We start from the raw sequence: 72089 nt of genomic DNA on the forward strand, positions 1-72089 counted from the left end.
AGGTCGCGGTTCTCCCAGGAAGTCACCAGTGCAGCGAATAGAGGGTAGTCAGACAGGCCGAGTCTAAACCAAGGAAGCGAGGTACCACGGAGAGTAGGCAAGAGTAGTCAGGGACAGTCCAAAGGTAGATCCGGAAGAGAGGTCAAACAAGCCAAGGAGTCTATACACAGGAGGTCAGGAACAGGAATGCAACTAAATGCTGGAGCAGAGTAGAACCAATACTCTGGCACTAGACCTGTGTCAGAGGCTGCTTTATATACCCTAATGTGCCTCTTGATTGGGTTAGGGAGATTTAGGCGGTTTAGACATGCTGGTTGCAGACAGGTGAGTAGAGATAGAGTTCTGCTGCTAGGCAACAGGACGTGGATTACGGAGAGAAGGTGTCCGTCTACGGCACCTGTGGAGAGCGCGGAGACGGCACCTGACATAGCATAGACCTCATTCCTGGCAAACCAGTGCCCCAAGGCCGAGTGTATCCACTTTCTGTTCCCGAATCCAAGGCCATGGAGGACTATGTCCAAGGTAATCTGGGAAAAGGCTTCATCCGAAAATCCTCTTCTCCTGCTGGGGCAAGCTTTTTCTTTGTAAAAAAGAAAGATGGGGGTCTCCGCCCTTGTAATGACTATCAAGGTCTAAATGCCATCACCGTAAAGAATCGGTACCAATTACCACTAATCTCGGAATTATTTGACCGTATAAAGGGGGCTACCATCTTTTCTAAACTGGACCTCAGAGCAGCCTTTAACCTAGTGCGCATTAAATAAGGGGAAGACAGCCTTTAACACCCGGGACGGTCACTTTGAATACTTTGTCATGCCCTTTGGGTTGTGCAATGCCCCGGCTGTTTTTCAAGGTTTCATGAATGAACTCTTTCAAGACCTGTTTTACCAATTTGTGGTTATCTACTTAGATGATATCCCCATCTTCTCCCAAGACTTAGTATCACATCGTAAACATGTCTTGGAGGTTCTGACTCATATTAGAAAGAATCATCTATATTGTAAATTAGAAAAATGTACCTTTGAACAGAGACAAGTTCCTTTCTTAGGTTATATAATTTCTGGCACTGGATTGCAAATGGATCCCACCAAGTTGAAGGCCATACTAGATTGGCCTTAACCCTCTGGCCTTAAAGCTACACAACGGTTCTTAGGATTCTCCAATTATTACCGCCAGTTAATTAAAGGATACTTTACTCTGGTGGCACCCATCACCGCCTTGACTCATAAGTCTGCGAATGCCAAAGTATGGTCTGTGGAGGTCACCCAAGCCAATGCTACCTTAAAATCTGTCTTTTCCTCAGCACCTATCCTCCAACAACCTGACTATTCTCGCCCGTTCATTCTAGAGGTGGACGCATCCTCCGTAGGTACAGGAGCGGTGCTCTCTCAACGAGATTCTACTGGCAAACTACGTCCATGTGGATTCTTTTCCCGACGCCTTCTACCTGCTGAAAGGAACTACGGTATCAGTGACAAATTGGCTCTTTTTGAATGGAGCCATCTCCTAGAAGGAGCCCAGTTTCCCATCACCATCTACACTGATCACAAAAACTTGCTATATTTACGTACTGCTAGCTGCCTAAATCCTCGGCAAGCAAGATGGTCCTTATTCTTCTCCCGATTTGACTTCAACATCTTCTTCCATTCTGGATCTAAAAATATCAAGGCAGATACTCTATCTTACTCATTTGATCCTGCTGACTCGGAACCCTTGGAGGAGAATAAATTTATTCTGGACCCTAGTTGAATGTTGGCAGCAACACACATCAAGAAAAGCTGTCCTCCGGACAAGAGCTTAATTTCTGCACCTCTTCACATCAAACTCCTACGACGGGCTCATCGTTTCCTCTTCTCAGGTCATGCTGGCATTCGCAAGACTTGGGCCTTGTTATCTCGCAACTACTAGTGACCTTCCCTACAGGAGGATGTAAGGAGGTTTGTGTCTTCTTGTTCCATATGTGCCCAACACAAAACCCCTAGAAGGAGGCCTTATGGTCATTTTCTTCCATTACCAGTTCCCGAATACCCGTGGTCACAAATCTCCATGGATTTCATTACGACCTACCTCCCTCCAAGTCTTGTACTGTGGTCCTAGTGGTCACGGACCGCTTTTCCAAAACTGCCCACTTCATTCCACTGAGAGGCCTTCCATCTTCCTCCTCGTTAGCTGATATTTTCATTAAAGAGATATTCTGCATTCATGGATGTCCTCATCACATTGTCTCCTATAGAGGATCTCAGTTTATATCCAAGTTTTGGAGATCCTTTTGTCACAAGTCTGGAATGAAGCTCGATTTTTCCTCCGCATATCACCCCCAGTCTAACGGCCTCACAGAGAAAACCAACCAGGAATTGGAAAAATTCTTAAGAATATTTGTTTCTGCCAATCAAGACAACTGGGTGGATCTCCTTCCATGGGCTGAGTTTGCCCATAATAACAATTTCCACGAGGCTCTCTCTAATTGTTCTTTTTTTGTTCTCTATGGCTGGCATCCTAGATTACCCACCTTTTCCCAAATTTCTTCTTCTGATGTCCCAGCAGTGGACTTATTATTTCTCAACTTCTCCCACATCTGGGAACAAACCAAATGAAGTCTCAGAAAAGCCATCACTCGCTCTAAAGAAGCCTATGATAAAAGGAGAATAGCCGGCTCTAATTTTACCATCGGTGACAAAGTTGGCTATCTACACAGAACATTTATTTTAAAGTTCCCAGTAAGAAATTTGCTCCCAGGTTCATTGGTCTTTTTGCCATCTCTGAGATCATCAATCCAGTAGCCTTTAGACTAAGATTACCACGTTATCTACGTATTCCAGATGTTTTTCATGTTTCATTGCTTAAACCAGTGGTTACTAACAAGTTTTCCACCCCTCCTAGGGCTCCTCCTGTTATTATTCAGAAACACGGTGAATATGAAGTAAAATAAATCATGGACTCCTGTAAAATCAGAGGTGCTGTACAATTCCTAGTAGACTGGAAATGATATGATCCCGAGGAACACTCCTGAGTAAGAGCGGTTTACCTTCATGCCCCCCGTCTACTCAAACTCTTTCATAAAAATTTTCCCTGTAATCCTGTGTAGGTGTTCGGAGTCCACCTTTAAGGTAGGGGGTACTGTTACGAAGACTTACCCCTCCGTGTTCCCCCGCCGATCCATCGGACCCGGAAGCCGCACTTCCGGGTTCAGTGGTCACATAACCGCTAAACCCAGGGCGGGGAATTCAAACAGGGCTCACTATAAAAATATCGCTCTGACACTTGGTGAGTGTCAGAGCAACTTACCTTTTCCTGGCTTCTGTTCCCTGTTCCTTCCAGTGCCTGTTCCCAGTGTATTTGACTCCTGTGTACCGACCCGCCTTGCAGACCTTCCTGGATCTCCTTTATCTGTGCTCCTGACCCGGATTGTCTGACATTCCTCTCTCTACTCGCATATCTGCCATACCTGTGTACCGACCCGGCTTGCTGACGACTTTGATTGCCTGTTCCCCTGACCTGGATTGTCTGACGCCTCTTCTACCTCCTCGCTATATCCTCCCGCTGCATCTGCCGCTACACTACTTCTTGAGGCGAGCCTGAGGACCGTGATCTGCGTCTCCTGGTAGCTAAGCCCATCCCGCCTTTCAGCGGTTTTTGGGGAATACCGGGGAGTTTGTTATACTCCGCACCTCAGGTAAGCCAGCGCTAATCAATAATAGTCCAGGATCCACTTAATCCGTTACACATACCTCCCAATATTTTGAATCCTAAAAGAGGGACAAAATAAGCTCCGCCCCATGCACAACAAACTCCGCCCACAATTCGGTACATTTCCATAAATCCCCACCCACTTTCATGCTAAGCTCCACTCCTTTTGCGGTCTGCAAATTGGGTTGTCCCGTCTAAATCTGAACATTCGGGAGGTATGCATTGTTATTATTGATGATAACAGAGCCGGCAGCAAGTTTCCTCTGCACGGGTAAGCATAATTCACATTTATAAGAAGTATCTGTACACAGTGTCGGACTGGGGCATGAAAGGTCTAGAGGGGGAATACAATGGTAGAGGCCAATCAGAGGGGGTGTGGTCAACCACTAGAGAGGTGTAACCAAACCACTAGAGGGGTGTGATAAGCCCACGAAGGACAGTTAGCACCATAGTGTAGTTTATAAAGAATGCAGTGTATATATAAAGAGTACACAGTCTTGTCCTGCCCCTTAGATTGGCAGAACAGTCAATAAAAATTGGGATTGTCCCACTAAAATCAGAACTCTGCTCTCTCCTACCTTTCACCACCTGTAACTGAGGTTTCTTTAGTTGTGGCTTGTCTGGATCCTGGAATGTTGGGGGTCCTATTTGGAAAAAAATGGGTATATTTAGAAAATTCAAATGGGTACATTTTAGAAAATAATGGGTACATGAAATATAGAAAACGCCAACCAGTCCCAGCGTTAAATCAATAGCACCCACTATTAATAATTAGGCCTTCCTTCAGCCTCAACATTAAAATAAAAGTATTCCCATTCATTAAATAGATCTATATCCCTCCAATCCCTCCATCCAAACAGCCCCAGCAATAAATTAATAGTATTTATATTACATTTAATATACCTATTTCCCGCAACCATCACTGCCATTAAATAATTCATATTCCCATTTAATAAACAGACCTCATTCTCCCCAAACTCACCCCTACTTTCAATTAATAGCCCCCAAACCATGCCATCTTAAATTAATAGTCCCCCCTATTAAATTAAATTGCCCCACCATCACCCCAAAACAAAGTAGCACCCATTAATTAGCCACCACCTACCTCACACACATTACATTACTACAAGCCCCTATGCCATCACACACACACACATTACATTGCCACAAGCACTCTGTGCCATCACACTTACATCATACTGTGTCCCCTTTTGTGCCCCCGTATGATCACACGGCTCCCTCCATACTGCTTTTCCATCCTTTTTCATCTGACCTCCTTTAATCACACTGTGCCATTCTGCCCCCCCTTCATCACACTCTGCCATGCTGCTTCCCCCCCTTCATCACTCTCTGCCATTCTGCCCCCCCCTTCATCACACTGTGCCATTCTGCCCCCCTTCATCACACTGTGCCATGCTGCTTCCCTCCCTTCATCACCCTCTGCCATTCTGCCCCCCCTTCATCACACTGTGCCATGCTGCTTCCCCCCCTTCATCACACTGTGCCATGCTGCTTCCCTCCCTTCATCACACTGTGCCATTCTGCCCCCCTTCATCACACTGTGCCATGCTGCTTCCCCCCCTTCATCACACTGTGCCACGCTGCTTCCCTTCATCACACTGTGCCATGCTGCCCCCCTTTCATCCCTTTGTGACATGCTGATCCCCCCCTTCATCACTCTGTGGCATGCTGCTACCCACCTTCATCACTCTGTGGAATGCTGACCCCCCTCTTCATCACTCTGTGACATGCTGCTCCACCCCCCCTTCATCATTCTGTGGCATGCTGCCCACCCATCACTCTTTACTTACCTTTCTTTTGGCTTCTTTCAACTGTTTTTTCTGTTCTCCTCTTCTGTCTTCATGCTTACTGGCTCCTCTCACTGAATATTTGGCGGGATCACGACCGACATTCAGTTTGAACAGAGCAGGGAGGAAAGGTGCCAACGCCGCGGTGAGGTAAGTATTTTTCTTTTATCTTTTTTTTTTTAGTACCGCAACCCAGGGCAAATTGTAAGGCAGGACACTGAAACCGGGAAGGTTCCGCTGGAATCGGGACACTTGGGAGGTCTGCATTGTGGGGAGTTATTAGGCCTGAGTCATTAAGGAGAGCAAAGCACAAAAGGAAGTAAGTTTGTTTCTGGATAATCCATGTTACAATGCAAGGAGTCCAAATTAGTTTGTTATTTTGCACATAAGTTAAATATTGGCTGCTTTTTCATGTAGCACACAAATACTTGATAGACTTATTTTTGCACTGAAATTTAAAGTTGATCTAGGACATACCCTACCCCAACTATAAATCTGCCAACACATTTTAAATTTACCTCCCCTCCAATGCAACATGGTTTTGCCAAGGTGCAAAGAAACTCCCTTTTTTTTGCTCTACTTTCCATAATGCATGAGGCCCTTTGTGTTCAGTCAGAGACTGTGCATATTGACTGTATAAGTAAGTTCCAAATGATTTATTCAATTCAGAAAATGACCTTTGTTCACATTATCTGTCTTTATCCACAATTTCACCTGCTTTATTTATACTTTATCTATACCTCATCTGCAGGTGCGAGAAAGTCTGTTTCCCATATTAAACCACTCTACTCTGGGATGGAAAGGGAGACACTTAACTACAGCCTTTTGGTTGTTGGTATCACCTAGAGATGCTCAGGAACAGCTCGCCGAGAATAGAACACACCTGAACTTAGCAGATCCGAGAACCGACTTTTGCGCGCCTTCAGAATTGAAAACGAGGCAAAAATGTCATCACTACCTCATCGGATATCCCGATTTTTGGATTCTATAAGTACCGCGCTCCACGGCGATCCAGCACCATTTCACAGAGGGACACAGAAAGGGTTGCATAGTTCTTGGTAGTCTGTAGAGCAGTTGAGCAGCATCATAGGTAGAATAGAAAGAGGAGGGGGTAGCAGATTTCTTCAAAGTCTCCAGTGACATTCAGGAGAGCGCCATTGCTAATTGTCATTGCTGAAATAGAATTAATAGGTCTGGCAGGCTTGGTGTAAATCTGTAGTCCCATAATGTACACTGTTACATAGGTAACACACAAAGAGGAGAGCTCCATTGCAAATTGTCATTGCTGAAATACAAATAGTAGGGCTGTCAGGCTTGGTGTAAATCTGCAGTCAAATTGTACGGTGTTATATAGGTAGCACACAAAGAGGAGAGTTCCATTGCTCCATTCTAATTATCATTGCTGAAATACAAATACTAGGGCTGGCAAACTTGGTCTTCTGAAGTTGCATTCAAAGTGTACGGTGTTATCAAAATGGATTCACAGCGGTACACAGAAGAGCAGGAGCATCAAGCAGCTGCTGATTTATTTATTTAGAAATACTTGCAACTAAATACATATCTCAACAATCTTACAATAACGAGACCCCTCCCATATCCCAATAAAAGAGTCCATGCTCATAATAAATAAAGTCCATAAAAAAAGTCCATAGGCCTTCATGGCTATTGTAAACTGATTATATGCACCATAATATATCTCTACTTCAATGTTAAAACAAACTTTAACTGTACCAAAACTAAAAACAAGCATAGTGGAACTAAATAGGATGACTAGACATATGCAAGCACTTACTAAAAAAAAGGAACCAATCAAAATCTACTGGGAGGTGAAGAAATAGAAAGCCAACAGATGGAGAGGCCCCAGATTTCCACCACCCACTTAGGGGGTTCCAAGCCACGCCAAAGCCTGGCCCAGCTCGCAGCATCCATCCGTTGCCTCTCCATATCCCTTATCTTCCAAACCTCATGAAGAATATCTCCCACCATCTCTTTGCAAGGGAGGACTTTCTTGCGGATTGTCACTAAACACCGTGCATTCCACGTGTAATACCTAACCAAAAACAGAGTGACCAAATCAAAAAAGCCCTTAACCTCTTGAGAGCCCCGTAAACCCACTCAGGGTAATTAAACCCCAAAAGACTAGGCGTGCTCAAGACATACAAGACCCCATCATAAACCTCTATGTTAAAAGGACACCTCAACAAGAAATGATCCATTGTCTCCTCCTCCCCTGGACACTCCTCCCGTGGGCAGCCACGATAATCGACATTCCTTACCTTGAGGTTTCCTCTAACATAGAGTCTCCCGTGGAAGGAGAGGCAGGCAATGTCCCTGAACTTCAGTGGTATCCTCCGATCAGTGATCAGAGCTATGCCATCTGAGCACACACTGCCCAGGCAGTCTCTCCGTGACAGAGGCTCCCAGAAGTGAGACCGCAAGACTCTCCTCTCCAACTCCCTTCTAGAGGAGCTGTTGACCTCTCCCACCTCCAGTTGCCATTACCTTGTCACCTTCAAGCCCAGTTTCACGTAGGCCAGGAGGTAACCTTGTGGAGCTCTTTACCGCTCCTCCCTCTACCCAGGAATTGAGGAATGGATGCACCCAGGCACGAAAGCCCTCTACCCATTGAGGGGGGAGTCTCCAAGATGAGACTGTGCAGATGCAATTTAAGAAAGGTGAGCATAAAGAAGAGCACTGGGTTTACCATACCCAGGCTCCCCTCCCCCCTTGATCTGTAGGTCACGCTACGCTTAACAAGGTTCAGCCTGTTCCCCCAAAGCATCTGGAAGAACACTGCATTCACCCTGGCCCATAAAGATTCTGGGAAAAGGCATACATAGCTGACATACAAAAAGACTGGAATCAGGTAAGTCTTGATCAAGTCCACCCTTTTCCTAAGAGACAAATGCCATCCTTTCCAACATACCACTTTAGCGGAAGCTGCTCCCAGCCTAATCTCCCAAGTTCGCTTGGCATAATCACCAGGGCCAAATCAGATACCAAGAATTTTGATCTCCTCGCTCGCTTGGGGAAGGCTGTCTGGAAGGTCAAAATGCCGACCCTCCTCCCCATCCAGAAAGCTTCACACTTATCCTGATTGATTCTGGACCCTGAGGCCTCAGAATATGTACAGATATCAACCGTCACGTCTTTCGCTTCATTCACATCAGAAATCACGATCGTGACATCATCTGCTTAAGCCACCACTTTCAACGGCTTATCCAAGCTCAGTTGCACCCCTCTCACTGTGTCGCCTTCCACCCTCCTGATGAAGGGATCGATTGAAAACAAGTACAAGAGGGGGCTCAGGGGACATCCCTGTCTGACTCCCGAAGTCACAGAGAAAGAAGAACCTACCCAACCATTCACAAGCGGGAAGCTTTTGCCTTACCTGTAGATCACTCTAATCCAATTGACCACCTGCTCTGGGAGCCCATACCTGCCAAGTAGACACCAGAGGTAATCATGATTGACCCGATCAAAATCCTTCGACTGGTCCAGTGTCAGCAAATACTTTCCCCACTTCTCAGCACGACACCGCTCAATGGCCTCCCGGACATCAAGGACAGCACTAAAGCTGCTACGACCCTTCACGGTGCAATGCTGAGAAGAAGAAAGTACCAGGTCTGTAATCTGAATCAACCTGTTAAACAGCACTTTTGCCAGAATCTTGCAATCCACCTTAAGAAGGGGGCGATGGGGCGCCAGTTCTCAATCTTGGATTGGTCCGATCCCTTGGACAATACTATAAGGGCAGATGTGCTCATGGAAGGAGGGAGTAAACCCTCGCCCAGGCACTCATTAAACACTTCCATAAGGCGAGGGGCCAAGATGTCGACAAAGGTCTTATAAAACTCGGATGTCAGGCCATCCGGTCCTGGGGACTTCTTCATAGACAGACTATCTATGGCAGCCTTGACCTCGTCTACCGTTTTACCGGGGTGTCAAGCGCAGCATGCAAGTTATTCACACCAGGAGATTCCTTCAGAAATTGCTCCATCTTCCCTCTGTCAAGTGATTTCTCAGAGAGGAGGCCAGAGTAGAAAGAGCCAATGATGCCAAGAATGCCCTCCCAAGACTTTTGAAAGACACCCCGCTCATCACACAGCCCTCTCACCTCATTAGCATTGATCAAGTTCCTACAGCTTTGGTAGGGATCTGGCGAGTGGTATTGACCATAATCCCTCTCCAGAATTAAGGAAGCATACCGATCATACTGACACTCCTTCAACCGAGCCTTCACCCGGGAGATCTCCCCACCGTCCCCACCGTCTCCCTCTTCAAAGATCAGGAAAGCAAGTTTCCGCCTCAAAGCTGAGTAGGTATTCATTTTTACCAAGTTTCTGTGACTTACGAGTCGGCGGAAGAAGCTCCGAGTTCGCTTCTTGCAAACCTCCCACCACTCTGACCTACTCCAACCTGCCTCCAAAAGTGATTCCTGTATTTCAAAGAAGTCCCTAAAGGACTGTCTAATCTCATCCTCCTTTAGGAGCTCAGTGCTCAGGTGCCACAGGCCCCTGCCTTTCTGAGGGGTTTCTGAGGCGTTCAAGCTGACACACAGACAAACGTGATCAGAGAACTCCACAGGCCTCAGCACAGGTGCCGAAGTCGCAGAGCCCTCCTTAACAAAAAACCTGTGTATCCTAGACCTACCCCTAATTCTAAAAAAGGTGAAACCAGTGAGGTCTGGGGAATGGCAAACGTGCACATCCACCAGACCTGCCTGTCTAACCATGCTAACTAGAAAAAGGGAATGGATTCTCCCCTGTCTTTGGGCCTAATAATGGTGTTGAAATCACCTCCAAAAACTACCTGCCGGGCTTTAAAAGGTAAGGCTTTATCTCTCTGAAAAGGCACTTCCTGTCCCACTTAGATTGCGGACTGGCATAGATGTTAATTTACCTGAGGTTGCACCCCTTCAGAGTGACATCCAGAATCATACATCTACCTACTTCAAGTTCTATAACCCGCTGAATGGTTACCATGCCGGTAAAAATTACCGCCACCCCACGTACGGCTCGGCCACAAGAGACCAATAGGAGGGACCCCACCTCCACTCACGCTTGGCTTTGTGGAGATCCGACAGTCGACCTACCCTAATCTCTTGCAAAAATAAAAAAATCGACCTCACGCGTGTCGAAAAAATAACTATAGGCCATGTAGCGAGCTCGTTCGGACATTATAGATGCCACATTAATGGTGGTAAATCTAATAGGTTGGGGAGCCATCATTCTAGGTTATAGAAGTAGGCCCATTTAGTTCCACTTTACTTATTTTGGCTGTGTCCCACAGAGGAGACCAGCTCTTTCCTTGACTCCTTTAAAGGAGGCTTTGAAACCTGAGTCCTCCCTCCAACACTCTTTTTGGAGTTGTCAACCATACCTGACCCATCATCACACTGTTCCTTATCAGGGGGGATGGATTTAGTAATGACTACCTCTTCAGCAGGGGCCTTCAGAGGCTTAGGAACAGCAATTGTACCCAAGGAAATGCCAGAATGAGTATTAACCTCTGGAGTCTCTACATGGGTGGGTACTTCGCCTGGCATTATAGTGTTAAGGGTCAAGGGAACTGGAGCAACTCCAAGAACAGGATCCATCCTAGATGTCGAAGGGACCACTGAGTAATCTGGCTGCCTCTTCCCCTTAGCCTTTCCATTGCCTCCTCCTACCACTAACCCAACCCTTACACCAACAGGGAGTTCCTCCACCTGTAACTGAGGGGGTTGCTAGGTAACTTCTTCACCTTCTTCCTCTGACGCTTAGGCCTAAGTTTCAAATCACCTTCTATGTCCATAGCCACTTCTCCCTCTTCCTCCTCTTCACTGGGAATAACCAGAAACCAATTTACAACCACAATGTCCCCTGATTTGCTGGACACTTGCTTTCTCCTTATATTTTTGCCCACTAGGGTCAATTCCTCATTCTCCATCTCCATTTCGGACTCTGAGACGTGATCAGGAGTGGCATGTGCCTTATTCTGAGATCTGCATCGCACAGTCTCCTCCCTCACACACTCCAGAGTACCCTCCATGCTTTGTTGCAAGACTATTGCCTCCTCAACCACAGGGCTCACTTCATAGTGGGAACCACAATTGAAAAAACTTTATTATGCTCCGCCAGTGGGCATCTACCATATGTGTGGCCATCCTCACCACAAAGGTTGCACTTAATTGCAGTACAATCCCTTGCAGTGTGCACTAGCCCCTGACACAGAGAACACTTAAATTCCGTACAATTATTGCTAATGTGACGAAAAGACCCACACCGGTGGCATAAATGAGGCTGCCCAGTGTAGAACCACTGGATCCTATCCCGACCTATGTAGGCTGCAGTTGGAAGATGCAGAGTATGCCCCTCACACTGCCGCAGCCGTACTGTCGTGGACTAGGCCCTATGCCAGACATTGTGTTCTGGATTCGGCACCTTACTTAAGGGTGAAAGTAGGTCTGTGTAATTTTAAATCAAAAGGACAGATCTGCCACTGACAATGACTCGTTACGGACTAATATTGTAATCCTAACCTGCTCTTGTCTAGTAACTGCGTAAGCTCTATATCTTAGCCAGGGACTCTGCCCATATATTCCAGAATGCCTGAAGACCCCCATAGGTGGAAAAGCTAATGTCATACTCAGGGGAGCCTACAGGGTGTATGCAAGCAAACAGATCACTAGCTACAAAGCCCATTGTAAAACTGGTTAAGATAATCAGGCCTAGAGGGAGGGGTGGGGGTCTCTTTACTTATCCATTTTAATTGAACAACATTTCGCAGTTTTGGTGGCACTCCTCCTAACACAGTCTGTGGAGTCATCACCCGCTTCCCTGTTAATACCCCAGCATATGACACAAGGGCTGGCCTACCCACAGCACCTGAAGTCCCAGGTTGAGGCTCTAAAGAAGTAACTGGAGGATCAGGGATCTCCCCACCCCTAGGCATAGCAGCAGCCACAGACATAACAGGAGTCAAATCAGATTCAGCCACACTAATTGCAATATCTTTTACACACTGAGCCCCACTGGGTAATTTTCCAATACCAACAGGCCCAAAGACTGATTGCTCAGACACAGTACCAGCACTAGGTGAACTAGCAAATGCAAGTTTCTCACCCCTTATCTCAGTGTCCAAAGCACTTGGTGCCTCAGTCTCTGAACTCAGTTTATTTACACCTGTGGTAATGCTGGCTGCTGCAGACATTAGTTCTCCAAGAGACTCACTCATTGCAAGATCAATCTGAGACTCCTCCAGCTGCACAACACAGTTAGCTGCTGACACAGACTGTGCCATACTTCCGGTCGCAGCACTCGAACCAAAGCCACCATCTTGGGTTTTGAATTTTACCACTGGACCACCAGGGAGAGGAGTGACACCTGACTGAGGTACAACAGGGCCAACTACAGACCCTTCAGTGCTCTCAGCTGCCGCTGACAAACCACCATCTCGGACTTCAGGTGACTTTTACTTTAGACACTGTAAGGCCCACTACAGACCCTACTGCTATAACGACCACACTCTGCGATGTCACAATTTCTTCCAATGCCCTTATGGATGAATAAAGGGCATTTTCTCCTTCCATATTTTCCATCTCTGCCATATTAGCAGGCAGAGGGACTGATGCAGATTGTGAGGTTGTATTTACAGAGACAGGATCTACAGCTTCACATGCAGGACCCACAGTCAGCTGTATCATACCTTGGGATGGATCAGTAGTAAAAGCATCAGCAGATGTTAATAGCTGAATACTCTCCCTCGGATTGCTAGCATGTTGCTGGTAATATGCCAATCTCTTATGCAACTCCTCCAGGTGAGATTCTTTATACTTTAGGCTATCCGCCAATTCATCAATAGCCCTCTGTATTTCCACTTTGTCACGGATAAGCAACTTATTTTTCTTTAGCTTCTTTTTAGCGATACTCTGTTGCAATCTAGCAACTGAGGTCTCTGACCTTTGCACTTCTTCCTGCAGATTTCCACTTTGTTTCCCCAGGATAGATACTCTCTGGAGTCAGGCACTGACCGGGCATGCTTCAGCCTCCTGACCACCCTGACTGGATGAAACAGGCGCTTCCACCCCAGGATCCAGCCCACCCCTGGACCACCTTCTCCCTCTAATGTGGCAAGTTGAAAACAGGGGGTTACCTTTGCTGCAGGTTTCTTTTCTTCCACAGGCTGCACCGAGCCAGGAGCTTTAACTTCAGCTTTATCCTGATCACGGTCTGTTTTGTCACCCGGAGATGTTGAAGCCGGGGCCTTTCCGGCATTTTCACCAGCAGTAGCACCACTTATACTGGGATGCTGATTATCATGTATTCTGGATGAATCTGGGCCTAGGCCCGGTAGGCAAGGGACTCTCCTGGAGTGCTGCCCCAGGAGGCTCCATCAAGGCTGTGTTAGGCAAAAAAATCTACCCTGCAGGCTTCTGGAAGTCAGAGCTGAAACAAACACCTCCTAATCGTTGTATTGAAAAAGTATTGCAACAAAGTTGTGGCACTTATGTAAAAATTCAAAACATAGGATACTACATTTAGGGGTAGAATGCCCCACACATGAGAGTCCCAATTTAAAATGTCCATAGCAAGAACAACATAAAATATTAAGCGCCCACAACCAAATATACAATCAAAATACAATCAACTATACAATCATAGCATAACTAGTACTATATACACTGCAAGCAAAGAGAAACTGATCCAAGCTTTTAGACATATGCAACCGCACATAAAATAAAGATGTTAAGTCAAAAATCTATGGGGGTGCAGGTCAGAAAAGCCATAGATGAAGAGCCCCCAGACTTTGACCCCCTTACGGAGGTCTCAGACCCCGCCACAGTCTGACCCAGCTTGTATTGTCCATCCGGGACCTCTCCATATCCCTGAGTTTCCACACTCCGTGAAGAATGTCACCCGCCACCACATCGCAAGGGAGGACTTCCCAACTGATTGAGACCTGACACCGTGCATTCCACGTGACGTACCGGACTACTAAGCCGACTAGAAAAAGGGTGGTCAAATCAATATCCCAGCACCTACCCTTGAGCGCTCCATAAACCCACTCAGGGTAACTAAGCCCCGAAAGGCAGGAAATGCCCAAGGCACCAGAAACCCTCTTGTAAACTTCTACATTAAAAGGGACATTTGAGCAAAAAATGGTCCATCGTCTCCACTTCCCCTAGACACTCCTTCCGTGGGCAACCACGATCATCGGCATTTCTGTACTTCAAATTTCCCCTCATGTAGAGTCTCCCATGAAAAGAGAGCCAGGCAATGTCCAAATATTTTGGGGGGACCCTCCGGGAATTAACCAGAGCCAGCCCCATCGAACACACAATACCAGGGCAGTCCTTCAGTGACAGCTGTTCCGAGAAGTGGGAGCACAAAATTCCCCTCTCCAACTCCTTCCTAGAGAAGCCTTTGACTTCTCCCACCTCCAAGCCCCAATGCCTTGTCACCTTCAAGCAAAGAGTCACGTAGGCCAGGAGATATCCATGCTGGACCTGGAAACTTTTTACCACACCTCCCTCTATCCAGACACTGAGGAAGGGATGCACCCAGACTCTAAAACCCTCTACCTATCGAGGAGGGGTCTCTAAAAAGAGACTCCCCAGATGTAACTTGAGGAAGGTGGTTAGAAAGAAGAGCACTGGGTTTACCATCCGCAGGCCTCCCTCCCTCCTCGATTTATAGGTCACAGTTCGCTTAATGAGGTTCAACCGGTTCCCCCATAAGAGCTGGAAACATGCGGCATAGACCTTGGTCCATAAAGACTCCGGCAAGAGGAACACGTAACTAACGTACAGAAAAACTGGAATCAGTAAGGTATCGATTAAGTCTACCCTTTCCCTGAGAGATAGCCTCCACATCTTCCAGTTCTCTACTTTCTGGGTAGCTACAACCAGTCTAGCCTCCCAATTTTGACTGGCATAATCACCAAGGCTGAATTTAATACCTAGGATCTTGATCTCCTGGCTAGCCCGGGGAAAGGTGTATGGAAGGTCAATCTGCTGACCTTCCTCCCCCATCCAGAAAACCTCACTCTTCTCCTGGTTTACCTCTGAGCCACTGGCATCGGAGTACCCACGGATTAGAGTTGCCACCGCCAATGCCTCCGCATGACTCGACAAGATAACAGTGACATCACCGGCAAAGGCCACGACCCGGGCCCAGTCGCACCCCCTTTGCAGTGCTGCCACCTAACCTCCGAATAAAGGGGTCGATGGCGAACACATACAGAAGAGGGCTCAGGGAGCAACCCGGCCTTACACCAGAGTCAACCGTGAAGGATGGACCCACCTAACCATTCACAAGAGGGAAACTCTCGGCCTGCCTGTAGATTGTCTGGAGCCAATTAACCACCCGCAACTGGGAGCCCATACCACAGAAGGAGAGCCCACAGGTACTCATGATTTACCCGATCAAAAGCCTTCGACTGATCCAACGCTGGTAAGTATTTCCCCCACTTCTCAGCATGGCAGCGTTCAATGGCCTCCCGGACCCCAAGGACAGCACTAAATGTGCTGCGGCCCTTCACGGTGCAGTGCTGGGAGGGAGAAAGAATCTGGCTGGAGATCGACATCAGCCTGTTGAAAATTACCTTTGCCAGAATCTTCCTGTCACTATTGAGAAGGGCTATGGGGCGCCAGTTCTCAATACGTGATGGGTCCTTCCCTTTAGATAATAAAATAAGAGCAGACAGCCTCATGAAGGGAGGAAGGATTCCTCTGCCCAGGCTCTCGATCAATACCTCCACAAGATGAGAGGTCAAAAGGCCTTTAAAGGTCTTATAAAACTCGGCGGTCAAGCCGTCCGGTCCTGGTGACTTCTTCATAGATAATTGATCTATGGCCACTTTGACATCATCTGCTGTTATCTCATCACCCAAGGCATCGAACAAACTGTCAGGACTCACAAGTGTCTCCCACAGAAACCGGTCATTCTTCTCTCTGATGAGTGGCTTCTCAGACAAAAGAGAAGAGTAGAAAGACCGTACAACACCGAGAATGCCCTCCTTATCTTTCCTGAGAACACCCCTGGCATCACACAGGCCCCTCACCTCCTTAGCATTGACAGACTTCCTACAATTCTGGTAAGGATCAGGTGAGTGGTATTTCCCATAATCCCTCTCCAGAACCAAGAAAGCAAACCAGTCGTACTGTGACTCCTTCATCCGAACCTTCACCCGGGAGATCTCCCTACCAATCCCCTGCTCAGAGATCAAGAACCCTAATTTCCTTCTCAAGGCCTGGTAGGAATTTTCATTCAAGTTCTTTCTGGCTACGAGGTTGCAGAAGAAGCTCCTAGTCCTCTTCTTACACCCCTCCATCATTCAGACCTGCTCCATCCCGCCTCCAAAAGTGACTCATGTGCTTCTAAGAAGTCACTAAAGGACTGTCTGATCACCTCCTCCTCAAGGAGCCTAGGGTTCAGGCACCAAAGGCCCCTACCTTTCTGAGGAGTTTCTGAGGCGTTCAAGGATAGACACAGGCAAATGTGATCGGAGAACTCCACAGGCCTCAGCACTGGTGCCAAAGTCGTCGAGCCCTCCTTAACAAAAACCCTGTCTATTCTAGATCTACAACTACCTCTAATAAAGGTGAAACCTGTGAAGTCTGGGAAATGGCGAACATGCACATCCACCAGACCTGCCTTCCTAACCATGTTAACTAAAAAATTTGAATCGTAGCCAAGAGTAGTCTTTGCGCCCCCCCCTGTCTTTGGGCCTGATGATGGCGTTGAAATCATCTGCAAAAACCAACTGCCGGGCTGTAAAAAGGTACGGTTTTATCTCCCCGAAAAGGCATTTCCTGTCCCACTTGCATAGATAATAATTAGTCTCAGGTTATGCCCCCTCAGGTTGACATCTAAAATCATACATCTACCTACCTGTAACTCTATAACTCGCTGGAGAGTTATCATGTCGGTGAAAAGGACCACCAACCCACTGTACGGCTTGGCCGCAAGAGACCAGAATGAGGGGCCACATCTCCACTCCTGCTTTGCCTTATGGAGATCCGCAAGCCATCCCACCCTAGTCTTCTGCAAAAATAAAATGTCAACCTCAAGCGTGTTGAAAAAATTGAAGGCCATATAGCACGTTCAGACAAGATGGATGCCACTATTAAAGTAATTATATCGTTTTAAAATAAGTATTGCCCACTCAATTGTATGTATTTTCAAAGCACAAAGTGATTTATTATAGTAGATGTAAATAGTCAACAATTCAATACATTATTATATTATGATAAAGTACAGTACAGCCAATACCAAAAGATAAGTACATACCAATGCAATCGCTTGCGCGCGCTGCTCACCCACGGGACCTGGTGGACAGTAGAATACTGTGTCAGAGTTGACTGAGGGCCAGGGTGTGTGCAGCTATGATTATATACAGTACAGTGTTACACTTGAACAATAGAGATGACGTAGATTGTTTCTATAGGTCCAGACGTTGGGTGGGTCCAGTGTAAACAGATCATAGGTTGATTCAATCTAAGGAATCCAAAGGTGGGGGTCGTCTCTCCAGGGGGTCTGCTCCTTTCATAGCCAGCATCATACAAAGGATTATTCCCTAATATCAATAACTAAAGTATGCAATGTGCGATCTCTTCGCCGACTGCACGGGACAGCTGCTGATGATTAGGGGATCAATATAATATCAGGCATGACACCTTTCCTATAACCTAAACCTTTAATAACACTACAATGTACATATAATCACTATATATATATATATAGATAATAATAAACCAAATACTATCTGCTCCTGAATTACAGTGTAACAGAACCAATATGAAATGATATAAATAACTAAATGTTGTAATGCGAGTGTGTGCGTGCGTATTTTACCGTGCGAACGCACCACGTGTTACGTGGCGTACGGATCGCATTTACATGGCTTAACAATATTAAACCAATATACTTTCGTTCATCCAATTATACGACTTCGACACCACGTTAATAGTGGCAAACTTTATGGGCTGGGAAACTGCCATTCTGAGTTATAGCAAGTAGGACCCAGATCACTTTCTCTTTATTTGCTTACTGGAGTCCTCGTCAGAGGAGGCCCACCTTTTTACACTAGCCCCGGCCGGCACCATATCGGTGTCAAGAAGGTTTACCTCCTCATCTTCAGAGGTCACCTTATCCGGCCCAGGGGAAACAATACCAGAAGGATCGGCAGAGATAGGAGGACTACCAACTTCCACTTCACCCTCCGTGCCTGCCTTAGGCAGAGCCACTAGTTTCTTAACCTTTGGCGGATCAGACGGACCAGGGGGTGGGGGACCAGGGTCTGGAATATCCGGGTGAACCAGGAGGCAATGTGGGCCTGAATAGACGATACCAGGGCAGGAGATGAGGCTTTGGAGGAAACTGAAGGAACCAATGGAGGGAAAGAGGCCTCCGGGGGAGGGGGGGATAAATCTCTAAAGGGGTGTCAGATATTCCCGGGGAGGGAGAGGTTACTGTGGCAGACTCCTCCACAAAGAGAGACTTGCGCAAACTTAATGGTGCCTTCAAGAAATTTTCCCCAATCAGAACCCTAGCTGTCATTTTACCCGCTACCTTCTTTTTTGACTTGTCCTTTGGTTTCTTATACTTGGGTTCTACCCTTAATGGGGATGGGCTTTTGAACTTCCTCCTCCTCCTCATGACCTTAGGCCTAATTTGCAAGCTACCGTTCTCACCCCTCACTATTTCTCCTTCTGACTACCCATCACTTGAGAAAGATAGGAAACGGTTAGATAGGATAAGCTTTTCCCCGTCAGACTTTACAGCCCGACTCCTTCTCCCCTTCTTCCCATGCACTGTAAAGAGGGCTTCTTCCTCCATAACTGTTGGTTTTTCAACTGGCACAGTGGACTGGGCCAACACCGGCTGGGAGGGGAGAAGCGGAGCGGGAGCATACACAGAAGAAAGTGCTGTAGGGGAGGGGGGGGGGGAAGATCCAAAAGTAGGACCTGGGGCCTGGACAGGGCTCACCACAGATGGAACGCTTACCCCTAATTCCATTAATTCTGCAGCCTGAACCAGGTCTATATCAGATATTTCACACACATTGTGGGAGGCGTGAGGACAGCGACTAAAGGGATGGCCCACCTCACCACATAAATTACATTTAATCTTTACACATGACCTAGCCTCATGTCCCTGATCCCCGCAATGGCCACACTTTTGAACGGGACAATTCATGCTGAGGTGGCGGAAGTCACCACAATGATGGCACATCCTCGGCTGGCCCGGGTAAAAGCATTGAATTCGGTTGCGACTAATAAAGGCCGTGCAGCACACCAGCCTCCGTGCATCGCAGATGGACCATGGCAGACCACCCGCCACCCCAGACATGACGGCTCAGATCGATAAATTTCTCCAAGGGGGACAATAAGTCCACGTATCTTTTTAACCAAAAACACAGGTCAGACTTAGGTAGAGATTTACTCCTAACTAATATGGTCACACGCACCCTTTCTTGGCGCTTGACCGGGATTGCTCGGAAATTGGCCAATTGGCTCTGTATCTTTCTGCCTTCCCCACTTAGCCCAAAAATCTTGCAACCCATAGTTAGAACAAAAGCAGACATCAAAATCAGGGGAACTCACAGGATGTATGCATGCAAAAAGATCCTCAGCTTTATAACCAAAACTTGCAAGAAAACTATCCAAAAAGGCAGGTCTAGTAGGGGTCTCACCACTCACACATTTCAATTGAACGACATTCCTCCTCTTAGGGGGCTGCCTTCTCATAGACATTTGAGGGACAGTAGGTGCTGCAACACCAGGCACCACCCCCGATACTGCCTTAGCATAGGAAATGGGACCCCAACTGGTGCAGGAACGGGAGCTTCACACATAGGATTAGGGGTCACTACTGCAGAGGGCACATCAGTGGTCACCAAACAGGGAGCTGTTGCAACAGCAGATTTAACCCCCCGCAAACTCCCACTACTATTTACACTAGAAACTTGCTTTTTTACCCTAATCTCCTGTGGCAGCATATTTGGCATGTTTGCTCTAAGAGGCCCACATAATGGACCATAAACAGTATCTATCACATAACCCTGAACATTATTCATAGCACGTATATTCAGACATTGCTGGACTATACCTGTATTCACTGGCACGGAGGTAGCAGTCACTAGCAGATTTCCCCCGATCACCGGCGCCACAGATCCGCCCCCTCCACTCGCAGGGTTAACATCCGCTGCTGGCATGGATAAGATGGCTTCATTACTATTGGCACAGACAGGCAACGGGGGATCCGACACAGCTGCACTCACCAATGCCTTGCACGCGCTCCTATCAGACACTGAAATAGGCTGCAATACAACACGAGAGCTTGAATAGACCACACACACAGGGTGGGGCCGACACATCACAGCTGCAACCGCATCAGTAATAACAGGCATGGAGCCTGCACTCACAGGAATCGGGCCACAGACAGGGGATCCGGAGCCAACCACAGCAGGCACCATCTCCCTATCTACAATGGCTGCGGCTTCTTGCAGCTCCGTCACTGGCAAGTCACCCTCCATTACTCTTATATTATTATATAAAATGTTATCCATTGGACCTTGAACACCAGAAACAGGAGCATTAATAGGCAAGAGTTCAGATGTCAAGCACTCCTCTTTCTCAGACAATGATTCTTCTGACGGTGAGTGTAACTTTTCAATTAACCCTTGCAGTACTTGTTCTTTGTTAAGAAGGATTTCTTCCAATTCTTTAATTTCTGCTGTGAAGGTTACTCTGTCAGTGCTATAAGCATTGTTCCTTTTCTTTTTTGCAACAATTTGTTTTTTAACCCTTGCAATCCCAGATTCTAGGTCTAGTATTTTCTCCCTAACTGTAGACTCATCTTCCTCACTAGGAGCTGATTCAGAGAGGCACATATTCACAGTATTCACACACCCCTTCTGTGCCGCATCAGTGTTGCCAGCAAGCACTGTCTCCATAGACACTTCACATAATACAGGTTCAACATTAGCTTGCACATCCATACTACCAGCACTACCAGTTATATTTACAGTCACTGAACTTACTACTGTATTACTGGAGGCAGGCTTGCATGGTACAGAGCCTGGGTTAGAAACTTGTGCCTTTTTCACTGCAGCAGTACCTTTAGATGCAGGGTCTGGACTGGATCCCTGAGCCTCCACATTAGCAGTAACTGTACTTGTTTCCATATTCCCAGAGGCAGGCTTGCTTGGCACAGGGCCTGCATTAGGAACTTTTGCCTTTTCCACTGCAGCAGTATTTTTTGTTGCATGGTCTGTGCTAGATTCCTGAGTCTTCACCACCTTAGTGATAGCTGGATTCACCATAGTAACCCCTCTACGTCATCTGGTATGTTAAAGTGCCTAGTGTAAGTCAGGGAAACCAAAATGTAAAAAAACACCTTTCACCTTGGTCAAGAAAAAAGATCTATAATCCAGGCAAAGTTATCTGCGGAAAAAAAAAATTGCCAACATGCCATTCTATACACGCAGTGGCAAGGAAAGAATGAGGCCTTTACCTTTCTCTATGAGTGCTAGTTCTGCAACTGTCACTGAGGCATCTTCTTGTAAGGTTAGTCGTGATCAAGCAAGACCTTGTCATTTGGACTCCAAAAGTGGTGTCCAAATACTTCTACGTATTAAAGTCGAGCTGGAAGAAAACAGTAAGGCATTAAGGGAAAATGTATATTCAGATTCAGAAATGACACAAATCCCTGGGGAGAGTCTATCCACGAGTGCTATGTGTAATCTTGACCATTCTGATAGTGTATCCATAAAGAAGGACTTTTTCAAAATTTCTGCAGATGTGTGCTTGAACAGCCCAAATGTAGTTGGTGATACACAAATTGAGGATGCCATTTTGGAATTGCAATAGGATGAGGGGGATATTTGTGTAGCTGACGAGGGCGCTAATGAGGATGTTGATGAGGATGATGTTGTTTGTGTAAATCCTACACCGGTGGAAGCAGTTCTTGCAGGTGATAAGAAGAAGGCCATTGTCATGCCTGGGCATAAGACCAAAAAACCCACCTCTTAAGTGTGGAATTATTTTTACCCAAATCCTGACAACAGTTGTCTAGCCATTTGTAGAGTTTGTATCTTAACCATCTAGTATAGAGTATGGGATCTTAACGATCTTGGAACCTCATCCATGTTACCCCTTTTGAAGCGAGTTCATGGCAAGTTGTTGGGGAAATCAGAAACTTATGCTCAAAAACATAACAACAAGCAGTCCATCAACAGCTAGGTCCCTTTTCTCACCTACATCCCGACGCCTGCAATTTACCCCCACAATACCGTCCTCCTCAATATCCTCAGTAGCGATCGGAGTTAGTCCTGCACCCAGGTTGGTAAGGCTAGATGACTCCTCCACTATCCTGGATTCCTCAGAGGAATTTTTGAATATTAGTCTCGTGTCTTCTGCTGCTGCTGCTGGGGGTGAAACTTCATCCCAGAAATAGACCAAGAAGAAGACTACTAGTAGTTTACAATAATTGACTGTTACACAATCCTTTGCAAGAGGAAGCAAGTATGAAAGCTGTCACCCAGTCGCAAAGCAAATCACTGACGCCATGGCGACTATGCTAGTATATAATCTGCTTTCAATACCCACTATTAATGCAGCTGGTTTTAGACAGTAACTTGAGGTCTTGTGTCCTTGTTACCAAATTCCATCACAACACTATTTCACTAGAAAAGCTATTCCTCACCTCTACCAGAAGGTTCGTAAAAATTTAGTTATTGGGCTACAAAATGCCATTCTACCCACTGTACACTTAACCACAGATATGTGGACAAGCGGACCTGGACAAACTAAAGATTATATGACTGTGACAGCCCACTGGGTTGGTAATTCACCTTAACCAGCAGGAACAGCAGCAGCATGTACCCAGGTCTGTAACGTTTGTCAGAAGCAGGCTACTCTGTGTATCAGCAGCTTCACTAAGAGGCATACAGCTGACAAACTGTTACAAAAACTAAGGGATGTCATTGCAACATGACTTATCCCGCTTAAAATCTCATCAGGATATGTCATTTCTGATAACGCAACCGAGCGTTACAGCTGGGTGAATTCCATCACATTCCCTGCTTTGCTCACACAATAGACTTGGTGGTGCAGAGCTTTTTAAAAAAATGACAGGGACATTCAGGAGATGCTGTCTGTGGCCCATAAAATATCTGGACATTTCCGACAATCGACAACAGAGTGTAGCAGATTGCAGTAGTTAGAAGAGCAATTTAATTTGCCCTGCCATCAACTGAAGCAAGAGGTGATAACGAGGTGGAATTCCACCCTGTATATGCTTCTTCGGATGGAGGAACAGTGAAAAGCCATCCACGCTTACTCTACAGGCCATGACATTGGGAAAGGAGGGGGGATGCATTTTAGTCAAACACAGTGGAGTATACTTTCCGTGTTGTGCAAGGTGCTGAAATCATTCAAAGTAGTCACCTGTGAAGTGAGTTCTGACACTGCTAGCTTGAGTCAAGTGTTTCCCTTAATTAGACTTTTAGAAAAGCAGCTTGAGAAACTGAAGGAGGGGATTAAACAAAGCAATTACGATAAGTATGTCGGACTTGTAGACCAAGTACTTTATTCGCTTCGCCAAGATCCAAGAGTTATCAAATTCTTGAAATCGGATCACTACATTTTGGCGACTGTGCTTTATTCCTTGGGTTAAGAGCTATGTCTTCTCTTTGTTTCCAACTGACCTAGATCTGAAGAGATGCAAGGAGCTCCTGGTGAGCAAGATGACAGCTCAAGTGTTACGTGACAGGACGGCGTCTCCTCCTTCAGTTTCTCAGTGAACTGCTGCTAGGGAAAAACTTAGCTTTCCCAAGAGACCCAGGGATGATGCAGATGACTCAGCACAACATTTTGACTTCTGGTCTGATCTAAAAGAATTGACCAAAAAACGTGACACCTCTGCCGTAACTCCAGCTGATCCTTCTATTAACATCCAAAGGATGGTGGAGGATTATTTTCACGACAGCTTAGAAACAGACACATCAGACAGTTCCTTTACATACTGGGAGGAAAAAAGGGAATTTGGAGACCCATGTACCAACTTGCTTTGCACTGCCTAAGAAAAGAGTATTTCAGCATAGCCGGGAACCTTGTCAGCGATCAGCGTAGGAGGCTACTTCCTCAAAATGTGGAAAAGATGATGTTCATAAAAATGAACTTCAAGTTCCACGATTAAGGCCTTTCCCACCAATTACATCAAAATACTTAGACTTCTGTAATGGTGGATTCCAGAGGTGCTGAATTTGTTAATGTGTGAGGATGGTGTACAAACTGATGAGGGTGAGGATGAGGCTGAGGATGAGGATGATGACAGCAACATCTTGTCACAATAGAGTTCATTAACAGCACTGTTACTTTAGGTGCCTTACTTAAGCCCATTGTTACCTTGTTTGGTGAGGGCCCAAACAAGCCAAGCACTTCAGCCACAACGAATGGCACTTTTGTTGCTGAAGTGCTTGGTTTGTTAAAGTGTGCATGTCCTTTTTAAGATCCAACATAAGGGTGTGTGGGAGGGACCAAGGACAATTCCGTCTTGCACCTCTTTAACTTTAAAACCTCTGTGTACCAATGTTACCTACATGTGCTATATACTGTTGTGTGCTTAGCAAAAATCTTAGACGCTCATTGATGACGCAGATGGCTCAGCAGAACATTTTGACATTTGGTCGTGTCTACTGTAAAAGAATTGACCTGAATTAGTGACATCTCCGCTGTACCTTCACCTGATCCTGCTATCAACTATCAACATCCAAAGAATGGTGGAGCATTATTTTTAATTTTTTTGAACGGTATAAAGACAACAGTTTTATTAACAAAGAACAACTTTGCTTGCAGAAGTAATGTAAGCATGGATGTCTAAATAGACATGTATATGTATTGTCTTCCACTTTGCTGCTGTTTCATCAAGTGTTTGTAATCTGCTCTTTACTTCAAAGATACCTAACTATATTATAATTTTGTGGGAATTGGGGCTGAATCGAAGCTCAGTGATGAACTTGCTTTTTACTGAGAAATACAATGGCTCTTTTTAGTGCATTGTCTGGCACCCTGGATTGGTCCTTGGGGGGCCAGCGCTCGTTACCATGTATTAGCTGTAGAATTACCCCAGTTATCCAAGAAAGGGGTGGAGAGATCAAATTAAACAAAACTGGTTTCATGATCCAAGGATAATTCCATTTTGCACCACTTTTCTTTTCTGCCACTGCTGTCTGCCAATGTTTCCTGAGATGTGCTAGAAACTGCCATGTGCTTGAGTCATTGCTCTGTCGCTTAGCATCCAGCCAGGTCGCTGCAGTATTTGTCCGAAATTGTATGAAAATAATATTGTGACCTGTGAGGTGGTCAAAATTGACTGCAAATGACTTGAAATTAGTGTTATTGAGGTTAATAATAATGTATTTCAACAAATCCAATATAAAGTTCTTCTACTAACATACAAGGCCATAAAAAAAATTGCACTGACATACATTTCCTCATTTGTCTCAAAATATCTCCCAACTCGACACCTCCGTTCTGCAGAAGATCTGCGTCTCTCTTCCACTCTCATCACATCCTCCCATTCTCGGTTACAGGACTTTTTTCGGGTTGCACCCACTTTGTGGAATTCCCTCCCTCGCACAGTAAGACTTTCCTCTAGTCTTCAAACCTTCAAGCGTTCACTGAAAACCCACCTCTTCAGACCAGGTTATTATATTCCTCAACCACCATCTTAATTTCCCTAGATTACCCTATTACTATCCTCTACACTGCTAATGCAAGACAACAACCCTCTGACCAACATTGCAACTCACACAGCCCACTCAATACTTTTACCTTTGCGTTCTAGCTGGTCCATTGTGCAATATGATGTTGCACATGCCCTTGTGTTTCTAACTCCCATTGTCCTATAGATTGTAAGCTTGTTAGCAGGGTTCTCTTACCTCTCTGTCTGTATGTATTACCCAGTATTGTCTTATCAATGTTTGTTCCCAATTGTAAAGCGCTACAGAATTTGCTGGCGCTATATAAAAATAAATGATGATGATGATGATGATGATGATGATGATGTAAGAACAAAAAAATAATTATGTCATTTTAGCATTTTTTTCTACAAAATTCAGATTCAAAACCAAAATGAGGGCCAAAACCACAACACGAAATTAATTCAGATCCAAAATGAAAACCAAAACCAGATCACGGGGGTCAGTGAACATCTCTAGTTTCACCAGGTAGACATCATGGAGAACTCCACAGCACACATATTCAAACAAGGGTTATACACATACAACTTGGCAAACCTATATTAACATTATTACATTCCTGTGTTTGAGAGCATTCCACCCAAATGAGCAACAATTTTAATTCCATGTTGCATCCTATTACTTTATCCCATATTGCCCTGACATTGTCAATTTCAGTATTGATCCATAGGAAAACAAATTTAACTTGTCCCAGGGTAGTATCTACCTTTTTCTTGTTATTACTTATCTTTATACTTGGCTACTATGGGCCTGATTCATCAAAGCACGCATCTGCAGATTTTGAGGGTATCATATGCAAAATCACTCTGCACATGCCCAGAACTGGCAGATACAGCCATGAATGCAGTTCTCTTTGGTGCAGAAAGTACACGTACGACTTAAGGAGCAAAAGGGGGTGTGAAAGGTGCGGACATCTCTAATGAATGCAAAATGAAGGCGTTTACTTGCACATACATGCAATGTATACTCTAGCGCATGCTGAAATTCACATATCTTCAGAAGGAAAGAGTCCGCCACCTCAAGGTGTAGTTTAAAGTCCTCACAGACAGGTCCGAACAAACACAGCTTGATACCCGCGTCATCTAATGGAAGTTTGTACCATCCTCTAGCATACACCTGCATACACTTATCTCATTAAATACCATTATGTAAGCCCCATGGAGGGAGATTACTATGGTGCCATTTTGATAACACTGCTGTGTATTTGAGAGTTCTTTTGTGTTTGGAATATTTAGAGATAACTCTAACCATCTTGTTCTGAAAAGGTACTGTATGTTTTTATATTTGTCATGGACTGCATACTAATGTGAATGATTTAAATTGTAATTGCAGCAACGCGTGTATTCATAGATTTACACTATAGCAATGTGCCACATTATCAATGCTCTGTTGTTGAATCACCTGCTTGGGTACATTGGCATTGTTTTGTTTTTTTTGACTATATTTATCCAAGACTTGCCTATGTATGCTACTAATATATGCCAATAAAATAGCAGTGGAATCCCAGATCCTCCAAAAACTGGAAATGCAATGTGAATGGATTAAAAAATAGATTTATTAAAACAAATATATATTAAAACATGTAATGATAATCCATATGCCTATACAATAAACCAATATCCATCCTTAGGAGTATGTAATAGGTGCACCTATAATATTGGATCTAATTATATAGTATCTCCAACCGCCATTCCAAGCATGTATGCATAAGACGGAAGAATCCAAATCGGGCGCTACATCAGAGATCCTGGGTAAGCAAGTGCCTCTATACGGACTGTGTTTTTTTCTATGTAAAGAGTATGTGGAGAGAATTTTTCTGACCACAGTTTGAAATAGGCATGAGACATTCTAGCTATGGTGATTTTTATATCTACGGACCGCCTCCTCAGCTTGGCTATCTTTACATCACCGCACACACACTGTGTGATTGTATGGATATCAACTAAATGAGCTCTACATAAGTTACAGGATTATTTCAACATATACCATCACAATTGGAGATACTATATAAATAAATCCAATATTATAGGTGCACCTATTATATACTCCTAAGGATGGATATTGGTTTATTGTATAGGCATATGGATTATCATTACATGTTTTAATATATATTTGTTTTATTAAATCTATTTTTTAATCCATTCACATTGCATTTCCAGTTTTTGGAGGATTTGGGATTCCACTGCTATTTTGTTGTGATATATATCTGTTTTTACGGGGACGCAGACTCCGTGCATTGGTTATTCCACCCTCCTCATAATTTGCTACAAATTATCTTGTTGTTACTTTTAAATTTTTTAATATATGCCAATGTATTAACATACATGCACATTGTCTTTTTGTTTATTTTTAATACATTTTTAAAAAAAGTTTATGTCAATATTTTAGGTTATTTTCTCCCCCCATATATATAATGAGCCTGGCTATGCCACTTGTAGGTGTAAACATGTTTTCACTCTTCAATGTACACGCAGACTGCAAAGGTTGCATGAGGTAATTTATTTATTTGCACCCTTCATCCATCTTTCTCACATATAGCCACTCATGGACATGAAGGAGGTGCTGGAAGAGGAGGACAACAGGCGCCAACTGGCCCACCATCACCAGCCCAATATGTTTTCAGGCCACATGCCATCCTGTTTGGTACATTAATAACGAGAATAAGTTGGGGGTGTACATGGCTGTCCGCCTGCGGCTAAAGTTGAACCGCAGGTGTACTATGTTGGTACAACTCCAGAAGAGGTGGAGCAATATGTGTAGGAGACAGCCCGGGCTCCTAGCAGATTTGAGGACAGAGATTTGTAGACATGAGTTCTCTCTTAATCACATTTAGTTTTATTATACAAAAACTGTTAGCTCTGGAACATTACAATACAATATGCCTAGTAAAAGCCTCCATTTGACTAAGTACAAGGCCTGCTATGTAATAGTGAAGCTTCTGATTCACTATGTGATTATGACAAGTAAGGTCAAAGCAGAACCCACTTAAACACATTTCTGTCAGGCGCCGTCCCAATGCTGTGTCCGTCGCACAGGGACGGACGCCTGCTACTACTGCTGAGCGCCCGGTTGCTAGGCAACGAGCGCACTTCTGGGTCAGCGGTCGCATTCCGTTGCTAGGCAATGGAACGCTCTCTAGTAATTCCGGTGGTGGTGTTCAGCGTCACCACCGCCGCTAATTGAAGGCACTACCTAAAGGTCACTCTGGCACTAGGAGAGTGCCAGAGTATTAGGTCTACCCTAGCTCCAGCGTTCCTGTGTATTTTCCTAGTGACTCCTGTGTATTGAACACGGCTTGTTGGCCATTCTCTCCTGCGCTTCTGACACCTGAACCGGCTATCCCTGACTTCGATATTGGATTCTCCCTGTGGCATATCCTGATTCTTGGTTCTGACCCGGCTATTCCTGACTACGAGATTGGATTCTCCCTGTGGCTTATCCTGACTACTTCGGTACTGATCCAGACTGCCTGACACCGTTTCCATCCTTCAGCTTCACTTGTTGCTCCCTCTGAGGACCGCGACCTGCGTGTCTCCTGCAGCAAAGACCACACTTCCTTGCGGGGGTTCCTGGCGAAGACCCGGGACACGTTAGACTCCGCGCCTCTTTGGTGAGTAGTGTTAAAACCAGTAAGCAGAATATCCTGAGTTTGTGACAGTATACTCTGGCCATGACGTCAGATGGAACAGGTGAACCTTCAGCTCGGGATCTTCTTATCCACTTGGGCCGTCGAGTGGAACAGCAGGAAGCCGACCAGGCCCGTTTACTTCAGTGTGTTCAAGGAATTATGTCCCGCCTAGACTCCCTGGAGGCGGTCCAACCTCCCCCAACGGAGCCTCCCGCTGCTCCTTCTCTTACCGCAGCTGCTCTAGTGGCTACGTCTCCTTCCTTGGCTCATTCTGCCGGGCTTAGAATTCCTTCCCCAGAAAAGTATGACGGGGATCCTAAAAAATGCAGAGGGTTCCTCAATCAGTGCGCAATCCATTTCAAGTGTAACTGCCTTCTCATCTGAGCGCACCAAAGTAGCCTTCATGATATCTCTGCTCAGCGGACAAGCATTGGCCTGGGCTTCACCGTTTTGGGAGCGCAACGATCCTGTATTACAGAACTCCGCAGTGTTTATTGAGATGTTTCGCAAAGTCTTCGATGAACCGGGTCGGATCTCCTCAGCTGCCTCTAGCCTATTAAATCTACGACAAAGTTTGATGTAACTCGGTCAGTATGCGGTACAGTTCCGTACCCTGGCTTCGGAACTTCGATGGAACAACGAGGCTTTCATCGTTACCTTTTGGCAGGGTCTCACCGACTGAATTAAAGATGAGCTGGTCACCAGGGAACTTCCCCCGGACCTGGATACTCTCATTTCCCTGTGTATCCGGATTGACTTACGTTTTAGAGAAAGAACGTCGGAGAGATCTCTCACAAGACGCCCTTTCCACCTGGCACCTACTTTTCAAAATCCTATTTCGGCTACGGAGGAACCAATGCAGCTGGGTCGCTCGAAATTGACGCCAGAGGAGCGTGAGAGACAGTTCAAACAGAGACTATGTCTATATTGCGGGGAGTCCGGACATATATTAAGCCTCTGTCCAAAAAGACTGGGAAATGCTCCCTCCTAAACTGTAAAAGGGAAGCCGCCTTAGGAGTAGCTGTTTCCACTCCCTACTCAACTTCTAACCCTGAGTTCCTTATGTCGGTACTCCTGATCAGTCCTAAGGGACCCCAGCAGATTCTAGCCTTCGTGGATTCCGGCGCGGCCGGAAATTTTATCTCGGCCTCTCTTGCCTCGCACCTCCATTTATCCCTTCTGGCTCTTCCCCAGGCGTTTACACTAACAGCTGTAGACGGGAATCGTGTCAGCAATGGTACCATCTCCAGCATCACTAGTGCCGTTCAGTTGCGGAATGGAGTCTTACATCAAGAGTGTATTCAATTCCTAGTGTTACCACAATCTGTCAATCCTTTAATTTTGGGTCTCCCCTGGCTCCGGGCCCACTCTCCACAATTTGACAGGGCTCGTGCTGAAGTTATCTCCTGGGGTCCGCTGTGCCGTAATCGGTGTATTTGTCCTCCTCGTTCCAACATTTGTCTTACTCAAACCACTTCCGAGGAATCCTCATTACCCTCGGTTTATCTAACCTTTAAGGACGTCTTTTCCAAGCAAAGATTAGAGATTCTTCCACCCCATCATTCTTGGGACTGTCCGATTGATTTAATTCCGGGAAAACAGATTCCTCGTGGCAGAACCTATCTCCTGTCTTTGCCAGAAACCCAGGCTATGGCACAATATATCTCAGAGAACTTAGCCCGAGGGTTCATCAGAAAATTTTCCTCTCCGGCCGGAGCAGAATTCTTTTTCGTCAAGAAAAAAGACGGATCTCTACGTCCCTGCATAGATTATCGGCAACTAAATAAAATTACTGTTAAAAATCGCTATCCTCTTCCCCTTATAATGGATCTCTTCGATAGAATCAGCGGAGCCCGAATCTTCACCAAATTAGATCTCCGAGGGGCATATAACTTGGTAAGAATCCGTCAAGGGGACGAGTGGAAGACAGCGTTCAACACACGGGACGGACATTTTGAATATTTAGTTATGCCCTTCGGGCTTAGTAACGCCCCCGCTGTCTTCCAATCCTTTGTAAATGAGATCTTCCAAGACCTTTTATATCACTCTGTAGTTGTCTACTTGGACGATATCTTGATTTTCTCCCGAGATATTTCTGCCCATCGTCTTCATGTAAAAGAAGTTCTGTCTCGACTATGAGCGAACCAACTCTTCTGCAAATTAGAGAAGTGTATCTTCGAAGTTGAACAACTCCCCTTCCTTGGATACATCGTTTTAGGATCAGGACTACGTATGGATCCAAAGAAAGTATCCGCTATTACCAGTTGGCCTCTTCCATTAGGCACCAAGGCCATCCAAAGATTTGTCGGGTTCGCCAACTATTACAGACAATTCGTTAAGGGGTTCTCCTCAATCATTGCCCCTATAACCGCGCTAACCCGTAAATCATCCAATCCCAGAGACTGGCCTTCCGATGCTCTGAAGGCATTTGATTCTTTAAAACAAGCCTTTTCATCTGCACCAGTTCTTTCTCAACCGAATCAATCAGAACCCTTTTTTCTGGAAGTGGATGCTTCCGCTATAGGTGTTGGAGCAGTGCTTTTTCAGAAATCCGAACTCGGAACTCATCTCCCCTGCGGGTTTTTCTCTAAAAGATTCTTGCCTCATGAGAAGAATTATTTATGGTATTGGCGACAAAGAGTTGCTCGCAATCAAGGCCGCCTTGGAAGAGTGGCGACGTCTCCTAGAAGGTTCCCGTCATCCAGTAACAGTTTTAACCGACCATAAGAACCTACTTTATATCAGTGAGGCTCGGTGCCTCAACTCACGCCAAGCTCGATGGGCATCATTTTTTTCACGCTTCGATATTATTCTAACTTATCATCCTGGGTCCAAGAACATCCGAGTGGACGCCCTGTCTCGATCTTTTGATAATACTGATCTTTGCACATCTCCAAAGCTGCTGCCAATCCTAACACCTACCAAGGTTATCGCCCTTATCAAGACTTCCCCCAAAACACCTCCTAGGGGTTGTTCCTACTTGGAACCTAATCTACGACCCAAAGCGCTACGGTAGGCACATTCCTCCAAGCTGGCGGGACACGCTGGGGTGAAGAAAACCTACAAATTTTTTTGTCAAAAATATTGGTGGCCGGCCTTGCATTCTGACGTACGGAAATTTGTGGCCTCATGTGCTACGTGTGCTCGTTGTAAAAACCCCAGATTGGCTCCACCAGGTCTTCTACAACCACTTCCTACTCCAGATTTTCCTTGGCAAAGCATATCCATGGATTTCGTCACTGACCTTCCCCCCAGTAATGGGTTTACCATCATTTGGGTCGTCGTTGACAGATTTTCGAAAATGGCCCACTTCGTACCTTTGCCTGCTCTACCGTCTGTCTCTCAGTTGGCCCTTATCTTTGTTAAAGAGATATTCAGAATCCATGGTTGTCCCCGTGAAATCATTTCGGATCGTGGAGTGCAGTTTGTTTCCCAATTCTGGAGAGCTTTTTGTAAAATTCTTTGTTCTGACCTTAAGTATTCATCCGGCTACCACCCCCAAACCAATGGCCAAACGGAGCGGGTCAACCAGGACCTCAAAGTCTTTCTACGATGTTTCTCAGCAGACAACCAAACAGAATGGTCTAATCTCCTGCCTTGGGCAGAATTTTCTCACAACTTTCATTATCACGAGTCTTCTGGTGCCTCTCCATTTTTTGTTGTTTATGGAACCCAACCCACCCTCCCAGATTTCTCTGGTCAGGTTTTCTCGCCAGTTCCAGCTGTGGAGGATTTAATGCGGAACTTTTCTCCGATTTGGTCAACTACGAAAACCAAATTCCAGGAGACTTCTTTACGTTATAAACAAGCAGCTGACCGTCATCGGAGACTTACTCCTCTATTACACGTTCACAATAAAGTATGGTTGTCTACACGCAATCTCAAGTTGAGGGTTCCTTCTCAGAAATTGGCTCCTCGTTATATTGGACTTTTCCCTATAACACATGTTATCAACCCGGTGACCTACAGAATTTGGTTACCTCCCTCCTTGAAAATCCATAAAGTGTTTCACGTCTCTCTTCTGAAACCACTTATACTCATTAAGTTTCATAGCTTGCCTCATCATCCAGCTCCTGTACGGACTACTAATGGTGAAGAATTTGAAGTAAGTCGCATCTTGGACTCCCGTGTCCTCCACGGACGACATCAATTCTTAGTCCATTTGAAGGGTTTCGGCCCAGAAGAGAGATCATGGGTGTCAAAAGAGGATCTTCACGCCCCACGACTATTGAAACAATTCCTGGATCAAAGATCTATCCAACAAAGTAGGGGAGGAGGTTTTGTCAGGCGCCGTCCCCGTGCTGTGTCCGTCGCACAGGGACGGACGTCTGCTACTACTGCTGAGCGCCCGGTTGCTAGGCAACCGAGTGTACTTCCGGGTCAGCGGTCGCGTTCCATTGCTGTTGCTAGGTAACGGAACGCTCTCTAGTAATTCCTAATTGAAGGCACTACTTAAAGGTCAATCTGGCACTAGGAGAGTGCCAGAGTATTAGGTCTACCCTAGCTCCAGCGTTCCTGTGTATTTTCCAAGTGACTCCTGTGTATTGAACCCGGCTTGTTGACCATTCTCTCCTGCGCTTCTGACACCTGACCCGGCTATCCCTGACTTCGATATTGGATTCTCCCTGTGGCATATCCTGATTCTTGGTTCTGACCCGGCTATTCCTGACTACGAGATTGGATTCTCCCTGTGGCTTATCCTGACTACTTCGGTACTGATCCAGACTGCCTGACACCGTTTCCATCCTTCAGCTTCACTGGTTGCTCCCTCTGAGGACCGCGACCTGCGTGTCTCCTGCAGCAAAGACCACACTTCCTTGCGGGGGTTCCTGGCGAAGACCCGGGACACGTTAGACTCCGCGCCTCCTTTGGTGAGTAGTGTTAAAACCAGTAAGCAGAATATCCTGAGTTTGTGACAATTTGTTTGTGCAAATTCCATTCCCTTACCTATTAGGGGATACGTTTCACTGCATACTAAATCCAATTGTAGCCAAGGGGGAGGACCTGTAGCTGCCCCATATATTCTTCTTCCAGTGGATGCTGGGCCTCTTCTGTTGTACAAATTCCCTGGTTTCTGTAGCACAAGACAGGTGCATTATCAGTGGATTAACAGCTCTGTATTCCTTTCTATCTGTCTTTCTATCTATCTTCTATCTCTCTTTTTTCACACATTTCTCTGCTTCTGTTATTTAGCCTTCCCCTTTCTTGGCTTCTTGCTCTTCACTTCCCTCTCCATTTCACACTTCTCCTTTCAGTCCCCAGCCGCAGCCGCATGTAACATAGGCCGTGGTTGCCATAGCAACTGCCACCTACTGTTGCGCGGCCGGAGTAGTCCTCTGGGCTGCGGGTGCAGGTTGCTGGGAAGTGTTGGTTCGGGAGAGATCCCCTTCCCCTCCCCCTAACATACCTTGCTTTCCTTGCATGCAGTTAGATCTGTTGTCGGCCTTCAGTTAGGGGGAGGGGTGCCCCAGTCCCGGGTACCCCATGATTTGGGGCTCCTGATCCCCCCAAAGTTAATGTACAAGGAATCCCATATTGAGAAGGGGACAACGAACAATACAAATCATTTTGCAAAATGAATATATTTATGCATACAATGTGTATGTAGACATGCCTAAATAACAGCACCATATATAACATGTGCTTGAGGGGTTGCAGCTCTATACCATTCACAGGCACATTTATGACAGCTGAAACCCAGCCCCTCCCCCTTTTTCCAGCCAGTCTTTTATTTCTCTCTGCCCCCGTCTCAGACCACCCATGACCGGGAGTCATGGTTTTCATGGGCACCCTGCTACACTGTTTCTACACATCCACTTAACCCCCCCACCAGCTCTTCAATCCCCCTCTTACTCTGCTCTGCCTCCTAACCTCATGATCTCTCTCCTTTTTCCTTCCCCTGTACACACCCCCTACCACCAAATGCCATAGTCCCCCCCTTCTCACCCCCCCTTCCTCCTTATCCTAGTCACCCATGTCTGAGCTTGCTTGACTGTACACGCCCTGCCCATGACATGCCCCTGGTTGCCCAGCCTCTGCTAATGGGGTCCCACGGGTTATGGGAGCACATATTGAAGTATACTAACAGTTTCCTGTTTCAATACTGCAGATTAAGCAGGATGGGCATAAGTTCAGGAGGTGCACAGAAGCATCACAGCAAATGGTTTGGAGCAGTAGCTGTCATTCAGCATGACATACGGGAACAAGGGGACCCTGTGGACGCAGGACAGATGACGAGTCTCTGGCGAGTATGACGCACACTTGCATTTTACATACACAACCCACAGTGGGTTACGATACTACGGATCCGGCTTTTTTGATGCTGACCAGGGTCTGCAAATGCCGATGGTGTATATTGCACAGTCAACAAGCTTGATGGGATGGGAATTTAACTAGCACACAGTCATGCAGTTTGAGGCACAGGCTGACAAGTTTAGGGAGGCTGTTCAATCCCTGAGGTTGATTATTGAGGTGGGGGAATTATGATTCATGCCCCGCTTGGCTGGCAGGCCTTTATATGTTGCAGCAGCTTACACAGTCACTGGCCTCATAGGTGGGCTAGGAATTGTTTTGATATCTCCATATAGGAAGCAACAATTTTAACTATAAGGAGGATTTAGTATTGCATCCATATTTTGACCATTTTTTTTATAGTATAGAGCTCAATGGACAGCCAAGATTTCCATTTAGTCATGAGGAAACCTGGTTGGCCTTGGTATGACCAGGCGGGTCACTGTGCTTCATAGCTATAGGATGCCATTTCCTACATGGCCAATTAATGTTACGGCCAGCATCCATCACCTATAGTGACCTCCTTTCCTATAGAGCTGATTTTGCTCACAGGTACTCGTATGCCCCCAGGACTTAATTTGAAGTAGTAGGAGCTTATGTTTGGAGTGGTAGGAGGATTGCAAGGACATAGGAATATCTTGATATAGTCCAAGATACAAGCCGAGGTCCGTGAGGTCAGTGACTGTGAAACATGCGAGTTCTGGTAATCTGGCAATGTTCAGGACCACATGTGAATAAGCAGTTCAGTATGCAGGCAGGGGTCAGAGCAACAAGAGAACAGGCAAGATCCAGTACCCAGGCAGAGGTCAGGGCAACAGGCAAACAAGCAAGGTCCAGAATTCAGGGAACTTGGAGCTGGTCAGCAAAGTGGTGAACTGAAGCTTTAACCAACAGGGAGGCTAAGACTTCCCAGCCTTAAATTCTGCTGCCATCCAATAGATAAACAACCTGGAAGCTCCTGGATTTTCACCAATGACAGTGAATAACTAATTAGCATTTGCCCAGTAATCTGCTCTGATGCTGGTATGCGGTGAGTCGGACAGGAGTGTCTCAGCTATTGCCCAGGCAACCAGGACAACCAAGCCAAAAATGACTTCCCGGCTGACTGACATGCAGATGGGAGCCCAGCAGAAACAGCAGACGAACCATCGCACGTGACAGTACCCACCCTTGAGAAGCGTGAAGGAACCCCTACATCTGTGTTTTTAAAGGAAAATCCTTAATGAGTTGATCAGCATGTAAATGTCTTTGTGGAACCCAGGAACGTTCTTCTGAACCGAAGCCCTTCCAATGTACCAGAAAATGAATCTGCCCTTGGACTCCCTTAGAGGGGAAGTTTCAGTCTGAAAGCTACAGAATTAACTTGCGTCGAGATGATGAAGGGTCCAATAAATGTAGATCCATGCTTCCTGCAAGGTTGTTGAAGTCTAATGTTCCATGTAGAATGTCTCACCCTGTCTCCAACCTTAAAGCTTGAGGGAGAGGACGAAGGTCAGCTAAGAACTTAGATCTGAAAGAGAATTGATGCAAGGCAGAGTGTACTTTCTTCCACACCAATTTAAGGTGGACAGCCATGGAGCGAACTTAAGGAAGACCTACCGGTACCATGGAAGACAAGGAATTAGCCCTGGAATGAAAGCCATGATTGCAGAAAAATGAACACCTGGGTAGAAGAATGACAGTCATTTTTGTAGGCAAATTCTGCTCAAGTAAGACAAGAAGCGCAGTCATTGTGACACTTCAAGATATATAGCCCAAGGAATTGTTCCAGAGACTGGTTTACCCTTCCCATCTGCCCATTAGACTGAGGGTTATAGGCTGAAGTAAGACTGATGTTAATTCCAAACAGCGAACAGATCTACTTCCAGAAGACAGCAACGAGCTGTGAACCTCAGTCAGACACTATGTCACTATATCACTGTTGCAGTTGATGGAGAGTCTGACCCAGGTCTTGGGCTAAGACTGCAAGGATGGTAGAAGTTGGAAAAAGGCATCAGTTTTGACATTCTTTGAACTAGGAGGGAAGGTGATTGCAAACTTAAAGCAGCTGAAGAAAAGTGCGCATCGAGCTTGCTGGAAATTCAGTATCTTGACTGATTCAATATAAGAGAGATTATTATGGTTGGTGAGTACCTAGATTACATTTGTTGCACCCTCAAACCAATGATGTCACTCTTTGAAGGCCCGTTGGATTGCCCACACCATAAATGACCTCTACAGGTGAGAAATTCCGGGATATGTAAGAATAAGGGTAAAGTCGATGATCGTGAGGGTCATTTGGGGAAATGGATAGCTCCTGCACCTACGTCAGACACATCCACTTCTTTCACAGGGGACCTTTCAAGGGCAGGTCTGGGTTGGGAAGCCTTAGCACTGATGCCAATGTGATGGCAAACTTCATGCTTAAAGGAATCTAGTGCTGCCTGAGACCAATACAGTATCTACTCCTGTACAGATTAGGGCAGTAATAGGAGCCACAAGGACTGAAAAACAGCGGATAAATCTTCTATAATAATTAGCAAATCCTAAAAATCTTTGAATGGCTTTCAGATTAGTGGGACACACCCAGTCAAGAATATCTTGAACCTTAACGGGATCCATGGCAAAAACCGCTGTGTGATATGATATAGCCAAGGAAGGTGAATTTTTCACCGCAAACTCGCATTTCATGAGCTTGGCCTATAGATCGTGTTGATGAAGCTTAAGAAGAATGTTTGTACATGCAGACGGTGTTGGGTCAAGGACTCGGAATAAATAAAAATTTAATTGAGATGACAATAAAGGATCCCAAAAATTCATGTAGGATGTCATTGATCCAGTCCTGAAAAATGGCAGGGGCATTGCTTAAGTCAAAAGGCATACAAGAAGTTCGAAGTGGCCTGTTTGAGTGTTGAATGTGGTCCTCCACTCGTCGCCTTCCTGAACATGGATAAGATTGTAAGCTCTGCAAAGGTTCATCTTGGTGAAAATCTGATCCTTTTTAAGCTGATCAAAGGGGACAGTAATGAATGGAAGAGGGTAAGTAATTTTTATTGTAATTTTGCTAAGACCTCAATAATCAAAACATGGTCTCAGACTCCCATCCTTTTTGGCTGCAAAGAAAAATCCAGCTCCTGCTGGTGACTTTGAAGGTCTAATAAAGTCTTTTTGCAGATTCTCCTCCATGTAAAATTCCTTAGCTTTGGTATACGGAATGGAGAGAGCATATAGAGCATATGCTGTCAGTGAGGAAAAAGTGTATCACCTTCTTTTTTGAAAATACACCTTGGAAGTCTCTGTAAGGAAGGGGTAGCAGCTCAGTTTAGTATGACCCAGAGTGGTAAATTCAAACAAGAGAAAGAAAAGAAGAAGCTACACTGAACACTATCCTTACACCAACCAATAAGAAGATTGTGGAATGAAAGCCAAAAGGGACCCAGAATTATCGGCACTGAAGGGCAGCCTATCAAGACAGTGTCAATGTTTCTGAATAGAGGGTGCCCACCATAAGATGCAGTGGTGGTGTTGGAACAATCTTGCCTCCTGTCAGAGGATTTACATACAGACCATACACTGAAATGTCTGACTCTAGCTGGATGAGTTGGATGTCCAATGTCTTGGTCAGTCCTAGGTCCAAAAAATGTTCAGCCACCCCACTGTCTAGGAAGGCGGACTCAGGAACAGTATCCATTCACAGAAATCTGAGTTGGTACCAACAACGGAATCTTGGAAGAGTTATCTGCAGTTATCTAGGTGAACCTTTTCACTATTCCTGATCTTTTTCCGCTTTGTTCTGCTTTGTTGGGGCATGCGTGCAGGAGATGCTGACGAATGCCACAGTATAGACAGAGACCTTCTGGACCTTTCCTCAGGAGAAAGTCGGTAAGCCCTCAACTGCATAGACTCAGCGGTGTCAGAAGACAGGAAAGGATCAGATGGTACAAAGGAGGATGAAGAATTGTAATTTCAACTGCATTGTGATTTTAAATGTAGTTGGTTTAAAGTGTGGAGTTATATCCAGAAATGAGTATTGTACTAAGTGACTGAGATAATTTGAATTAATCTGAGTTCTTATTAAAGGGAATTTGTTTTTCTGTGTCTTTATAAATTATCTTTTTTTCTTCTTTTTTTCTTCTTTTTTCTGTTAGAGCTAGTGGGTATGGTTAAATTGCAATACTTGATACAGCTAATTAGTGCAAGCTTTATTTTCAAGGAGGTGGTAAGCGATTTCACTGAGCTTGTGATTTCAACTGCATTTTTTATTTTAGGTACATTTGGTTTAAAGAGTGGAGTTATAAACAGTAAAGAGTGTTGTACTGAGATATTGAGATAAATTGAATTAATCTGTGTGCTCATTGAAGGGGATTGGTTTTCCTGTGTGTTTAAAAATTGTCCTTTTTTTTCTTCTTTTCTGTTAGAGCTAGTGGGTGTGGTTAAATTGCAATAGTTGATACAGCTGAGTAGTGGAAAGCTTTATTTCACAGAAGGTGGTAAGCGATTTCACTGAGCTTGTGAGTTCAACTGCATTTTGCATTGCAATTTTAAGTGCATTTGGTTTTAAGTGTGGAGGTATATTCAGTAAGGAGTTGAATCAGGGAAGGGGTTGAATCTTGTAAGGAGCTAGCAAAGACTACTTTTTTTGAGTCCACTGTGGGATTAAGTTAGTCATAATAAAATGAGTGGTAGCAGGATTCAAAATCTCACTCAAAGCATATCTTGTTATATGTATGCACACTTGGAGCAATTGTTCCAAGGTATATTTCTCTGTGAGAAATGTGAGCAATTGGTCTCTTTGGAAGCCCAAGTAGCTGATCTAAGGTAGACCATTGCAACATTGAGGGAAATTGCCTATCTGGAGCAAAATTTACAGATTACCATTGATGCGTTAGCAGGACAGGGTGGACCAGAGACAGAGGAGGATGCACAAGTAGGCAGCTAAATAACAGTTACATGGGGGTAGCAGAGGAAAGAAGTAGCAGGCCAGTTGAGCTGAGCAATCCCAGCAGATTTGCCAGATTGGATGAAGAAACTGTAGAAGGCAGTTCATAATTTGTAGATTTGAGTGAGACTGCTTCCACTCGCAACCAGGGGAACAGTCTCTCCAGCATAGAGGCGACCAAAGTTACTCAGGAACCTAGGCAGATTGTGATGGTAGGGGATTTAATTATTATGAAGGTAGATAGGGCAATCTGTTACCGGGATCGTGCATGCCGAACAGTTTGTTGTCTCCTGGATGCTCAAGCTTGACATATTGCAGATCGGGTGGACAGATTGTTGGGAGGGGCTGGGAATTACCTTGAGAATTTGGTGTATGTTGGCACCAATGACCAAGATAGAGGAAGATAGGGTGTCCTAAAGAATGATTTCCGGGACTTGGATTTCAAACTTAAGGCAAGGACATCCAAGGTAGTATTTTTGGAAATATTACTTATACAAAACACTAGTCCAGGATGGCAGTGGGAGATTAGGGAGGTTAACTGTATGCTTGCAAATACAAGAAGCCGGACAGGTAAAATGGGGGAGTTAGAACTAGTAGCAATGAATGAGCAATATGATATTATAGGTATTACTGAGACATGGAGGGATGATACACATGACTCTGCAGTCAACTTGGAGGGTTATAATCTCTTAAGGAGACATAGGCTAAATAAAAGGGGAGGAGGAGTATGTTTTTATATTATGCCAGTGTTTAAACAAAGTACATAGAAAGTTATTTACGAGAGTATTGGTGATAATTTAGAGGCATTGTAGGTGGAAATATCCAGTGGAGGAAAAAGTTCAGAGAAGTTGCTGAGAGGGACAAATAAACTGCCAGATATTAGTCTGGTTGAAGAAGTCCAACTTCTACAGCAAATTGAACAGGCTACACAACTAGGTCAAGTGATAATTATTGTGGATTTTAATTATCCGGACATTGATTGGAGGACTGAGACTTGTGGTACAGCTAGAGGCAACAGGTTTCTAAGCACGCCAAAAGATCATTACATGTCCCAAATAGTACAGGAACCAACTAGAAACCGGAAAATACTGCACCCAGTAACAACAAATAATGTGAACATAATATCAAATAGTCATGTAAGGGAGCACTTGTGAAACATTGATGATAATATGGTCTTATTTAAATTTAGTCTCCAGAAGCAACAGTATAAGTGATCAATATGGACTTCAAGCTTTAGAAAGGCAAATTCTAATATGCTAAAGCAGTCTATAAAGTGCATAGAATGACACAGTTTTTGAAGAAATAAAATTCAAAAGAAAAGTAGGCTGTCTCTAAAATGTTGTTTGAAAAATACACATTTAAGTTCATTCCTATGGGAAATAAATGTAAAAGAGTCAAGACTATACCAATGTGGCTTAAAAAAAATGTAAGGGAAAAATTGAAAAATAAGAAGCATGCATTTAAATTGTTTAAATCTGAAGGAACTGAGGAGTCCTTCCATATCTACTATGAATGTAATAAATCATACAAAAAGGAAATTAGATTGGCTAAATTAGAAAATGAAAAACAAGTGACAAAAGAAAGTAAGACAAACCAAAGTTTTTTAAGTATACAAATTGCAAAAAGGATAATAAAAGTCATTATAGGACTCCTAAGAAGTGAGATGGGTGGATTGATTAATGATAATAAGGAAAAAGAAGTATTAAACACTTTCTTTTCTTCAGTATTTACTAGAGAGGAACAAATGTAGGAATAATACATAAAAATGGAAATGCGAATGTTCCATTAATTAATACATGGCTGATAAGGGAAGAAGTCCAAAGGCAACTGAATAAAATCGGGATAAATAAAGTTCCAGGTCCAATTGGCATGCACCCAAGGGTTCTTGTGGAGCTAAACTCAAATAGCCAGACTGCTATTCTTAATTTTCATAGATTCAATTTAATCTGACTCAGTACAGAGGAATTGGTGAATAGCAGATGTGGTGCCATATTTTAAAAAAGAAATTAGATCACAACCAGGAAATTATAGACCTGTAAGCCTGACATCAATAGTGGGGAAACTACTATTATTATGGCTAACAGTACTATCATGAGCTTGTAGAAAAGTAGATGAGGTCTTCACCTTTAGCAGCCACCTTTCCCATAGAGCTGATTATGCTCACAGGTACTCGGATGCCCCCAGGACTTATGCTCAAAGTAGTACAAGCTTATGAACGAGGTAGCAGGAGATGGTAAAGCGTAGTAGGGGACGAGCCAGGTCTAGGGTCTGAGGCAGGATTCGTAGTCAGGTGCAGGCAAATAGTCAGGGCTGGCAGCAAAAAAGGAGGTCCGGGTCACAAAGCAGAGGTCCGGGCATTGAGCAATCAATACAACGTACAGATTTCAGGCAGAGGTCAAACACAGAGATCAATCCAAAGTTCAGCAACAACACAGGAGCAGGTAAGCAGACAGTGTCTGAACGCTATAACCGGCAGGGAGGCTAAGCCCTCCCTGCCTTAAATACTTAGGCTGACCAATGGGGATGCAGGCTCTCACCTGTACTAAACCAGCCCAGGAGGCGAAAGTTGCTTATTATGCTGTGTGCGCACCCGACTGTTTGACAGCTGGCCAGGTGCGGCTGCAGCAGGGGGAAAGCACAGGAAACGGAAGTGACGTCCCGGTCATCATGACGTCGGCCGGGATGTTGTTATGGAGGCAAAGGGCGGTCAAATGAAAGATGAAGATTAACATAGATAACTGTAAGGTAATGCACTTAGGGATCAAAAACAAGCACACAATCTAAAAATTGAATGGGATACATTTAGGGGAATCTAAAATGGAAAAGTATTTGGGAATGTTCATAGACAGTAGACTTAGCAGTAGTACTCAATGACAAGCAACAGCTGCAAAGGCCAATAAGATATTGTCGTGCATAAAAAGGGGCATAGATGTAAGGGAGGATAGTTTAATTATGCCACTATATAAATCGTTGGTAACACCTCATCTTGAATACAGAGTATAGTTCTGGGCACCGCTCTATAAAAAAGACATTTTGGAATTAGAAAGCGTTGAAAGAAGGGCGACAAAATTGATAAAGGGAATGGAGTCATTTAAGTTATGAGAAAATGTTAGCCAGTTTAGGCATGTTTACTTTAGAAAAGAGGTATCTAAGGAGGGATATGATTGCTATGTACAAATGCATTAAGGGTCAATGCATAGATCTTTCATGGGAACTTTTCACCCCAAGGACTGTACACAGGACATGCGGTCACCACCTAAGGTTAGAGGAGATGAAGTTTCACAACCAACAAAGGAAGGGGTTCTTTGCAGTAAAGGCAGTCAAGATATGGAATTTACTGCCAGGGAAGGTTGTGATGGCAGATTCAATTGATATTTTTAAGAAAGGTTTAGACAAATTTTTAGTGGAAACGGGTATCCAGGGTACCGATTGCTAATTAAAGTAAAGGGCTGTAGTGAATACAGGGAGAAAGAGAACTGTAATATTGGGTCAGGAGGGATTTCCCGATTGAAACGGATTGGCGGTCGCTTCATCTGGATCAATTTCAAATATAATGAGGGATCACAGTAGATCCAAAATAGGTTAAACTTGACGGACTGGTGTCTTTTTTCTACCTTAACAACTATGTTTCTCTTTTACTATGTGACTCCTTCTCAGCTTTCCTCAGCTTAGTCCGCCTATCAATCTTGATGGCCAGCTGCATAGACTTTCCAGAGAGGTTGAAGTGGGGTATTATACCAGGGTGTCACAAAATCAACAAGGAGAAACTGGATCCTTGCAGTTCAGCTGGGATTGGTGTGACTTTACCTAGGGGCGCGAATTGTAACAAATGGAAGGTGTTCACCAGGGATTCCCGCAAAGGAATTTGTACTTTGCGGCTTCCACTTGCAGGTTGCGGTCCCTTAGGGAAGTTCCCAATGAACGGTGAGAGAGGAAGCTAAGGATTGACAGTTAGTAGCCCCACGGAGGGATGTACATGAGGTAGGAGAAGTGGAGGTCTGTAGCCGTTTACCACTGAAGAATGGAGAGTAGCGATGATCTGTGGTGTTACCACTAAGGAGTGGAATGCAGCGATGAACTTCAGAGTAACCACTTAGGAGTAGAATGTAGTGATGATCTGCGATGATACCACTAATGAGTGGAATGTAGCGATGATCCGCGGTCTAGCGATGATCTGCGATGATGTTACCACTCATTAGTGGAATGTAGCGATGATCTTCAGAGTAACCGCGCAGAGTGTGCAGAATCCCCAAAGCTCAGACACCCAGGAAGCCAGGAGAAAACAGGAATTAGCAGAGAGCAGTGGCCGTAGACCAGGGAGCTGCTTCCAGCATAGAGGATTAAGCTGACTGAAAGAACCAGCACTGAGAAGAGACACCAGGAGCCTGAGTCATTAAGGCAAAAAAGGAGTAAATGTTCTCTGGGACAAACCATGTTACAAATCAAGGGGTGCAAATTAGTTTATTATTTTGCACATAAGTTAAATACTGGCAGTTTTTTCATCTAGCACACAAATACTTGCTAGCTTTATTATTACACTGAAATTTAAAGTTGATCTAGGACATGTCCTACCCCAACTATAAATATGTCCTCACATTTTAAATTTAGCTCCCCCTCCAATGCAACATGGTTTTGCCCAGGTGCAAATGTTACTCCTTTTTTATGCTTTGCTCTCCTTAATAACCCAGGCCCCAGAAGTCTAATATAGGACTGTTCAGAACATTCCACCAATAGGCTGAGGAAGAAGCAGAGCAGAGGCAGACGATTCTGCACATGTGCAGAAACGTCTGATGGACAGAGGCAGCCAGCGGGGATGGAGCGGCAGTGAGTGCACCTGTTCCAGAAGAGAGGGTGCAGGAGGCCTTCGCGTGAACTACCGATGGGGACCCCTCTGAGGAGGATGGAGTACTGAAGAGACAAGAGAGTGCGCCGGCTCCTGGGTAGGTGCCGCGGGAGACGGCGCGTGACACAGGGCATCTTTGATCTGCTCAGAAAGGCTTAAGCAAAATTGACTGCGGAGAGCGGGATTGTTCCATTAGCTGTAAGTGGCCCAGCACCGGATCTCAGTGCAGTACTCTTCTGCCGTTCGCCCTTCTGGCTAAAGAAACCTCAGATGAGCTTCAGTAGAAGCCACCCGGTCAGAATCATCGAAAAGTAATCCCAGAGCATTAAAAACACATCCACTGACTGAAGCGTGGGGCTAGTAGGGGCCAGACTGAGGGTCTCTCTGTAGAATAGAGATTACTATCCCCACTCCCTGCTGTTCAGATCCCGAGGAGCGAGGTCTCAATCGGAAGTAGAGCTTGCAACTAGCCTAAAAGTTGCGGAAGAGCCTACGATCTCCGTAAGGTTTAACTTATGTTCTACCACAAGTGCCATGGTGGCCTGAGAAGACTTTGATCCTTTTGTGCTGACAAGCCGAGTGAAAGCTCTTGAACCACCTGAGACTGAGTCTGGATCTGGCCAGCCAACACCTGGGCAGGGCTCGGACTAGTATGGCTGCAATTCATCAAAAAAAGTTCCTCCAGTAGTCTGGCTGTTTATTTTGCTACGGCTAGCATCCAAAACATGAACTCCTAGAACTGGCAATAGAGGTATTCCCCTATAGCACCTGCCTGTCCTGTAGAGCTAATTTTGCTCACTAGATGCCCCCAGGACTTAACTCTAAGTAGTAGGAGCATATGTTTGGAGACTATAGTGAGAGTGATAGCAGGAGATCTAGGAGACATCAGGGTGGCTAAGTGGTTAGCACTTCTGCCTCACAGCACTGTGGTCATGAGTTCAATTCCCGACCATGGCCTTATCTGTGTGGAGTTTGTATGTTCTCAGCGTGTTTGCCTGGGTTTCCTAAGGGTGCTCCGGTTTCCTCCTGCACTCCAAAAACATACTAGTAGGTTATTTGGATGCTATCAAATTGACCCTAGTCTTTCTCTCTCTCTCTCTGTGTATGTTAGGGAATTTAGACTATAAGCTCCAATGGGGCAGGGATTGATATGAATGAATTATTTGTACAGCGCTGCAGAATTAGTGGCACTATATAAATAAATGATGATGATGATGATGACATGACCAACTTGGGATAGTCCAAGATACAAGCCAAGGTCATGGATGACTGGTAATCAGGCAGAGATCAGGGCCAAAAGTGACTAAGCAAAGTCCAGTATACAGGCAGACTTTATTATAACTACATGCTATTGGAGCTGTAAAGTGCATTCTAGCAGCTATTTCTGCTAGTTTTATCAGTTAAAATTTTTGGTTCATCACCTTACCATTTTTTTTTTTACATTTCACAAATATTGTCTTATTTAACATAATGACATTATTTTAATGCATATCAATAAAAATGTATTATATTTTATTTCAGGGGTCCCCTGAGTGCCCTGTATATACACACTCATCTTTTTTGCTCTACATTTATAGTCCAGTACAGTGCAGGTCATAGGTCAGTTGAAATGATGCTTCTCCAAAGGTGGAGGCAACTCATTCCAACAGCTGAGTACGTGTTTTGGCTCAGGGAATAGCCAAAATTCCACTTTAAACTAACCCATTAACAAAGTATTTTTGAGAAGTAAACTTATACTAATCATAACTAGCGACCGCAATGTGCGAACGCTTCGCCAACGATACCAGATTCCTGCTGGCTGCTGAAATGTGGATTAATATAAGACCAAACACAAAACAATTCTTATGACCTGAACCATAAATATATTTAATGTAGGTTTACCTTTATGTACTTATGCAATTGGTTAATTAACCCTGGTATGCCGTAGAGCACTGATTTCAATTGCATAGAAAACTATTCAATCAATATTTATTCATTTAGAATGACTTCATCCATCTATTTGACTTTCACCAGGTACACAGGCAAGGTAAGATATTAACAAGTAAGGTATTTAGACAAGAGTCACAACAGGAATCAGTCAATATGAGCAGAGCATACACAGGAACAACCTAGAGCTGGTCAGCAACGTGGTGAACTGAAGCTATAAACTGCAGGGAGGCTAAGCCCTCCCTGCCTTAAAAAATGCTGCCAGCCAATGGAACAACAACCAGGGAGTGCCTGGAATTCACCACAGACCGTGAATAATTAATTAACATGCACCCCGCACATGCAACCAGCAATCTGCCCAGATGCTGTTGTCCAGGCAACCGTAATGCCCTGGCTGGAAATGACATCCTGGCTGTCTGACAGGCAGCTGGGACCAGGGGCGGATCTAGAAAAGTATCCTACCCGGGGCGATTTAGGGGGGCGATTTAGGCCCCGCCCCCTTTTTTACTTCAAGGCTGCCGGCGGCTGCACAATATGTGCAGGTCCACTCGGCAGTGACAATGTGCTGCCCGGCTACTCTGATTGTGTTTTAAACACAATCAGAGCAGCCGGGCAGCACACTGTCACTGCCGAGCGGACCTGCACATATTGTGCAGCCGCCGGCAGCAAGCCCCTGCTAGGGGGGGCGATCGTGGCGATCGCCCCCCCCCCTGGATCCGCCACTGGCTGGGACGCGAGCAGCAACAGCAGACAAGCCGTCACGAGTAGCGCTGCAGTTTGTGACAATTAATCTGTACTTTCCTTTAAGCATATGTAAGCACTTGCTGTTATATGGTACATCTGGACAAGTTTTTAGGTACATTTTGCATCATTCTATTAATGAGTTACATATTATGAGACAGCTTTGGCACCAGAGGTAGGTACGCCTTGGTTATGCGGTATCTCATGTGAGGACGGGCCAATTGATTATACCTCCCCGCCTCTTGGTGACTCACTAATTACGAGACATGCTGAGTCTACAGGGTTGAGACTATTTGGGGTGTTGTTAGAAGCAGACTCAGATTTTGCATTATCTGTGACAACTAGTGAGCGTAATCCCAGGCTCTCTTGTTGGGTTCTACACTCTATGATCTTTGTTGGTCTAGGCTAATTTCACCTATTTTTGACTGGTTTTAAACTTGTATCAACCGATCAAGGGACTAACGGTTCACGTAAATTGTGTTCCAAGATCATGGCTGTCAGCTCTTTATTCAGTAAATAAGGAGAGGCCTTACCTAGGCTATCAGTACCTTATATTGATTTTATTTTGCAGGAATATTATGACATTCGATTTAGGCAAAGCCATATCAATGTGATCATGCACAAGTACAGTTCCTAGCTCACTACACTTTTCATGGGATGATTCAGTAGACACTCTGGCTTCATGGGGTTCCCAGCTGGCTGGGTTTATTGAGCAACATAAGTGATGCTTTCAATTAATTTAGTAAACATTTCTATTGCTATTCAGTGATTGTGCACCACAATGTGAGGCCACCTCTGTAGATTTCTGATGGAGGACATTTTAAAACACTTTTTTTGACAGTAATATACCAAGAAGATCATTCCAGAGTGCATGCTTGCTACTCAATACACTTAACACACTTTGAATTTTTACCGAAACACTGGAGTCAACTTACTCTGATTTTGGTTTTAGGGACCTGGGGCCTGATTCATTAAGGATCTTAACTTGAGAAACTTCTTATTTCAGTCTCCTGGACAAAACCATGTTACAATGCAAGGGGTGCAAATTAGTATTTTGTTTTACACATGAGTTAAATAGTGACTGTTTTTTCATGTAGCACACAAATACTTGATAGCTTGTTTGTACACTGAAATTTAAAGTTGATATTTGTGTGCTACATGAAAAAACAGTCAGTATTTAACTTATGTGCAAAACAATATACTAATTTGCACCCCTTGCATTGTAGCATGGTTTTGTCCAGGAGACTGAAATAAGAAGTTTCTCAAGTTAAGATCCTTAATGAATCAGGCCCCTGCTTCTCATGGTTAGGCTTACCCTACACTGACTTACTCTGTAGGATCTTTGTTAACATACATTTCAAATGTTGACTCCCTTCACTTTACACATTTTTCAGATGCTATAGGTCCACGTTATGGACAGGGAGTTTCTAGGGTTTACCTCATGTCCATTTAATGTTTGCCTTTGGGCCCTTTGAGTTTGGGCACCACATTGTAGCACTGTTTGTTTTCATGTTATGCATAAGGTTACACTACCTGACAACTGCTATTGCTATTATATATAGATTAATTCTGGGAGTCAATTACACCTACTGGTTTCATAGTGAGAGCTATCTGATCATCTGACTGAAGGTCAGAGGTCACAGACAGACATCTGGCTAAAGGGCATTGGGTTTTTATTCAACTCATCGTCGCCCCGACCATATGTCCGGTAACCTTAGGTGAACAGTATTTTAGTTAACAGGGGGGAGGTCACATAAATTGTTATGATTAGTTTTTCTTCCTTGAATTTAATTAAATTGCTAACATTTGTTCAGTGGACCATTGATTTTCTCAACTTTGGAACATGGCACCCATTTGATTAGGTTTGAGGAAGCTACAGCTGCGGCTTTAAAAGCGCCTTCCATTGCTGAATTACAGCACTTGGAAAGTGAGAAGTCCAATGGCTACAGGACCTTGTGGCGCAGGCTAAATTTTCTGTGAATGTCTGATTGCTCTCTACACCCATGATGAGTGGGGGCGCAGTTTTTTCCAACTTCACAGGTTCCAGGACACACAATCTGGTATCTAACATTAGGTCACCGGCCCTCAGCGTGTTGGTCTTTTCGCCACTGATACTTACGTGGCACATTTAATTAGCACTGCATTTTGCTTTCCCCTTTTTGACACGTTTTTCGATTAGCAAGTTGGTGGGTCAGTTTACACATATGTGCGGGGGGCTGTTTTGCTCGCTAGGCCAATAATTTTAATGTTGAACAGATTTCTTTCAGTCTATGTAGGACCAATGAATGCTTATAGCTGTTAACCTGATTTCTTGCAAGTTTCTTAGGTCGGAGTTGGACCAATGTAGAGGAAGTCAATGGATTAACATACAGTCCCAGGTGAACCACAATATATGCCTGGTTTCAGGTGGTTTCGATTTGCAGGGGTTAGACCCCTTGTGGGAAGCTCTGGGCAGGTCATGACAGTGAAGCTCCTCTTAGCAAAATCTGGCAGCCCCATCACCTGATTTCCAGCCCCCTCACCTTAATTGCAGCCCCCCATAACCACTTTCAAGCCCCCCTCACCCAGTTGCCAATCCCATACCCCTACTGTATTTAATAGATAAAAAAAATAATATATATATATATATATATATATATATATATATATAAAAATTTTAGTTCGTCCTCTAGTAAGTACAATTACATGAGATCGGGACTGGAAAACTCTCCCATTAATGATAAAACAGTTTTTACGTTACGTAAATTGATTTGATTCTGAATTTGTTTAGCAATCTACCTTGAGATCTATGCCTTAATGAATCCTGGAGTGCGTAAATCCTAAATACGTGAGTATAATACTGAATGCGTATTGCACTCAGAATGCTTGCCTTGATGAATCGGGCCCTATAAGTTTAACTCTTTACCTCATAATTCAAATTATTTTAGAGATACCATTGTCTCTGAAGGTTTTTCAGACCAGCTAAATACGTTGAACTGCCACAATCGGGGTTAAGCGCAATACAAGAGGAGCTAAATTTCCTCTATCAAGTACTTACTTGTTAATAAAAATGTAGATGGATAAATTCTTGAAACTCCTAAAATAATTATGTGTGCCACCAGTACTGAATTGCAATAAAATTGCTCATTATCAGTGTACTTGTTCTTGGAGAATGTTGAACAGGACCATCGCTGCATGGTCCCATGTTATTTGGGAACTTCTGTTCTACTAACATGTTGCTCCCTGCCAGGCTTTAGTAAAAGTGTCACGAGCCGCGGTGGTACTTACAGCCGCCGCGGCTCGCTTCTCGTGCGCCCTGGCGTCCCGGCCGTCACCATGACGACCGGGACGTCACTTCCTACTAACTCCCGGCCCTCGCCAAGGCAATGGCCAGACGCTCTACAAGGTAGCGCCGCGTCCCGGCGACTGGGGACAGCCGGGGCGTGTGCGCCGGATGTGTACACAGCCTGTGGGCTAATTTAGTTTGATTTATTCATCAAGCAGGGGCTGTGGGGGGTTTCAGAGCTGGCCTCTGATTGGCTCCCTCTGGTATTTAAGGCAGTAAGGTCTGCTGCCTTGTTCCTGTCCGTTGAATATTCTGCTGATTACCCGTGTATGCCCCTTTGCCTGGATTTGGACTCTGCCTGTGTATCTCGTGACCCTGACCTCTGGCGTGTTTACCGACCTTCCTGTCTGCTCGTGACCCTTGACCTCGGCCTGTTTATTGGAATTGCTATCTGCTGCCGGCCCTTGACCTTTGCTTGGACTTCACTTCGTTTACCTGGGTTCTCCCCAGCCGGTACACACTTCACGACCCTCTGTCAGTCTGCAGCCCACTCTGTCCCCACCACTAGGGGCTCCAGTGAACACCTGACTGGCAGAGTAGATTCCGGGTTGTGTTGTACCGACTGGAGGGGTTCCTAACAGAAACATAAACCAAAATCATTAGATTTAAGGTGAACCAAAAAGGAGGATATAGAACAAGAATCCCCATCTCAAACAAAAACAAATCATCAATATACCTGCCATAGACTAACCAGATTCTACATTCCTATTAAAGGTATGGATTTATCTGCTACTGATTTGCTCATTATTGTTGCTATTTCAACAGATTCGTTTTTTATACATTATGCTAGCCGTACTTACAATAACAAGTCACGTGATCTCCGTCTTGATGGACTTGTTTACTACTGATTTCATACCAACAGGTCTGGTTAATCCTACACACCATACTAGCGAAAGCTATAACATCAATGGAGACTGTGTGGTGAGTGGTTGGCTGGTGTCAGGTGACTGCTGTCTTGATGCATTAACAGTGCCTGTAATGAACAAAGCTTCCTTGCTCTGATGAAACAGCCGCTCTGGCTGAGAAATGCATCTGGTGATTCTGTGGTTGCCTGCATATGTTTTGATTGCTTTGACCATTTTGAAACCCTGGGGTTTGTTACTTTTTATTGGGATTGGATATAGGACACCACTGAAGATGCAATTGATTCTTTCAACTTTTTTTATTGTCAATGACAGCTGACATTACAAAAGGATAAGTATTGAACTGATTATTGTGCATTTGCTATCTGCACAGTGGATTGTTTCCACATTCTGGAAGGTTCTGCTGTACACAGCTTATTTATACAACCATCATATTCTCTACAGTTCAGCAAAAGGGGAGATTTATTCATTTGGTGTCTTCAGTTTGCTACGCGAACTCTGTCCTAAAGATATTGATTATTTTGTAATTTTCTCTTTGGTAGAACTTTTAGATTTTAGATTACTTACTCCATAGTTGATATACGATAAAACATTACTGTGTATGTACCATTGGTGACAATTGAATGGTTAATCCTATGCCATGGTGTCTAATAAGGTCCTGTGAATTATCAAGCAGTCATTTGTATGAGTCTACACAGCCATATAGTTTTATTAGGTTTTAGGTCCTACAATATTTTTTAATGTACTTTAAATGACTAATTAATTAAAATCTTTAAATTTTTATGTGTTCAGCGCTCTCCCTTCTGTCTTATTTTTTACTGTTTGCTAACACAGGTGCAGACCCTGTGCTTGAAAAGCTGCAGTCCAGATAAATACTGCTTTTGTAAATGATTCTTTGGTGCCCATTATATGTGTATTATAATATATGATGAATGTTAAGGTTAAGGGCTTATAGTTCTGTTATCAACAGTTCAGCATTTTACAGCCTTCAACTCAGGATGAAATCAAATGATCACATTCTCAATGTAATGTAGCTTCACCATTTTAATGCTCTGTGTCACATGAGTAGGGCATATATTGGGCTTTCAGGCTAGTTGCCTACAGAATGACTAAATTGGTATGCTATTTCTCTTGAAATAGATGTATAGGAAGCTATTCAACCATGCGAACAACAGCTCTGAATGGTTTCAATTATTCTCATTCATACTGGCCCTTCCATTATACAAACTAAATGAGCCATTCTATAACTAATGTAAATTTGTTCCCAAGTGGATTTGATGGTCTTGTAAGATGATCACAAATGAAATCCACCTTCGGTCTTACTGAGTTGCAGTGAGGATGTTGAGCCTAAAAGCATTTATATAACTTGAGAAAGATGTTTTAGGTCAAGTTTGGAGTCAAACCTGTTTGCATCATGCAATTTAAATACATGCTGTGGATAATGGTTGATAATAAAACCACATTCCAAATAATGTTAATTCAATCAGCTGACTTCTGTGTATTGTTAAGTACTTTTAAAATCAGTGACATAAGTTTTGCTTTGAAACAAATAAAATGTTTTTCATCTGCACCTTTAATGTAGCTATTAACCCCCATGAAATGAGAATATAAGCTCTGAGCACTGTTCTTGGTGATACTTGCTTTAGTTTTTTTGCATCTTACTTTAATTTTTCCTAATCCAATTACACACGTTGATTTCCATGTTATCTACTATTGTAGCTCTCTCAAATTGTATATTTTGGGAAAAGGTTGTTAAAGCTCCTATAATATCACACATGGCAATATGTATTCAGAAAATGCTGATCTATCTTCAGATAACTTAAAATTGCTATTTTATTGTGTGGGAAAATTGTAGACTCATGACACAATGTAAGATATTGGATCCATGTGAGCAGAAACCAAAGCGATTTTATATATATTTTAATCATATATACTATGACCATTAAATATTTATCCTTAAATTGAGCATACAGGGCGTAATTCATGTTCAGATGCAAGTTTGTTTGCATGAAAAATAGCTCTGTGCATGACCAGAAATTGCATAAAATTCATGTCCAAAAGTTAAGGACACTTTTATATCTATCTATGACTTGAAGAGTCGTAATGGGGAAGGAAAGAGGCGGGTGAATGTAGGCCATGTACAGTAATTGCATGCCAAGGGCATGCAGATGCAGACATAGCCGATTCATGTCCTGCATTTCTCCTAAGTAAACTTGGTTTAAGCTCTAGCACTTGCACCAGCTGACTGAGGACTAATATGGGATTGTCTTTGTATTAAAAACGACAGTATACTTGCTACTAACTAGCACAGATCATTTGTATGCAAGAAAAATTAATATATAAACATCCTGGGCCTGATTCATCAAGGGCATGTCCCTCCGATTTTGAGCGTACCGTACGCAAAATCACTCTGTGCATGCCAAAAACTTGGAGACACGGTCTAAACGCAGTCCTGTTCTGTGCATCTGCAATCGCAAAGGACACTTACTACAGTCTATGATTTTGGGAAGTGAACTGGGCGGAGAAGGGGTCGTTTTGCCATAATGAATATATAATAGGGGGTGAGCCAAACTCAAGCTCACGCAGCAACATCCAAACATGTCCGAATTCAGCTCTGTGGGGCATATTCAATTGTCCGTGTTACTCGCAAACGTAACGCAGCATTGAGTGTATTACCGGTATTGCGGTAATTCTAAGTCGGATTTCAGCTCGCCGCTCAATCCGGCGTTAAAGGTACCATAATAACGGTAATTACGCACACTATTACCGCAATAACGATACAGTGTGTCTGTGTTTTTCTGCCATATCTCTTCTTCCAGCTAAAGAGCTAGTCTAAGTCTCGATCAGTTGTGATGAAAAGTATTGTAAAGCGCTACGGAATATGTTGGCGCTATATTAATAAATGATGATGATGATGATTGTATGCATTCTGTGTTTGCAATCGCAAGCAATATTTTAGGCTCAGTAGACATTAGCAACAGTGTATTGCTGTGCTGCATTGCCGCTATGTTGTCTAATAGGTTCTTTTTATATGCTAAATAACTATGTAAGATCTGGCAGCTTTCCCTTAAGAGCTGTGGAAGATATTCGCAAACAAACAAACAAACAAGCAAACAAACATCTTATATATATGAATATTGGTCACAACTATGCACAAGTTCCATGTTCTGTGTTAAAACACAACTTGTGTGCAAGGTATGTCTGAACATGAATCAGGCCCACAATGTGTTACTTCAAACTTAAACAAAATATTATTTATTAAGAACGACCTTAGATCTTGAGAATTCTTTAAGTGTAGAACAAGAATATTACAAATATATTTTGCCTACATGACGTAATTTTGGAGAAAGTAGGAATATGCCACGGTGAGATATAAACTAATTAAAGTAAATACTTTCCTGCACCCTACAATAAATGTCTACCAATCTGATTTTGTCTGTAGGTATTGGCAAGGATAGGTTGATTTAAATAAAATAACTGTATATATTGGGCCTGATATAGATTTGGACGTTGTGAGGAAGCAACCTCCTTCGCCACTCACTGACCAGGTTCCCAGCTGCACTAAAAACTCTTTCTGAGTACACACTGGAGGGGGGACAACGCAGTTAAAAAATTGAGCCAGTTTGTACAGGGGCTTCCAAACTGCCTTTTGGAGTTTTACCATGTCATTACCTCTAGTTAATTTAGATTGCAAGGCTTGTAAATATAAATACTTTTAAGATAAAAAAAGCAGGCTGCACAGACTGTGGAGCTAGAAAGTGTAATTAAATGGACCACGTTACTTTGGTGGCTATCTATGCCCCCCCGCCCTACACTTGTAGTTGAATATAAATAAAGCAGCCTGCATAGACTGTAGAACTAGAAATTCAAATATACAAAGAAATGGACAAAGGCAGTTTGGTATCTGTCTGCATCAGATCCCCTCTCCACTAGGAGTAAAACAGAAAACTATTCAGTCGTTATATAATCTAGAATATAAATAGAAATTGAGAAAGGCAATTTGGTATCTGTCTGCATCATAATCATCAACATCCTCCTCAGCGCCAGCTACATCAATATCCTCCTCCCGGTGTACAACATTCACACCTTCATTAGCCAAATCTGTAACTGGACTGTGGGTGATCCTTCCAGCATATGCAGAGGGCGTGCTGCAAATGCTGGATGGAGTCACCTCTTCCCGTACAGTGATGGGAAAGTCAGGGTTCACAACCAACAACACCCTTGGACTCGCCTTGGGGATTTGTGATGTCATCTGTTTAGAAGGCAGAGTTCTTTGCTGTTTTGTTGTTGTTGCTGACAGCATAACTCTCTTAAATTTTTTGTAGGGGGGGAGGAGGAGGGCTTAGATCCTTGGATGAAGCTGGACCACTAGTCATGAACACGGGCCAGGGCCTAAGCCGTTCCTTGCCACTACGTGTCATAAATGGCATATTACATTTTTTCCCCCAGCACACTGCAATAGCCAGCAACAGATCTGCCATTTCTACTGTAGATAAAAATGCAAAAGTCTTTGTTGCACACATTTGCAAATGTATGTTTAAGCCATCCGCCACGCCAAGGTGCTTTTGCTAATAGGATGGTCCTACTCTAAACAATGAGAGTCCCATATATTTGGGCCATACATATGTGTTTTTAAATTGAGAGCCAACTTACCAAAGAGGTACCCCAGAAGCCTCCAAACAGCAATTTAGTGCCAGTACCCCCTCTCAGCTACTGACACCAACATGCCTCTCAGACAAATACAAAAGTGGAAGCTGCTCAAATCAATTTATAGGCCATAACAGGTGCTTGAAAGGGTGGGGTTATCCTGCAAGGAAACTACACACAACATTTTTTCCCCCAGCACACTGCAATAGCCAGCTACAGATCTGCCATTTCAACTGTAGATAAAAATGCAAAAGTCTTTGTTGCACACATTTGCAAATGTATGTTTAAGCCATCCGCCACGCCAAGGCGCTTTTGCTAATAGGATGGTCCTATTCTAAACAATGAGAGTCCCATATATTTGGGCCATACATATGTGTTTTTAAATTGAGAGCCAACTTACCAAAGAGGTACCCCAGAAGCCTCCAAACAGCAATTCAGTGCCAGTACCCCCTCTCAGCTACTGACACCAATATGGGACTGTCATTGTTTAGAGTAGGACCATCCTATTAGCAAAAGCGCCTTGGCGTGGCGGATGGCTTAAACATACATTTGCAAATGTGTGCAACAAAGACTATTGCATTTTTATCTACAGTAGAAATGGCAGATCTGTTGCTGGCTATTGCTGTGTGCTGGGGGAAAAAAATGTTGTGTGTAGATTCCTTGCAGGATAACCCCACTCTTTCAAGCACCTGTTATGGCCTATAAATTGATTTGAGCAGCTTCCACTTTTGTAAATGGCATATTGCCAACTTTACGTTTCTCCTCAGCTGATTTTAAGTTTCTCTTTTTGCTATTTTTTGAGAACTTGGGCTTTTTGGATTTTACATGCCCTGTACAAGGAGATTGGGCATCAGGCTTGCCAGACGACGTTGATGGCATTTCATCGTCTATGTCATGACTAGTGGCAGCAGCTTCAGCATTAGTAGGAAGTGGGTCTTGATCTTTCCCTACTTTATCCTCCAAATTTTTGGTCTCCATTATATGTAGCACAAGATACTGCAGAATGTGTGAACTTTGTAATATTGCAGTACCACTGGACTTTTACTGCTGAATGTGTAAACTTGGTAATATTGCAGTACCAATGGGCTTATACTGCAGGATTGGTTGTGCAAATTTTGTGGTAATTAAAAAAAAATTAAATTAGTTTTTGGTATTTTTTTAAATAACTTTTTTTTATTTTTTTAAACACAGGGGAATATTGGGGAAATAACTATGCCCTTAGAAGCACAGAGCACAGGACACAGCACCACTGGACTGAACAGGACACAGCACAGGACCCAGCAGCACCACTGACCTCAGAAGGACAGAGCACAGGACACAGCACCACTGGACTGAGCACAGCACAGCACAGCATAGCACTGAACTGAACAGCACGAGATATAGCAGGACAGAGGACCACCTAACACACCCTCCCTCTACCCTGATCAATGCCCGAGTTAGGATGGCGGCGACTAGCGGGGAATTTATAGGATCCGAGTATCGCGAGATCCGACAACGGGATTATGAGTCAGAGCCTCAGTTTCAGATTTGAATTTGGCGCCAATACCCGGATCTGTCTCGGATCCGACTCGGATCGGCAACGTTCGGGTGGGCTCGGATTTCATAAATCCGAGTGCGCTCATCTCTAATATCTAAAGATGCATGCTACTTTAAAATCATCTACTGCATGAAGATATGTTTAAAGCGTATGATGTGCTTTCAGCGCATTATAATGCTGTATAGATGCCAGTAATCATAATCTGCCGTTATAATTTGAATAGTACATCTGCAATTTTGGGGGGTTAACCTCCTCAAGATTTCTGTTACTCCCAAAAAAAAACACTACCAGCAGTAGGCTATGATAGGCTTGGCTGGTGACAATATAGTAAATTATACAATAGTAGATGAATTCCCTAGGGGGTATGATCCATTAAAAAAAATTGAATTAACCCAGGTTAAAACAGCCTTGTGTTGAGAGCAGAAGGGCTTTTCCCACACCCATGGTGCAGTGGGTGTTGGGTACTAAAGTTTAAATATGATGCATTACAGGTCTTAGCTAGCCTTTGTATTGATATATGTTTGGATATGCCGGCGAGCAAACCCATGACTGCCAAAGCATGCTAGCCTGCTGGGACCTCTAGTGCACCAAAAATACATGAAAACAAACACACAAACGTCACTGAAAAAGTCCTTCATTAAAAATAAAAACAGCAGCACACACCCTCATTCTTCAGATTTCTCACCTAAATCATGTGGGCAGAATCCTTCTTTTTCTTCCAACTTGGCAATTCAAAGGGAAAAAAAAACAAAAAAAAAACCTATTGATGATGCCTACTGCTCTGCCAGGATCCCTGTCACTGATGACAAGTTTCACGGCTTGCCAGTGAGTAACTAAATAGAGTGGCTTCAAGATGTTGTCTTTTTAAAACATGATCATGACTGGAAATGTCGGGTATGAAAAAGAAGATGGAGATCATTGTCAAATCTCATAATTCTTTGAAAAAAATGTTGGAACCTATTTTTGGGACTACAAAGTGCATCATGCATTGTAGTGAATATTGACAGCTTAATTTGTTTGAGAGCTAATCTTTGTGTATAGATAGAAGGGCACATAGGGCTAGATTTACTAACAGGCGTGTTTGTAAACCCGCCAACTTTCGGCGGGTTTGGCGGCGGTTCAGCCATTGCCGGATTTGCTAATGCTAAACCCGCCATCCAAACGGCCAGAAACAATGTTTTCAAACCCGCCTCTGTATAAAGCACCATGACGGTTTCAACAATGTTCAACATACAAACAGCCGGATTTACTATTAGGGGTTTTTTAAATCCGCCGGAAAACCGCCATTCAAAAGACCAAAATGAAAGCGCTGCTTGCGAGCGGCGAGATTGTTCAAACAGTGTGCTGTTTGAGGTATTTTGCCAATCAGACCATAAGAGAAAGGCTTATTTCATGTCCAATGATCCATTAGGACTGTGTATAGAAAATGGCCAAAGTGTCATGAAATTTCAGGGTACTGTTATGTGTTTTTGGATTTTTTTTTTCACCCAGTATGATTGCATTGTAAAATCTCATTTCAGCATTCCTTTTCTAGTTGTTTTTTCCTTTCAACAAATCCACTATAATACTGTTGCCTCAAAGAAATTAGGATGCACAATGTTTCATTACATAGATAACCCTTAATTTAATGCTAATGCAATCCAAATGTGAAAAATGGTTTTTCTGGCTGAAGAAATCACAGACAATCACTGTCTATTGGCCAGCAGTTAATCATGATGCTTACAAAAAGGGCCCCTCATTATTTGTCAGGTGTGGGTTTGTTGGAGAATGGCTTTTGCAGGTAATGTGGTGCATTCTTGCCAGTGTATGTTTGCAGCTTTTTATCTGATGGAGGCAGAAAGGCGCCAGGAGGAGGAGCATGAACAGCAGTTGGCATCTGTTCCGCGGACCCTGCAAAGACCCCGCACTCCATGTGCATTTCCAGTGCGTTTGAATCTGGAGTCTTTGGCTGATGTGGAGGTAGTACAAATGTTTCGGCTCAATCGTACTAACCTCATGGCACTGTATGAGCAAGTGAAGGATGATTTGGAGCCTACAACCAGCCGCTCTAATGCAGTGTCAGGACTACACAAACTACAGTGTGCAGTTCACTTTTTGGCAACCGGTTCCTTTCAATCTGTGTCCTCCAGAGTGATTGGCATAACGCAGCCGACATTTTCCAGGCATTTTGGACAGGTCTTAGGTGCCCTTAAAAGAGTGGTGCCCTACATATATCAGCTTCCCCAGCCAGGAGTCACAGTGGCATGAGCTCAAGGGAGCTTTCTATAGGGTCGCAGGTATCCCTAATGTAATGGGTGTATTAGATTGCACTCATATTGCACTGAGACCACCTCCCCACAGGGCAGAGGTTTTGTTAATCGGCAACATTACCACTCCCTGAATGTGCAGGTTGTGTGCGATGCTAACCAGCGTATAATGAGTGTTGTTGCAGGCTATCCTGGGTCATGTCATGATGCCTTTTTCCTGAGACAGTCTACCCTTTATGCCAAATATGAAAGTGGGGAAATGCCGGAGGGATGGCTTTTGGGTATGTACTTACCATGTTTTATATATCCCATATCATTGCTCAAATTGTCTCACATATGCTAACTGCTGTACAACATGCTCACATTAAATGGTAGCTAACATTTTACTTTTATTGCAGGAGATTTAGGATATGGGTGTCGCTCCTGGCTCATGACTCCTCTGCTGCATCCTCAGACTCCTGCACAGCACAAATACAATGAGGCACACATAACCACTAGAGGTGTCATAGAACGTACGTTTGGACTCTTGAAAACCAGGTTCAGGTGCCTTGATAAATCTGGTGGGGTGCTTATGTATGCACCTGAAAAGGTATCTGAGATTGTCCTGGCTTGCTGTCTGCTGAATAACCTGGCTATACATCAACTTACCCCACCGATTATTGCAGTAGACAGTGAAGAAGAAGGGGTTCGTGTCACATCTGGTGATGTGCAGAGCACAGAGGGCGGAAGGGAGATTAGAGACCGTCTCATTACAAACTACTTTACATGTAAGTGCATAGTAGGATAAACATTTATTGCTCTAAAATGTGTTTGATGTGAGTGCAATGTTTTTTTTTATTTAAATTGTTTTGTAAATTGGAACCTTTAAAAAGAGGATAGTGTGTACTCCTCATATGGTAAATATGAACATCCCTGGAAAGTGACAGTCAGAGGTCAATGTGTAAGTGAAATTAGTGCATAGTTTTTAAAACATCAGTATACTCTTGTTTAATTTGTAGAAAAGAAAGACTGACACCATAGAAATTTAACTGCATTTATTGCAGTAGAACACAATAAATAAAAAAGTATAATGCTTACACATACTTAACAAAACATTAACCAATAATAATGTTTTTGCGCTAGCAACGCCTTTTCGCTGGCATATCACAATGTTTGGAGCCACTCTCTCCTCTCCCTTGCCCACCCCTGGTGCGAGCACCTCTCCTTGGAGGAGTACTCTGGGCTATACTGCTAGGCGTACTAGCCGTACTGATGGTGGCAGAAGAAAAAGGTGCCAGCAAGCGGGCAATAAGTTCCTGCTGTATTTGCCCTGCCAGCCGGGTCACATTTGCATTCCCCTCACGAACTGTGGAATGTAAGGCCTCCACATCCCCAGTCATTTGGGCCATCTGAACATTGGATTGTTCCCATGCATTTGCGAGACGGTTTATTGCAGCAGAGATCTGGCTATTGGTGCGGTGTATCCGCCTCAACTGGGCCGCAATTTGTGACATGTGCCTAGTTTGACTCTGCATAAAGGTGGTTTGCTGCTACTGGAAAAGGCCAATAGACAGCGCCATTTCTCTTGCTGGGTCCATAGTTGGAGGTGCAGGTTGCTAGTGTGATGGTGGTTCAGCAGGCCCAGGTGAAACATCGTGGAGGCCAGACACAGGGGCATCCACTGTTTCCAGGGTGATGAACGTTTGATCCTCTGGCTCAGGGGACATTTGCAGGGACTCCGGCTGGGGTGCCTGATATGAAGACAGCCCTGCGTATGAAAAATGACGGTAAATATATAGGATATAATATGTTTGTATATTGCATTCTGAACACTGGATAGGAAAGAATAATCTTTTGCAACTACAGATTGTTTCACAACGTTTGCATTCCTGATTTCTTGTCCTATGCTACCTGCTTAAGGATGCACTTTTTATCTTTTGAATACACATTATCATTTGGACTATGTATAGCTGAGGGGGCTACAAATGCAAAGGTTTTTTTTACCTACAAATATGAGGATGTAGTCAGCCAAATGCTGCTAGACCGTGCTTTGGGGTAAACTAATACTATTTTAGTATTCCCTCTGTGTAGTCCATGCTGGGGTATTTTGACTAAACTGCGTGGTTGAAAAAGTGGAGATGTTGCCTATAGCAACCAATCAGATTTTATCTGTCATTTTGTAGAAAGCAATAAATAAAGTAAAGTTATAATCTGATTGGTTGCTATAGGCAACATCTCAGTTTTGTAAATGTAGCCCTATGTTCTCATTGCAAACCATCTAAAAGAAATGAAATATAACATTGACAGCAACATTTGCACAGAAAATCTACTAACTCCATTATTTCTCTCCTAAACAGAAATCACGCACCTGCTTGCTCTTCTATGCCCGAATCTCTCACTGAAGGTGGAGGTGTAGGTCTCGGACTGGGACTTAACTGCGGTCCTGGCGAATCTGGATATATTAGAAAAAGCATACAATGTATTTGCAGCAAAAAGCAATTTGCAAATATACAGTTTTTTTGAAAAAAGTGTTTGCAAATAAAAAAACAGTTGTAAAAAAAAAATTTGCCCTTTCAATACTGATTGAATAAAAAAGGCACTTTTAAAATAAAAAAGACACTTTTAAAATAAAAACACATTTTCAATAGTGTTAGCGTAAAAAGGGCAAATAACTCACCAACTCCTTGGGTAAACGAGGGCGAATCGGTGTCTTGCACACTTATGCCCTCGACAATCTCTGGCGGCATGATCTGACGCAGCGCCTCCTGATAACTTGTATACTCTATACGAAGAGGGGGGCCACCACTCGTGCGACTTGTTGCCCTCTTTTCCTGGCTCATTTTCTCTTTCAGCCTCCTTTTTATATCTGAAAAGCGCTTGCGGCAGTGAGCCACTGTCCGCTTTAGTGGGCCCACCGCGTTAACTAGGGATGTGCACCGGCGACTTTTGGTGTGTCGTGTTTTGTGCTTTGGATTCGGATTTTCTCAATGTTTTAGGTTCGGATTTGTTTCGCAAAACACCTCCTGAAAGGTTTTGGTTCGGATTTAAGGTTTTAGATTCTGATTTTTTTTGAAAAAAGCATAAAAAGTTCAAAAATCAAGTTTTTGGGCTTATTTTCACTCTTACGCTATTATTAACCTCAATAACATTCAATAACAATCATTTCCACTAATTTACAGTGTATTCTGAACACCTCACAATATTGTTATTAGTCCAAAACGTTGCAACGAGGTATCTTTCTGGACTGCGTAGTGGAGTGGTCCCCACAATATAATAAGAAAACCATCAACTGGTCTTAATCACACCAAAAAATGTACCTGGACTGCGTAGAGGAGTGGTCACCACAATATAATTTAAAAACCCTGAACTTGTATGATTCGCACCAATAAATGTATCTGGACTGCGTAGAGGAGTGGTCACCACAATATTATAAGAAAACCATCAACTGGTATGAATCGCACCAAAAAATGTACCTGGACTGCGTAGAGGAGTGGTCACCACAATATAATTTAAAAACCCTGAACTTGTGTGATTCGCACCAATAAATGTATCTGGACTGCGCAGAGGAGTGGTCACCACAATATAATAAGAAAACCATCAACTGGTATGAATCGCACCAAAAAATGTACCTGGACTGCGTAGAGGAGTGGTCACCACAATATAATTAATAAAAAACCCTCCACGGGTCTGAATTCCCCCCAAAAAAAATCTGGACTGCGTAGTGGGGTGGCCCCGGTACGCAATTTGATACCTGGGCCACAATATAATTAATACACCCTCAACTGGTCAGAATTCCACCAAACAAGTATCTGGACTGTGTAGTGGGGTGGCCCGGTACCCAATTTGATACCGGGGCCACAATATAATTAATACACCCTCAACTGGTCAGAATTCCACCAAACAAGTATCTGGACTGCGTAGTGGGGTGGCCCCGGTACCCAATTTGATACCGGGGCCACAATATAATAAATACACCCTCAACTGGTCAGAATTCCAGGGAACAGATGGCGGACACCGGATGGACGTCTAAAACCAACATAGCAGTTAAGGACGCAGTTCCTCTTTTTTGTGACTGCACAAACAATTAACGTAGTAATAGAAATGACAGGTTTTTTTTTGTTTTAAATAGAGAAAGAAAGAAGGTAGTACTAGAAATGGCAGTTTTGTTTTTGTTTTAAATATAGAAAGAAAGAAGGTAGTACTAGAAATGGCAGTTATTTAGTTTCTTTTAAATATAGAAAGAAAGAAGGTAGCAATAGAAATGGCAGTTCCTCTTTTTTGGAACTGCACAAACAGTGATGAAAATGAAGGTGGAGCTGGTGGCATGTCACGGTCCTCTTCAGAGGACAATCTCCTGACCAGCAGGTCTTTGCACCGCTGTAGACTTGTGTCCGCCGGAAACAGAGACACAACATACGCTTTAAACCGAGGATCGAGAACGGTGGCCAGAATGTATTCCTCTGCATTTAAAAGACTGACCACCCTGGGATCCTGGCAAAATGTACGAAGGGCTTCATCCACAAGAGCTACATGCTTGGTGGAATCGCAATGGTTTACCAGCTCCTCCCTCACTTTCTCCAGCTGCTTCTGCAAAAGCCTGATCAGGGGAATCACCCGACTCAAGCTGGCAGTGTCGGAACTGACTTCTCGTGTGGCAAGTTCAAATGGCTGCAGAACCTTGCACAACACGGAAATCATTCTCCAGTGCGCTTGATTCAGGCGCATCCCCACTCCTTTTCCTATGTCGTAGGTGGCTGTGTAGGCTTGAATGGCCTTTTGATGCTTCTCCATCCTCTGCAGCAAATAGAGGGTGGAGTTCTAGCACGTCACTACCTCTAGTTAATTTAGATTGCAAGGCTTGTAAATACTTTGAAGATAAAAAAAGCAGGCTGCACAGACTGTGGAGCTAGAAAGTGAAATTAAATGGACCACGTTACTTTGGTGGCTATCTATATCCCCCCCCCCCTCCCCGCCCTAAACTTGTAGTTGAATATAAAAAAAGCAGCCTGCATAGACTGTAGAACTAGAAATTCAAATATACAAATAGATGGACAAAGGCTGTTTGGTATCTGTCTGCATCAGATCCCCTCTCCACTAGGAGTAAAATAGAAAACTTTTCAGCCGTTATATAATCTAGAATATAAATAGAAATTGAGAAATGCAATTTGGTATCTGTCTGCATCATAATCATCAACATCCTCCTCAGCACCAGCTACATCAATATCCTCCTCCCAGTGAACAACATTCACACCTTCATTAGCCAAATCTGTAACTGGACTGTGGGTGATCCTTCCAGCATATGCAGAGGGCGTGCTGCAAATGCTGGATGGAGTCACCTCTTCCCGTACAGTGATGGGAAGGTCAGGCTTCACAACCACCAACACCCTTGGACTCGCCTTGGGGATTTGTGATGTCATCTGTTTAGAAGGCAGAGTTCTTTGCTGTTTTGTTGTTGTTGTTGACAGCATAACTCTCTTAAATTTTTTGTGGGGGGGGAGGAGGAGGGCTTAGATCCTTGGGTGAAGCTGGACCACTAGTCATGAACACGGGCCAGGGCCTAAGCCGTTCCTTGCCACTACGTGTCGTAAATGGCATATTGCCAACTTTACATTTCTCCTCAGATGATTTTAAGTTTCTCTTTTTGCTATTTTTTGAGAACTTGGGTTTTTTGGATTTTACATGCCCTGTACTAGGAGATTGGGCATCGGGCTTGCCAGACGACGTTGATGGCATTTCATCGTGTATGTCATGACTAGTGGCAGCAGCTTCAGCATTAGGAGGAAGTGAGTCTTGATCTTTCCCTACTTTATACTCCAAATTTTGGTTTTCCATTATATGTAGCACAAGAGAGCGTACCCCTAAGCCACACACACTCGGCAAAGCCTTTAAAAATTATATGCGGCACAGGAGAGTACCACTGGACTTATACTGCTGAATCAGTGAACTTTGTAATATATCAGTACCACTGGACTTATACTGCTGAATCAGTGAACTTTGTAATAGCAGTACCACTGGACTTATACTGCTGAATCAGTGAACTTTGTAATATATCACTACCACTGGACTTATACTGCTGAATCAGTGAACTTTGTAATATATCACTACCACTGGACTTATACTGCTGAATCAGTGAACTTTGTAATCGCAGTACCACTGGACTTATACTGCTGAATCAGTGAACTTTGTAATATATCAGTACCACTGGACTTATACTGCTGAATCAGTGAACTTTGTAATATATCAGTACCACTGGACTTATACTGCTGAATCAGTGAACTTTGTAATAGCAGTACCACTGGACTTATACTGCTGAATCAGTGAACTTTGTAATCGCAGTACCACTGGACTTATACTGCTGAATCAGTGAACTTTGTAATAGCAGTACCACTGGACTTATACTGCTGAATCAGTGAACTTTGTAATATATCAGTACCACTGGACTTATACTGCTGAATCAGTGAACTGTGTAATAGCAATACACTGGACTTATACTGCTGAATCAGTGAACTTTGTAATATATCAGTACCACCGGACTTATACTGCTGAATCAGTGAACTCTGTAATATATCAGTACCACTGGACTTATGCTGCTGAATCAGTGAACTTTTAATATATCAGTACCACTGGACTTATACTGCTGAATCAGTAAACTCTGTAATATATCAGTACCACTGGACTTATACTGCTGAATCAGTGAACTTTGTAATAGCAGTACCACTGGACTTATACTGCTGAATCAGTGAACTTGATAATATTGCTGTACCAATGGGCTTATACTGCAGGATTGGTTTTGCAAATTTTGTTGTAATTAATTTTTTTTAAAATAATTTTTTTGTATTTTTTTTTATAATTTTTTTTTTCATTTTTTAAACACTTGGGCATAATGGGGAAATAACTATGCCCTTAGAAGCACAGAGCACAGGACACAGCACCACTGGACTGAACAGGACACAGCACAGGACCCAGCAGCACCACTGAAATCAAAATTGACAGAGCACAGCACACAACACCACTGGACTTATACTGCTGAATGTGTGAACTTGGTAATATTGCAGTACCAATGGGCTTATATACTGCAGGATTGGTTTTGCAAATTTTGTTGTAATTAAAAAAAAATTAAATTCGTTTTTTTTTTTTTTTATAACTTTTTTTTCATTTTTTAAACACTTGGGAATATTGGGGAAATAAGAACTATGCCCTAGAAGCACAGAGCACAGGACACAGGACCACTGGACTGAACAGGACACAGCACAGGACCCAGTTGCACCACTGAACTCAAAATTGACAGAGCACAGCACACAGCACCACTGGACTGATACTGCAGAACACAGCACAGCACAGCACAGCACTGCACAGCACAGCACAGAACTAAACAGCACAGCACAGAACTAAAGAGCACAGCACGAGATATACCAGGACAGAGGACCACCTAACACACCCTCCCTCTACCCTGATCAATGCCCGAGTGAAGATGGCGGCGACTAGCGGGGAATTTATAGGTTCCGAGTATCGCGAGATCCGACTGCGGGATTATGACTCCGAGCCTCGGTTTCAAGTTTTCATTTGGCGCCAATACCCGGATTTGTCTCGGATCCGACTCGGATCGGCAATGTTCGGGTGGGCTCGGATTCAGGAAATCCGAGTGCGCTCATCTCTAGCGTTAACGGCATCACAAACTTGCGCCCACAATTGGTGGCAACGCCTTAGCGGAGTCCAGGCTGCCAGGTTGCCTAAGATGACCTCATAGCATGGAATGATATTGTGTACCAGCACACAATTTTCATCATGGGAGAATCTGACATTTCTCCCTGATTTTGTCTTCCTGCCCTGTCCTGTCTCCTCAAACTCTTCCTCTCCCTCCTCTGCCCCCTCAACCTCCATCTCCCTCTCCTCAGCCTCTGCTCCCCTCCTCTCTCTGGACATATTGACAAATAAATGTCAAACACACAAAACACAGAAAGACTTACAAACACAAAGGACAAACTACACTAACTACAGACACACTCTCAACACAGTCACACACAAGTAACACAGACAAAGGACAAGTCAAATACAAAAAATACAAGACAGAAAATAAATGAAAAAATAAATGTACAAAACAGAAAAATACCACAGGACTACTCACACTTCAAGCAGAATTCGAAACACCAAACCACCAAACTCCAACTCAATCCAACTCTCAGCAAACCACAATCCTCCAAACTCCTCTCACAAAACCCCTCAAATCCCTATCAAAGAAATAGTGGCAGGCCAGTGGTTTATATAGGGCTTGTGATGTAAAATCTCCTGACTTTGAAAATAGCCAATAGTAACAGGCCATGAGACAGGTGTAATTTTCAAAAAAACCGCCTTCACACGAAGCCAGCGGCTTTGAGCATTACAACCCGCCATTACAACCCGCCGTGACATCGCCGGCGGCTTCAAATTGAAGATCAAATGCACCCATTAGCAAATGCGGCTGTTTGCAATGCAAACCCGCCGGAAAACCGCGGCGATGTATGGCAGCTTCAAGCCGCCACGCATCCCGCCTGTTAGTAAATCTAGCCCATAATGTTTCTTGTCTCTAAATCCAATATCCCACATCCAATATAAACTCTGTTACAAAAGAGCACAAATTCTCTACTGAATCCTCATCCATGCTCCTTTCACAATAAACTGCGTTCTATCTATATGATACAGTTCTAATAAATGTATGTTTTTGTTTGTTTATTATTTTTTTCTGCAGATAATAGAGCAAAGGATTTTTCAATCATCTTAATACTGACTCATGTATTAATAGTTTACATATTGTTGACTCCGAAGTAGATTTAAACATATATACTGATACAGGTGAAATAGATTAATATTCTTGCAATTTGTAAATGCTCAGGAGGAGTCCTATTCTTCGTTCTTCTCTTACTTGTTTCTCTGACAGCATATATTTATTTTCAGCTTGTTTGTGAATTCTTGCTTTAGGGGATTCATTTGTCTTGCTGCTTAGGCATGACTTCATGCCACATAGAAAACACAACAGTAGCGATAAAGCTAGAAACAGCCTACAGATATTTGTCAATCTCTGATCTGGTTTCCTTTGTAAGTAAATGAAATGTTGGAGCATAAGGTCAAAACATTGCATTTTTGCAGTACACTTTAAATTATTGTTATTTTTATGTTTATTAATAATGTCATTATTTTACAAAATAGGACCGATTAGGGAAACATCTGCAAGCAAAACTGCACAAAATGGCCCAATTTTAAACAAGACCAATGAGCAGGGGAATAAATGCATAAACTGAGAGCTAATTAAATTTGTTTTCTTTATATAATATACTTATTTAATTATAAAAACAAATGCTGATGATCACCAATGTTTATCTTCAATATATTTTTAACAAACTCATTGGCGTACTATAGATTATTTACTTGAAGAGGTAACACACAAATGTACAATATAATTAATTGTATTATAATATAAAGTTCGTTTGTGCAATCACTGCTTGCTTCAGGTATTGGTGGTTGTGTGTTATCCATTGAGCCATAGTCTCTTTCACCTGAATGTGTCCCTGCAACTGTGCAAATGCAGGTTCAGTAAATATAATGCAGGTGTAGTGGGGCACAATTCTCTAAGATTAAATAAATATGCATCAGATAATCTCATTTAGATTAAATACAAAACCAGTTATTTGCTTCTTGCAGATTTACTGGCATATCACTTAATTGCATCATCATCATCATCAGCTATTTATGTAGCGCCACTATTTCCGCAGCGCTGTACAGAGAACTCCCTCACATCAGTACCTGCCCCATTGGAGCTTACAATCTAAATTCCCTAACAAACACATATACACACACACACAGAGACTAGGGTCAATTTTGATAGCAGCCAATAAACCTACTAGTATGTTTTTTGGAGTGTGGGAGAAAACCGGAGCACCCAGAGGAAACCCATAGAAACACAACCAGGGCAGGACAGTAGATGTGGTCTACTTAGATTTTGCAAAGGCCTTTGATACAGTACCACACAAGAGGTTGGTTTACAAAATAAGTGAACTGGGTCTAGGAATCAAAATTTGTACTTGGATCGAAAACTGGTTAGAGAATAGGGAACAGAGAGTTGTGATAAATGGAACATTTTCTAATTGGTCAAAAGTCTTGAGTGGAGTACCTGCTGGGACCACTCCTTTTTAATATATTTATTAATGACCTTGGTGATGGTTTAGAGAGTAAAGTTTCTATTTTTGCAGATGACACTAAACTCTGTAAGGTAATAAAATCAGAGCAAGATGTAGCTTCTCTACAGAGGGACTTAAATAAACTTGAGGATTGGGCCGCTAAATATAATATGAGGTTTAACACAGATAAATGTAAGGTTATGCATTCAGGGATCAAAAACAAGAAAGCAATCTATAAATAAAATGGAATTAATTTAGGAGAATCTATATTGGAAAAGGATTTGGGAGTGCTCGTAGACAGTAGACTTAGCAATAGTGCTCAATGTCAAGCAGCAGCTGCAAGGGCAAACAAAGTATTGGCATGCATAAAAAGGGGCATAGATGCAAGGGAAGACAGTGTAATTTTGCCACTGTATAAATCGTTGGTAAGAACTCATCTTGAATATGCAGTACAGTTCTGGGCACCACTCTATAAAAAAGATAATTTGGAACTAGAAAGGGTTGAGAGAAGGGCGACAAAATTGATTAAGTTATGAGGAAAGGTTAGCCAGTTTAGGCATGTTTACTTTAGAAAAGAGGCGTCTAAGGGGAGATATGATTACTATGTACAAATACATTAGGGGTCAATACAGAGAGCTTTCATGGGAACTTTTTACCCCAAGGAACATAACCAGGACACGTGGTCATCCCCTAAGGTTAGAGGAGAGAAAATTTCACAACCAGCAAAGGAAGGGGTTCTTTACAGTAA

The sequence above is a fragment of the Mixophyes fleayi genome, chromosome 6, assembly GCF_038048845.1.
Source record: "Mixophyes fleayi isolate aMixFle1 chromosome 6, aMixFle1.hap1, whole genome shotgun sequence".
NCBI classification, from domain to species: domain Eukaryota; kingdom Metazoa; phylum Chordata; class Amphibia; order Anura; family Limnodynastidae; genus Mixophyes; species Mixophyes fleayi.